Source organism: Phocoena phocoena, chromosome 3, assembly GCF_963924675.1.
Source record: "Phocoena phocoena chromosome 3, mPhoPho1.1, whole genome shotgun sequence".
Taxonomy (NCBI): domain Eukaryota; kingdom Metazoa; phylum Chordata; class Mammalia; order Artiodactyla; family Phocoenidae; genus Phocoena; species Phocoena phocoena.
Genome location: NC_089221.1, coordinates 97,684,553 through 97,756,641, shown reverse-complemented (window position 1 = coordinate 97,756,641; position 72,089 = coordinate 97,684,553).

The following is a 72,089-nucleotide window of genomic DNA, read 5'->3' as shown; positions in this document are numbered from 1 at the left end:
AAAGTGTATTTCTCATATATTTTTGGTCTTCATCCACAGTGCCTGGCTCACAGCTCCCAAAATCCCAGTAATTTCCTGAGGGTTGAGAGTGATAAAGTTATCGTGTTATGTTAAACAGGCAACTTTGGGAAAGCACCTAAGAATGCAAGCTGTTTGCAAATGGAGCCAATAAGGTGATAGAGGATTGGAACTTACCTTCCCACCCCCTGACCTTGGAGGAGGGGAGAGGGCACCCCTCCGCCACCCCCCTAGGCCGAATAAATCGCCAACGGCCAATGATTTAATCAATCGCGTCTTTGTAATGAAGCCTTCATAAAACCCCAAAAGGACGGTTTGGAGAGCTTCTGGGTTGGTGAACACTTGGTGACCGGGGAGAGTCAGGAGTCTAGAGAGGGCTTTGGAAGCTCTGAGCCCTTTCCCTATACCTTACCCTGTGCGTCTCTTCCACCTGCCTGTTTCTGAGTTTTTGGTAATCTAGTGAGTGAAATGCTTCTCTGAGTTCTGTGAGCCACTCTAATAATTAAGCAAACTCGAGGAGAAGATCTTGAGAACCTCTGATCTATAGTCAGTTGCCCAGAAGTACAGGTAACAACCAAACTTGGAATTGGCATCCTGAATAGGAGGGGATCATTGGAACCTCCATTCTGTAGCTGGTAGGCTAGAAGCATGGGTTAACAGCTTTTTGGGCTCACAGCTTGTGTCTGAAGTGGTGGTGGGGGGTCAGGGGAGTCTTGCAGGACTGAGCCCTTAACCTGTGAAATCTGATGCTGTCTTTAGGTAGGTAGTGTTAGAATGAACACTCTGCCGGTGTCTGAGAATCGATTGTTGGTGTCGGCGGGGGGGACCTCCCCAGCCCCACATGGGAAACTGACTCTCAGAACACCCAAAATAGACGCTGAAGTTGGTTTCCGCGGTTTAGCATTTATTCTGGAAGAAATTTTATACCAGGTGAGGTGATTTGCTGAAATTTCGGATGCTGTTTATTCTGGTTATTCCATGAAACCAGGACTATACTTCTGGTTCCGTGTAGGCACCAATTTACTGGACATCATTTTGTGCCCATATTGTCTTTGAACTAATTCTCTATAGGCACTGCTGGTCAGGAACTCACAGGGTACTAGCACATGGAATTGGATCAGTGCACGTTCATAGTGGCTGGATTAATACCGTTAGTGAATATCATCAGTGCACTTATGGAGCAATAGTACTTACTCCTATGAGTCTCCAGTGTCATGAAACTGTTTTTACGATTGGAACCATTGAAGATAACCCAAACTCCAGGTGTCAGATCCCTGACTTAAAAGTAGGTACCATTTTATTGAGCTCCTCTTAAGTTCTTTTGAGACACTGAGGCTGTAGCAGTATAACTGTAGGTTTATATGAATTTGAGAATTTATGATATTTTTGATTTCTTTAAATAATTTTGCTAAAAAACCTTTTCAGCAAACTGTATATATTCTATGAAAGTCTTGAAATCTTATCAAGCAATATTTTTGCTGACCCACATCAGGGAAAAAAAAAACTTGGGCTCCATGCACTCTGATCTCCGAAAAATAATTAGAGAAATTATTTTTTTAAAAAGCTATAAAAATCCATCTGTAAAGGTTTAAAACTAAACAAACAGAAAACTACAAATCTAAAAACAAAAATCAGACCACACAAGTCATCCAGAACCAGCCCTAGGGCTTTGAGCAGGGCTAAAGCAACCCATGGAACCAATAAATTATATATGCATCTGAAAATCTGGGTCAAGAGCTAACGAAATTTACTTTATTCTTAGACTGGTTAATAAGCATGCCTTACTTGTCTTCCTTAAACATGTCTGTGTTATTCAGAGCTTCATTAGGAGCTCCTCAATGTTGCTCAGACAATTTTTGCCATGCACTTTGACCCCATAGCAGGTCATGTTGTCGAAGTGATGGTTCCCGATCCCGCGCTATTATATGTTACCATGAATTCCAAGGTATCCACATTCAGGTACAATAACTAGCATAGTGATGGCTGTAAGAAATGCTGGAACGTCTGATGTAGGGCTAGCGGGGTGGGAGGGAGAGTAGGGACCATCTATTGAGATGTTTTCAAGCAAGGATTGTGCAAATTCTAAATTAAGGCTTGGTTTAAGCAGGTATTGCTGACTCAGGCTCTGCTTACTTGGTGGTCTTGTCATTCAAATACAAGAAGTAACACAGGCTTCACTGCTGTGGATTTAGGCAAATGGTCTTTTGGAGCAAGGGCCAACGTGATTTGCTTTGTACAAGAGGAACAATGCACAAATGACAGAGGAATTCATGAGGTTAAACTTGGGGTTTATAGGGGGGCTCTATATAAAGTGTTGATAGGAACTGAATGGCTAAGCAGGAGTCTTTTCCAGAAGTTCAGTCATTACTGTTGGCAACACATGGATGCCAGGAGTCCAGGAGGCAAGCTTGTGTGTTGGATAGGATTGTGGATTCTGGGGTTAAGTCACTAGAGTTCAAATGCAAGTTCTCAACTCATGGTACAACTTTAGGCAAGTTATGTGACTCTGTGAGTTGCAGTTCCTTATCTTTAAAATAGGAATTATTAAAGTATGTAAATAAGTGAAAGTGCTTATAGCAGCAAATAAACAATCAAATAATATTATTTAAATACTGCTTTGGTAAAATTGTTTTTGTATGTGGTTTAGGCTGGAGGTATAGGGCTTCAGTGATTATAGTTGAAGAGGTCATGAGAAATCTAGTGATCTTGGAGATCTAGCACCACTTTGGAGTTTCCCATTTACAAATGAGCAGACAATAAACAGCTAGGATGAGATGACAGCCATGAACATCTCTCTCTAAATCTTCTTCTCCACCTAAGCATAAATGCGTTCTACGCTCTCACTGTCCTCTCACGGACACTTCAACTCCTCTCTTTTCATGTTTTCCTTGTTCCAATTTCATCACTTTTATTTCTGTCAATTTAAGTTCCTTTCATTTGTTCCTCAGCAAGTCCTGTTGTATGTAAATGTGTGTGAGTATGGATGTGTTAATAATGAAAAGAAAGAACAGATTTTTTTATTAAGATTTTTTTAGAGCAGTTGTATGTTTATGGAAAAATCCAAAAAGTACAGAGAATCCCCTATATTTTTTTTTTTTTTTTTTTTTTTTTGGCCACACCGTGAGGCTTGTGGGATCTTAATTCCCCGACCAGGGATTGAACCTGGGCCCTTGGCAGTGAAAGCACCGAGTCCTAACCACTGAACCACCAGGGAATTCAGCCGTATATTCTTTAATCCTTCCCCTCAGCCACCATTTTTCCTATTATTTACATCTTGTATTAATAAGGTACATAGGTTAAAACTAAGGAGTCAATACTCTTACGTTATTATTAACTAAAGTCCATAGTTTCTCAGTCAAACTACATTGTTTGTATTGTATATTTTATGGCTTTTGACAAGGTATAATGACATGTATCTAAATACCATTAGAGGGCTTCCCTGGTGGCGCAGTGGTTGAGAGTCCGCCTGCCAATGCAGGGGACACGTGTTCGTGCCCTGGTCCGGGAGGATCCCACATGCCGCGGAGCGGCTGGGCCCGTGAGCCATGGCTGTTGAGCCTGCACGTCCGGAGCCTGTGCTCCGCAGTGGGAGAGGCCACGGCAGTGGGAGGCCCGTGTACCGCAAAAAAATAAATAAATAAATAAATAAATAAATAAATAAATACCATTAGAGTATCACACAGAACTCTAGGTTCACTGGCCTAAACCTCTCCTGTCATCCACCTATTCATCCTTTCCTCCCTCATAACTCCTGTCAACCACTGATCTTTTTACTGTCTCTATGGTTTTACTTTTTCCAAAATGTCACGTAGCTGGAATCATACAGTATGTAGCCTTTTCATAGTTGTTTCCTTCACTTACTAACATACATTTAAAGTTCTTATATGTCTTTTTTGTGGTATGATAGCTCACTGTTTTATCACTGGATAATATAGCATTGTATAGATATAGCACATTTTATTTGTTCGCCTATTGAAGGATATCTTAATTGCTTCCAAGTTTTGACATTTATGAATAGGGCTGCTCTAAACATTCACATGCAGGTTTTTGTGCGGACCTAAGTTTCACTCATTTGGGTAAATGGAAAAAAGAGCTATTGCTGCATCATAGGATAAGAAAATGTTTAGTTTTGTAAGAAGCTACCAAATTGTCTTCCAAAGTGGTTGCATTCCCACCAGCAGTGAATGAGAATCCCTGTTACTCCACATCTTCACCAGCATTTGGTATTGTCACTGTTGGTGGATTCTTTTAAAGGATCTACTTTCTTGAAGTTTTCGTGGGTGCAGTGCTAGTTGCTATAACAAAAAGACCTGAAACATTCAGTGACTTAATTTTTATTTCTCTCTCGAGCAGCTGTTGCGATATGACAGGTGACACTGCTGTCCTCAGTCATTCAGGGACCCAGACTGAGAGTGGCTCTGCTATCTTCAGTGGATCTTCTTCCAAGGTCACTCTTCTCATGAACATTCCAGGCAGCAGAAGGGGGAGAAGTATGCTAAGGAGGCACAACCACTTTTTAAATGTTTCAGCCTAGAAGTGGTATGAACTGATTCTGCGCCATTCCCATGATGAAAACTAGTCATGTGACTATTCCTAGCTGCAAGGTCAGCTGTATAACGTAGTCCCTGTCTGGCCAGTGGCTCCCAGGCAACAACTTGATTAGTGTGGAAGGTCAGAGCAGATTTTGGAGGATATCTAGTGATCCTCCACACATTTGCTGGAACAGTTCATTGTATCAGTTGTGATAAAATGAATTTTATAATTCCCTCATTTCAGGCACTAATGGCAGTTCAGTTAAGAAAGAAAAACGGCAAGGATTTCCTGGAGTCAGTGATAATTGGGCATAACTCTGTCCAAGACATAGTGTGATCATTGGCTTTTAACGTTAGACTTTATCAGGAATACTTTTTCACAGTGCTTGAATAAGATGATTGGGTATCCCATTTTCATATCTTCCAGAAAGCAGTGGTTCTGAGGAGCAGAAAGCTCTTCTAACTTAATTGGAAAATTAAAAAAAAAAAAAAAGCAATATATTTTCAGCATATTGGTTCTCGTTGGGGAAGAGGGGGGCATCAAGAAAATAACTACAGATTTCTAAATCCAGTCATCTCTGTGTACTCCTGTTGCTATTCCCCTCCTTATGCACACAGTAATTTAGGTTTTGTTTTGACAAGAACATAGAGATATTCATAAACTGAGAGGCAATATTTAGAGATTTAGTGAGTATCTTGTCAGAAATAAATAATAAGTGCCCTAAAGTTTTGAAAGCATGGTTTAGACATTACTTGACTGGAACCATGGAGACTATTTATTACAAATAAAGTTTAAATCAATTCAAGCCTTTAAAAGGTAATCCAAATATGTATTTGACAGGCCCTCCAAATCTGTTTGGCTTAAGATTAAATAAAAAAACCAATAGTTATTTAACCACACCAGCAAATTAGCAGGTTTCAATTAGCAATTTTATTGTCAATCTACCCTTTCTTTCTCACATAAAATGTTCTCAGTTGATACATTTCCATATTCCTATTTGGAAGCAAAGAAGCAAGGAAGGAAGGAAGGTGGGAAGGAAGCGTCAGGTCAGAGGGAGGGAGGGAGGGAGGAAGGAAGAGATAGCTTTAAACTAGATGCATGAGTTTTAAAATAGCAAGAAAACACTTGTTACTTGTCACCAATGTAATAATTGTTCATCAACATGCTAACAGTTCTCCAGAAGCAGAAAACTATATAGGCAGATGCCGTGTGTTCAATTTACAGTCTGCAGTTGGTTTATGCCAAAACTCCAAAAAAATTTAAAAGTCTCGTTTTTTGAGACCCCTCTCTCCTTTAGGATCATTGGGCTGAAATTCAGTCAGTTTGAATTGAGGGATTCTTCCTTTCACTGGGAAGATACCATGAATACACACTTGAAATTTTTTTTTTAATCACAATTATTTCTGGCTGCCAGACTATCTTTTTCTCATGAATAAAAACAGTTTCTGAAATGAACCACTGTACGATTCTGAAGACCAAATCTATGAACCAAGACACTCGCAAAATTTAATCTGTACACCAGTTTTTGAGCAGTCAGTCATTAATGTTAAATAAGCAAATGTCCATATATTTTAAAAAGACAGGTGTCCTAGTCAAATGTTTTACACTACACTTCTATTAGGATCTAAGAGATTTTAAAACACTCTCAGTCATTATTTTCTCAGAGAGAAACCATTTGTTGCAACCTGTGAGAGACAATCAAAATAAGTATGTTTTGAGCATGCATTTATTCTAGAGCTATATCTGGTTCTTGAAAGCAGAGATGTTGGCAGCACTGCTTTCTGTTATTATGGCTATGTCTCTATTACTGGTCCCTTTGAGGGGTTACTCAACTTTTTTTTTTTTTAATTGAAGTATAGTTACAATATTATGTTAATTTCAAGTGTATAGCATAGTGATTCAATATTTTTATAGATTCTACTCTTTTTAAAGTTATTATCAAATATTGGCAGGGCTTCCCTGGTGGCGCAGTGGTTGAGAGTCCGCCTGCCGCTGCCGATGCAGGGGACACAGGTTCGTGCCCCGGTCCGGGAGGATCCCACATGCCGCGGAGCGGCTGGGCCCGTGAGCCGTGGCCGCTGAGCCTGTGCGTCTGGAGCCTGTGCTCCGCAACGGGAGAGGCCACAACAGTGAAAGGCCCGTGTATCGCAAAAAAAAAAAAAAAAATATATATATATATATATTGGCTATATTCCCTGTGCTGTATAATATATCCTTGTAGCTTATGCGTTTTATATATAGTAGTTTGTACCTTTTTTATTTTTGTTTTGTTTTTGGTTGGTTGGTTGGTTGCTTGCGGTACATGGGCCTCTCACTGCTGCAGCCCCTCCTGCCGCGGAGCACAGGCTCCAGACGCGCAGGCTCCGCGGCCACGGCCCACGGGCCCAGCCGCTCCGCGGCATGTGGGATCTTCCCGGACCGGGGCACGCACCCGTGTCCCCTGCATCGGCAGGTGGACTCTCAACCACTGTGCCACCAGGGAAGCCCAGTAGTTTGTACCTTTTAATCCCCTAACCATGTCTTGTCCCTTCCCTCTTCCTTCTCTTCACTGGTAACCACTAGTTTGTTCTCTATACCTGTGAGTCTGTTTCTGTTTTGTTATATTCATTTTTTGGTTTTATTTTTTAGATTCTACATGTAAGCAATGACATACGGTATTTGTCTTTTCTCTGTCTGACTTATTTCGCTAAGCGTAGTATCCTCCAGTTCCATACATGTTGTTGCAAATGGCAATATTTCAATCATTTTTATTGCTGAGTAATATTCCATTGTATGTATATATGTCACATCTTCTTTATTAATTTATCTGTTGATGGACACTTAGGTTGCTCTGTATCTTGGCTATAGTAATTAACACAGCTATGAAAATTGAGGTGCATGAATCTTTTCAAATTAGTGTTTTCCTTTTATTCCAATATATGCCTAGGAGTGGAACTGTTATTACAAATGGTTGTTGTTTTTTGAGTATGTTCCATACTGTTTGTGATAGTTGCTGCACCAATTTACATTCCGACCAGCAGTGTACAACAATTCTCTTTTTTCCACATCCTTGCCATCATTTGTTATTTGTGGTCTTTTTGATGATAGCCATTCTGACAGATGTGTACTGTTATTTCATTGTGGTTTTGATTTACGTTACCCTGACGATTAACGATGGTAGGCATCTTTTCATGTGCCTTTCGGCCATCTGTATGTCTTCTTTGCAAAAATCTCTATTCAGGTCTTCTGGAGGTCTACTCAACTTTGACACTATATCAAAATGTGTGGAGAAGGAACACAGCAGCATGATTTACAGCATAGTTCTTCACTGTGGGTTTCTGTGCATCGTCTTGTTTTCTCATTTTTCCTCCGTGTTCCTCTTGGCAGGTTCATTCTCACTGTCTTTCGTATTAGAAACAACATGGCAGATCTGAGATATTTCAGGAGCATGGCATTTTATTTTTACAGTGCAAACTAAAGAGGAGCTCTCCTTAAATGAGGTCAGTTTGAAATTGGTCAACTTGTTTTATGAAGCCACTTCTGAGTAACCAACTTCTGAGTGTTAAGACTGTTTTTTCTCCTTTAGCTCATATAGTGGATCCATGTAAACTAAAGTTTATTCCAGTAATCTTTGTTCTGTTGACTTCCAATATTCTCCTCTGTAGTTCAGGAGGTAATAAAGTTCATGTTTATGGGATCACAGCATCTCAGAGATGGCATCTATCATCATAAGAGCTATGAGAAGAGTCCCTGTCTTTTTAAAAAATAACAACAACTCAGCTATAAGCTAGTTAAACTGCTTTCTTTTCAGAAAAAATGGTGTTTAAACTTATTGGTATGTGTTTGAAAATTTCACAAGACAATTATTTTTAGTGTTGTGGTTCAAATTTTGTGAAAAATGCATTGATCAAGAAGGCAAATCAAAGTACAGTCTTTCCAGTTACTTACAAAATAATGATCTAGAATTAATCTTCCTACATGGTATATAATATCCTTATTAAAAGGTTAATTAGTAGCTCCCCACACACAGGAGGGTGATACTTGAGGATCATTTCCAGCCTAAATTGTAATCATTCTCTGTTTATCAATATAATAATGGGAGATGAAAAACTTCAGCAGCTTGATGTTTCTTCAGTAACTCTAGTAATTTACAAGCAAGAGTAAAGAACTGTACCTTACACTGATACATCTTTTGTACATTACCACATGCACTCATTAAATACCCTTTAATTAAACCAGAGGGAATAAGGTATTATAGGTTCTTTTTATCATTTTGCCTAATTATATTTCATGTTTACACATAAAATGGAGGTAAAAATAATGCATTAAAAGTGTTTTTAGCCTTTGAGACTTCTCCAAAACATTTTCACAAAAAACTTATAATTTGATCTTCACAATAACCCTATGGGGAACCACATATTAATAGGCCTAGCCCCTTTGGTTACAAATGAGACAACTGGGGCCCACAGGAATTGTGTGACAAGTGTTAGTTACAAAGACAATAAGTGGCAGAGCAGAAATTGAATCTAGGTCTTGTGATTGAACTTACATGTCTTATTAACATCCTATTAAAAACAAATAAAACTTATCTCTATGACTGAGTCAGACTCTGGCCTTTTTCCTTTATCCCCCTAAGTTGTCTGAGTAATCTATATGTAAGGCCTGTTTCCTCATATCCTGCTGACTCTTGAACCTTTTTACAATTTGTTTTCCTCATTGTACCATTTTCTTCATGGTTATCACTGATTTTCCTATTTCATTCTTTATCCATTTTGCACATCTTCCTTCCTTCCTCCCTCCCTCCCTCCCTCCCTCCCTTCTTTCCTCCCTCCCTCCCTCCCTTCTTTCCTCCTTCCCTCCCTCCCTCCCTCTCTCCCTCCCTCCCTCTCTTCCTCTCTTCCTCTCTTCCTTCCTTCCTTCCTTCCTTCCATCCTCCCTTGTTTTCCAAAACAATGTACTCTTCTGTTTTTTGTCTCTCTCAGATTCCTTCTCAGATTCCTTCACTAGCCATCCTAGAAGAAAAATAATATCTACCAGAGAGTAGTCCTTCATAGGGCAACTGCCATGTGCCTGGTGTCCCCAGGAGTACCCTTAGTCTATCTACAAAATTTGCTGAAAAGACTCACAGGAATCAGCAAAGATGTTATACTCATGGTTATAGTGTATTACACAAAAAGATTACAGTGTAAAATCAGCAAAGGGAAAAGGCACAAGGATAAACAAGGCACACTCTTCCAGATGTTCCCTCCCAATGGAGTTGCATGGGATGGGGACTGGCTTCATTCTCCCAACAGTAATATGTGATAACACATGGAAATTGTTACCAGTTAGGACATTCACTCAAGTCTTGATGGCCTGGGTTTTTATTGAGGGTCATTCACATAGGCATACAGCAACATCCATGTTTCTAACCTCAGCTACTCAGACTCCAGCCCCGCAGAGTAAAAGTAGGTGCTCATCATACATCACATGGTTAGCATAAGCTATATGATTAAGCTGGTACTTCATGGCCCAAGGCCTCAGATATACAAAAACACTTATATCAGACAGAACATTCAAAGGTCATTTCCCAGGAGCTGGTAAAGGGCCAGTCATGAATACAAGCCCTTTTTTGGAAGGAGTTGAGTTTGAAGAACTCAGCCTGCTGAATTAACCCCTTCCTGCACATACCCTACTCACAGGCACTTCTGTCTTATGCTTCAGCCCTGATAATTTCTCATGGGACCGAGGATGACCACACCTATCCTAAGGGTAGGTTACTTATGAGGTAATTTGGAATTTTGTTTTGGAAAAAACATAGGATTGTCATCAGACTTAGCAACATATTTTTTGTGTCCCCTTGGGCAAATTAGAATCCTTGAAAAACACACATACTCAATAAATGTTAGTTCTTGGACCTCTCTTAAAATTCTCACATTCTCAGATATGAGTTTCACCTTTCTGTAGTCAGCATGGTGGCCCTTGCTGTGTCTTGCCTTGTAACTGCTTCATGATTGGTCTTTTTGACTCCAAACGGAACAGCTGTGTGCACAGCACTTTCCTCCCACCTGGCCTGCCGCTGTAGCTGTAAATCATCCTTTATATAGCTGAACAAATTCCTTTGTTAAAAGGCATCTTTGATCATTCTACTCTTCTTGTCAAAACGCTTTTATGGTTCCCAGTTGCTCACAGATGAAAATTCACTCTACTTAGCCTGGCAGTCAATCTTTTCCTCAATTTGTTTCTAACCTACATTTCAAGATTTGCCTTTCTTTACTTTGCTTATGATGCATATTTTATTTGAAACTATTTTAAAGTTTGTACATAGAAAAAATATTATGGTTTCTGGGTTTTGGAGTTTTGTTTTTATTGTTTACTCATTTGCTTTTTTGGTCTTTTTTGCTTTCCAATCAAGATCATAAAAATGCTCTCCATTTTTTAAAAATTGTATTATGGTTTTAAATTTATATTATGATTCTGCTACTATAATATACCTGGAATTTAGTTTGTTTTTCATTTTTTTATATTTTAACATCTTTATTGAAGTGTAACTGTTTTACAATAGTGTGTTAGTTTCTGCTTTATGTCAAAGTGAATCAGCTATACATATACATATATCCCCATATCTCTTCCCTCTTGCATCTCCCTACCTCCCACCCTCCCTATCCCACCCATCTAGGTGGTTACAAAGCACCCAGCTGATCTCCCTGTGCTATGGAATTTGTTTTGGGTCATGGTTTATGAAAGGCACATGATTTTGTTTTCTCCAAATTTCCCCAAAAGTCTTTATTGAAACTCTACTTCACTAAGTTGCAATGCTATAGGTGTCATAAAATTAGTTTTCATGAATACACGAGTTTGCGTCTGGACCTTTCATTGTTTTCCATCAATATATTTACACATTTTTTAACAACAAAATTGTGCTTAAAATTTCACAAATTTTACATTTATTGATATCTTTCATCTGATGTACATGTACCACGTAATTGTCCCTTTAAAGATATTTTTAGCTCTTCTGTCACACATTTTCCCCCATATATGTTTAAGATAAGCTTAACCTAGTAAATTAAACTTTATTGAAATTTTAATAGGGATTACCTTAGTATCATGGATTATTTTATAAACAATGGGCATTTAAACATATTTTGTCTTTCCATAAAAAAAAAACAGTGTGCCTCCCCACTACTTTTTTTTTTCCTGTTGTGGTTTTAGTTTACCTTGTTGCAGTTGTTTCAATTATAGCTTTATTTTTCCTAATATATTTTTTAATCTTTCTACTTTCCTATTGTTTTTTATTCTTTGATATTGTACTGCTCCATTTTATCTTTCTTTTATTTACCACTCCATGAAGCTTGTGGGATGTTGGTTCCCGGGCTGGAGGTTGGGCCTGAGCTCCTGTGGTGGGAGCTCTGAGTCCAAACTGCTGGACTAACAGAGAACCTCAGACCCCAGGGAATATTAATTGGAGTGAGACCTACCGGAGGTCCTCATCTCAGCACCAAGACCCAGCTCTATCCAACTGACTGCAAACTCCAGTGCTGGATGTCTCAGGCCAAACAACCAGTAAGACAGGAATCTAGCACCACACATCAAAATGAAATGACAAAAAATATGTTACAGACAAAGGAGCATGATAAAAACCCACAATACCAAATAAATGAAGATGAAATAGGCAAATTACCTGAAAAAGGATCAGAGTAATGATAGTAAAGATGACACAAAATCTCAGAAACAGAATGGAGAAAATACAAGAAACATTTAACAAGGATCTGGAAGAACTAAAGAGCAAACAAACAGTGATGAACAACACAGTTACTGAAATTAAAAATACTCTAGAAGGAATCAATAGCAGAATAACTGAGGCAGAAGAACGGATAAGTGATCTGGAAGATAAAATGGGGCAAACACCTGCCAGGGAGCAGAATAAAGAAAAAAAAAACGAAAAGAATTGAGGACAGTCTCAGAGACCTCTGAGACAATATTAAACACACCAACATTTGAATAATAGGGGTCCCAGAAGAAGAAGAGAAAAAGAAAAGGCCTGAGAAAATATTCAAAGAGATTATAGTCAAACACTTCCCTAACATGGGAAAAGAAACAGTCAATCAAGTCCAGGAAGTGCAGAGAGTCCCATACAGGATAAACCCAAAGAGAAACATGCCAAGACATATATTAATCAAACTATCAAAAATTAAATACAAAGAAAAAATATTAAAAGCAGCAGGGGAAGAGCAACAAATAACATACAAGGGAATCCCCATAAGGTTCACAGCTGATCTTTCAGCAAAAAATCTGCAAGCCAGAAGGGAGTGGCAGGACATATTTAAAGTGATGAAAGGGAAAATCCTACAACCAAGGTTACTCTACCCAGCAAGGATCTCATTCAGATTTGACAGAGAAATTAAAACCTTTACAGACAAGCAAAAGCTAAGAGAATTCAGCACCACCAAACCACCTTTAGAACACATGCTAAAGGAACTTCTCTAGGCAGGAAACACAGGAGAAGGAAAAGACCTAAAAAAGCAAAACCAAACCAATTCAGAAAATGGTAATAGGAACATATATATCGATAATTACCTTAAATGTAAATGGATTAGGTGGTTCAGCCAAAAATAATCCACTGGCTGAATGGATACAAAAACAAGACCCGTATATATGCTGTGTACAAGAGACACAATTCAGACCTAGGGGCACATACAGACTGAAAGTGAGGGGATGGAAAAAGATATTCCATGCATAAATGTAAGTTTATGTAAACAGAGTCATGATTTTGCTTCTCAAAAATGTGTTCATATACTAATAAGATACAGTAGAACCAAGGTTCATTTTTTTCTGATTACTACAAAGACTTTTCTGTTCAATTTTAAATAAAATGATGTAATTATTTGGAAAAAAAAAAGAGGGAGAGGATATGGGGATATACCTATGCATTTAGCTGATTCACTTTGTTATACAACAGAAACTAACACAACATTGTAAAGCAACTATACTCCGATAAAGATGTTAAAAAAAAAATACAGAGGTACTGCTTGGTAATACCTAATGCTAGTGTTCATATATAGGTACCTAAAAACACTTCTTTAATTTTCTTAATTGTCTTCTACCTCCTAATTTGGTGCTTTATTGACTGTAGTGTCCAGTGGTCATGTGAATTCCTAAGATCACATGACAAATTACTAAGGCTAACTCCATCTAGATTTTCCAAAGCATTTTGGTTTTCTAGTAATACTTCATATTATAGAAGAAAGTTGCCTTACATAGAATCTGGAACAAGTCATAATCCCTGGCCAGTTGTTCTTTACCCTCTGCCATATCACCACTCTGTGTGATCATAGTTTACTATTCCTCAGTCTGTAACCTATACTTTTGTTGGTAGATGTGTTTATAGATGTGTAGATATCCTTTTAGTTTAAAAAAAAAAAAAAACAGAAGAGAACAAAATTAGCTTTTCCGTTTCTTTGGGAAATTGTTTCACCATTACCTTTTTTTTTTTTTTTTTGCGGTACACGGGCCTCTCACTGTTGTGGCCTCTCCCGTTGTGGAGCACAGGCTCTGGACACACAGGATCAGTGGCCATGGCTCACGGGCCTAGCCGCTCTGCAGCATGTGGGATCTTCCCGGACCGGGGCACGAACCCGTGTCCCCTGCATTGGCAGGCGGACTCTCAACCACTGTGCCACCAGGGAAGTCCTCACCATTACCTTTTCAAATAAAAGATTAAATTTTTCACAGAAACATTTTAAAACTTTTATCATTGAAAATTTAACCTTGAACCCATTATATGAAGCAATCTGCTTTTATTGAAGTCAGAGAAGTGTTTCTGATAGGAAAGAGAAACTGGATTTCAGACTGTGGATCTATTTTGGTTCTGGATGGTCACACTCTGAAAACCTTTTCAGTTAGATAAATTATCCCAATGATACATTCACCTTTGTACTCCTGTACTCTGAACTACACAGTGTTTGGAGATTGTTCACCAGGAAGTTTACCTGTAATACTTTAAATGATGCAAATTTAGCATTTTTAAATGATAAAATATGCTTCCTAATTTCTCCAGTGTGCCACACAAATGGTGCTAAAAAAATCTTTCTCCAAATGGATATGTGATATTTTCATTTAAACTGTATTTTTTGGTACATTATGTTGCCACTAAGCTTTTGTGTGTAACATTCATTTTCAACAATGATTCAGCGTGTTACTGCTATGTGACAGCCCTGGGGTTGATAACTTTGGACATCTAGAAGCAGTAGGTAAAATAAAGGATGAAAAGTGCTAGGGCTAGGCAAATCCTAAGCTCTTGGTCAGTTATACTTGGTAAGTTTGACTAAGGAGCCTTGTGGTTTAAAAGATAGAAATAATTTTCAACTGCAGAAATATGAAAAAAAAAAGTCTATGGAAGAGATAACACCTAATTTGAGAAGTCTGTAAAATATGAGCAGAACTCAGATAGGCAGAGGGAGATTAAAAGAGCCTTTCATGCTGAGGGAATTACAGAGCAAACTAGGCAGGCTGGGAACACAGGGTGTGTGCAGGTCTCAACAGGCAGCCCAGCCCATTTATAGCACGGAGGAGAATGAGGAGACGTGGAGGCACGGTTGACTGAGACCGGTTCAGTGAGGACTTCTCGGCACTAAGCTACATTTTCATAACTCACTTGGTGGGAGCAAGAGAAACATGAAAGTGTTTTATAAAAGGGAAGATGCATTATGTAAAGCGTTTACTCTGGAAGCGGTAGGTAGAAAGACATAGATGGAGACAAAATTAAAAGCAGGTCAGTTAAGAGGCCACATTCAGAATTCACGTATGAGGTGACAGTGTTTGCATTAGGATGGTACCTGTGGAATTAAAAGGAAAGGACATATACTAAAGGTATTAAGAAAGACTGACTGGGCTTGATGTCTGGGGAGAATGTAGTGGGTAAAAAAGAAGAAATCACATCTTTACAAATGTAAGATCAAACAAAAAGTCTATTATCCTAATAGAAATCATCCTGCAAAGTGTATTTGTTATCCTGTATCTCAGTGCCCAATGTATCTTTTATAAGGCATTTACTGCATATTTTTTCCCTTTCAGAGTATATTTTTCTATTTCCATTTGTTAAAGAATTAAATGAACTCCTTTGCTCTATCTCATAAGTAGTCTAATAGTTTAATATTCTGCATTCAACTTTCATTGAGATGTTTTTAGTAAACAAATATTAGCTTTCTGTATTTTAGTGCTTGCACAGGATCTCATGAATTTTTATTTTTAATGAAAAACTGACTCACTGATTGCTAGATCCTTTATTCTTTAGCTTATTTGCACCATCTAAGCATCTTTGCTTCTTCCAGTTTCATTATTTTCTCTCAGTCTAAACCCTCAATGAAGTCCTATGGTTGAAGCTATCATTAAATACGTTTTTCAAAAACCAAAAAATATTTCTTTGCCTCAAACATTATCTTGGAAGTTAAAAAAACAAAAGGCTTTTCTGTTCAACACATATGGTTAACCTATGAAGCAACAAATGCTTCCTTTAGAAAGTTTTTGTGCTTCATTGAGAAACAAAGATGCAATTAATTTTCTGTTATTTAAGAGGTCTTGCAGTGGAGAGATAACATTATCCCTGCCTAGAAAAAAGTGGTTTTTTTGGTTAGAAACCTGGCAAAAATATGAAAATTAGGAAGGCAACTAGGTTCTTCCCATGAGATGTTGCACATCAGAGAGAACCAGCCTAAGTAAAGTGAAGGGACATTTATAGATGGAAGCTGCTTTTAATGGCTTCTGATAGGAAGTTGTCCTGAATCCTTGAAGGGTTATGTGAGACACCTGCTATACCTTGAAAACATTGATCAGTCATGGGAGGGTTATGTCTAATTAACAAACTCAATAGAAAGTTTAGACAATATAATTATTCAAGAAAGAAAATATTCTTGGATACAGGAAAATGTTGACATGCAGAGATACAGTGAGTATGTTATAAAGCATAGGAATTAAAAATTATTGAAGAGGTGGTCATTTTTATTATTTAATTAAATGTCTTCAAACTAGGTATAAATTGTGTATATTTATAAATATAGTGTTCTATACTATTTATGCAGTTTCTTTTAAAATCATCTCCCATTCTGATGAAAAGTACACAAATGATGGTATTTAACAGTCTCCTTATTTATTTTGGAGATTCTGGCCATTTAGGCCACAAAGAATACTAGATTTAACAATTGCAAACAGAAAACAAAAATTATGGTGGATAGTTTGGAACTTATTTTTATGCTTCACTGAGATAAAAGTTTATTGGAAAACATTCTTTCCTACCAAAAAGAGTTGATGTGAGCAAATTCTTGTTGCTCTGTCCCCAGTGATCATTGGTGAGCAAGTTAGCTTCTGATTGCTTGTACAGCAGGATGGAAGTTCTTGTCCTCTGAATAACTTTTGCTTCCTTTGTTCCTCCCCATCTTCACCCATTTGGCAAAAGGGGGTTTGATTCCATTCACCCTTCCTTGCCAATCACTAGACCTGTCACGGAGGGAGACATTTCAGATAATACTGCAAGGATTCTGCAGGAGAGAGTATTGCTTGCTTTTAGATACTCCATTCTGAAAGGTTGAGGATCCAGGAAAACAGTGCCAGTTTACCTCCCTGGGTCAGCAGCATCAGCAGGACTTATTGACTTGATTGTGTGGGGCTGTGTAACAGTAAAGCAAGACCCCTTCGGATAGGGAGGTTGGGCCGAATAGAGGGCAGCGAAGAGAAATAAGTGAGGTTGCCAGGCATTCAAGGGATATAGGCCATACATAAACCAAAATATTTCCACTGCCCAAGGACTGCGAGAGCATTTGTGATTGACACAAGCTTGTGTCACACACGTACACACAGATATATCACATACACACATATTCTTTATTTTTAATGAACCCACCCTTATTAAATGTGTTTCCTAGAATGTTGCTGTTTTCTAAAGGCGGAGTCTGTAGGAGGCTTAGAGATTATGCTTTAGTTTATCAGTATTATTAGTTACCATAGTTAAGAGCAGGCAAAAGGAAAAATATGGCTTCAAGATTTTCTTAATAGGGTAGAGATGAGGTGGGGAGAAGCCTAGGGTATTTTACCCAGCAATGTGATCCTTGTGCTAGCAAGAAATAATTGTGCTGGTTATATTGAACCATGATCCATTCCAAAGGGACTGAAGCTCTTTCATGAATGACAACTTATTCTTAAATATTTTTCCCCTTGATTTTTTATAATCATGGTACCAAGAGAGTAGATGTAATTAATGTTGAAATGAGATTTCTATTAGGAAACTGATGGCTGAGATTTAATATTTATCCCAGCTATAGTGCATGAGACTCAATCGGATCCCCAGTCCATTAGGGTTGCTTAAATTTTTCCTTTATAAAAATTTTACTCTAGTACTCATGACATTTTTATGGAAAAAATTTATTATTTTGGCAGTAATGACATTTGTTAGCACATGACTTGGTGTTTATTTGGAAAAGTATAGCTAGACTAATGTATAAAGTTATTGACATTCTTAGTTTGTCCATCACCCTTATTAGAGAAAAAAATAACATCTGGAAGCATTTAAGATTTGTATATTGTAGTATTTTGAACTACTTAGTAGTTTTCCTACAATAGAAACTAATCCTTTCACCTTCATATGTACTCATTCGATCTCCTCTACCCTCTTTGATTTTTCTTCTTTTTTCCTCTGCTACCCTCCAATCCAGGAAGCTTAATTTAAAAAAATCACAGTTGGGCAGACAGCTGGTCTTTGTAGAAGATTTAACACTTTGCGTGTTTTGAATACAGTTTTGTAGCTGCTGGAAACTGAAATATAAATAAAACAAAAAAATGTGAGTGAGAAAAACATCCCACAATGAAGCCAGATCTTTAAGGATTCTTTTTCAAGCGAAGACATTATTTTCTTCTTGGTTTTATGGTACAAACAGAATACATTCATGGATCACATCAAATTGATAGAGCTCAATTTCAAGAATATATAGATGATAGGATATGATCAGTAGAGAATCCGCTGTATATTATAACTCAATGAGAACCTCTTGTGAATTTTTGTTAACGTTCCCATTGCAGGAATTTCAGTAGTAAATGATTTACAAACAATTTAAGATGTACTCACACAAAAAGATGGAGCACTGGAAACAAGCAAATGCCTGAAGAAGTATTATCTCAAGAATATATTGAGTGATAAAATCAACAGTAATGCCAAGCTTCTACCTTGGCCCCAAACATCTGCCAGCGAAGTTTCCAATGCTTACGTTACATGTGGTCCTGGTGTCCCAGTTTGGAATTCAGAATTGATTTTCCCATAGAAACAATGTAAAAAAATTATGGGTGGGTTTCACTGAATTAGCACAATTATTATCCTGTTTTAGGGGTACATGAGTGAAAGTATAATTATAACTGACCTTAGTTGAATATTCTAGGCAATGTGTTAAATACTTTATATGCACTTTACCATTAAACATTCACAGTAAAGCTCTTAAGATAGATAATGCCATTATCCCAACTGTATAGATGAGGAAACTGATAGAACAAGAAATTTGTCCAAGATTATTCAGTTTGCAAGAGGAGGAGATGGACTTTCCTGTCAAGCAGGTTAATTCCAAAGGCCAGTCTGGTGGTAGCACTATATCATCACAATGAGATACGAGGCTTTTTTGTGTGTGTGTTTTTCTGGGAACATAATCATTTATTCATGTAACTGTTCCTCTGAGAAACTATTTTCGGAAATTTTGGAATATAGCCACTATGTTTCACCCGTAAGGGAAAAGTATATTAAAAGACTTATTGAGTGGCACACACTGGCACCGGCTTAGCACGGTAGAACGAGCTTCTAAATAATTCTGCCCCAGCATGAGCCGCAGCCACCCTCCGCCTCTTTAGTAGACTCTCCAAGACCAGCAGGCAGCTTCACAATGTAATTGGCACATCTTTGACCCTTCTAGGCAATCAGTTATTTGCAAGATATGGGGACAGACAACATGCTTTAAAATTAGCCCTATCAGGAGGACCTTCAAGATGGCGGAGGAGTAAGATGTGGAGATCACCTTCCTCCCCACAAATACATCAAAAATACATCTACACGTGGAACATTCATACAGAACACCTACTGAATGCTGGCGGAAGACCTCAGACTTCTCAAAAGGCAAGGAACTCCCCACGTCCCTGGTTAGGGCAAAAGAAAAAACGGGGCAAAAGAAAAAACAGAGACAAAAGAATAGGGACAGGACCTGCACCAGTGGGAGGGAGCTGTGAAGGAGGAAAGGTTTCCACACACTAGGAAGCCCCTTCGCAGGCGGAGACTGTGGGTGGTGGAGCGGGGGAAGCTTCGGGGCCACGGAGGAGAGCACAGCAACAGGGGTGCAGAGGGCGAAGTGGAGAGATTCCCACACAGAGGATCGGTGCCGACCAGCACTCACCAGCCTGAGAGGCTTGTCCGCTCACCCACCAGGGTGGGTGGGGGATGGGAGCTGAGGCTCGGGCTTCAGAGGTCAGATCCCAGGGAAAGGACTGAGGTTAGCTGTGTAAACACAGACTGAAGGGGGGTAGTGCACCACAGCTAACTGGGAGTGAGTCCGGGAAAAAGTCTGGAACTGCCCAAGAGTCAAGACACAATTGTTTCGGGCTGCGTGAGGAGAGGAGATTCAGAGCACCGCCTAAATGAGCTTCAGAGACAGGCATGAGCCACGGCTATCAGCACAGACATCAGAGACGGGCATGAAACCCTAAGGCTACTGCTGCAGACACCAAGAAGCCAGTGTGCAAGCACAGGTCACTATCCACACCCCTCTTGGGAGCCTATGCAGCCCGCCACTGCCAGGGTCCCGTGATCCAGGGACAACTTCCCTAAGAGAACACACAACACGCCTCAGGCTGTTGCAACATCACAATGAGCTCTGCCGCCTCAGGCTCACCCTGCATTCCGTACCCTCCCTCCCCCCGGTCTCAGTGAACCAGAGCCCCCTAATCAGCCACTCCATTAACCCCCTCCTGTCTGGGCAAAGAACAGATGCTAGAGGGCAACCTACACACAGAGGCGGGGCCAAATCCAAAGCTGAACCCCAGGAACTGTGCGAGCAAAGAAGAGAAAGGGAAATCTCTCCGAGCAGCCTCAGGAGCAGTGGATTAAATCTTGACAATCAACTTGATGTACCCGGCATCTGTGGAATACCTGAATAGACAATGAATTATTCCAAAATTGAGGCAGTGGACCTTGGGAGCAACTATAGACTTGGGGCTTGCTGTATGACACTGACTAGTTTCTGATTTTTATGTTTATCTTAGTATAGTTTATAGCACTTGTTATCACTGATGAATTTGTTTATTGATTTGGTAGCTCTCTTCTTTTGTTTAATCTTAATATATTTTATTTTTTATTTTAATAATTTTATTTTGTTTCTGTTTTTTCTACCTTTTCCTCTGAGCCATGTGACTGACAGTGTCTTGGTGCTCTGGCCAGTGTCAGGCCTGAGCCTCTGAGGTGGGAGAGCCAAGTTCAGGACATTAGACCACCAGAGAAGTCCTGGCCCCACGTAATATCAATCACCGAGAGCTCTCCCACAGATCTCTGTCTCAACACTAAGACACAGCTCCACTCAACAACCAGCAAGCTCCAGTGCTGGACACCCCATGCCAAACAACTAGAAAGACAGGAACACAACACCACACATTAGCAGAGAGGCTGCCTAAAATCATAATAAGTTCACAGACACACCACAACACACCACCAGACATGGTCCTGCCCACCAGGAAGACAAGATCCAGCCTCATCCACCAGAACACAGGCATCAGTCTCCTCCACCAGGAAATCTACACAATCCACTGAATCAGCCTAACACACTGGGGGCAAACACCAAAAACAACAGGAACTATGAACGTGCAGCCTGTGAAAACTAGACCGCAAACACAGTAAGTTAAGAAAAATGAGAAGACAGAGAAATACGAAGCAGATGAAGGAGCAAAGTAAAAATGCACCAGACCAAAAAAATGAAGAGGAAATAGGCAGTATACCAGAAAAACAATTCAGAGTAATGATAGTAAATATGATCCAAAATCTTGGAAGTAGAATGGAGAAAATACAAGAAATGTTTAACAAGGACCTAGAAGAACTAAAGAGCAAACAATTATGGACAACATAATAAATGAAATTAAAAATTCTCTGGAAGGAATCAATAACAGAATAACTGAGGCAGAAGAATGGATAAGTGACCTGGAAGATAAAATAGTGGAAATAACTACCACAGTTTAGAATAAAGAAAAAAGAATGAAAAATATTGAGGACAGTCTCAGATGCCTCTGGGACAATATGAAACACACCAACATTTGAATAATAGGGGTCCCAGAAGAAGAAGAAAAAAAGAAAGGGCCGAGAAAATATTCAAAGAGATTATAGTCAAACACTTCCCTAACATGGGAAAAGAAACAGTCAATCAAGTCCAGGAAGTGCAGAGAGTCCCATACAGGATAAACCCAAAGAGAAACATGCCAAGACATATATTAATCAAACTATCAAAAATTAAATACAAAGAAAAAATATTAAAAGCAGCAAGGGGAAAGCAACAAATAACATACAAGGGAACCACCATAAGCTTAATAGTTGCCCATTCAGCAGACACTCTGCAAGCCAAAAAGGAGTGGCAGGACATATTTAAAGTGATGAAAGGGAAAAACCTACAACCAAGATTACTGTACCAGCCAGGATCTCATTCAGATTCAACAGAGAAATTAAAACCTTTAGAGAAAAGCTGAAGCTAAGAGAATTCTGCACCACCAAACCAGCTTTATAGCAAATGCTACAAGAACTTCACTAGGCAGGGAACACAAGGGAAGGAAAAGACCTAAAAGAACAAACCCCCCAAAATTAAGAAAATGGTAATAAGAAGACACATATCGATAATTACCTTAAATGTAAATGGATTAAGTGCTCCAACCAAAAGACATAGACTGGGTGAATGGATACAAAAATGAGACCCATATTTATGCTGTCTACAACAGACCCACTTCAGACCTAGGGACACATACAGACTGAAAGTGAGGGGATGGAAAAAGATATTCCATGCAAATGGAAATCAAAAGAAAGCTGGATTAGCAATTCTAATATCAGACAAAATCGACTTAAAAATGAAGTCTATTACAAGAGACAGAGAAGGGCACTATGTAATGACCAGGGATCAATCCAAGAAGAAGATAAAACAATTGTAAATATTTATGCACCCCACAAAGGAGCACCTCAGTACATAAGGCAAATGCTAATAGCCATTAAAGGAGAAATCAACAGTAACACAATGATAGTAGAGGACTTTAACACCCCACTTTCACCAATGGACAGATCATCCAAAATGAAAATAAATAAGGAAAGAAGCTTTAAATGACACATTAAACAAGATGGAGTTAATTGATATCTATAGGACATTCCATCCAAAAAGAACAGAATACACTTTCTTCTCAAGTGCTCATGGAACATTCTCCAGGATACATCATATCTTGGGTCACAAATCTAGCCTTGGTAAATTTAAGAAAATTGAACTCGTATCAAGTATCTTTTCCGACCACAACACTATGAGACTAGATATCAGTTACAGGAAAAAATCTGTAAAAAATACAAACACATGGAGGCTAGACAATGCAATACTAAATAACCAAGAGATCACTGAAGAAATCAAAGAGGAAATCAAAAATTACCTAGAAACAAATGACAATGAAAACACAATGACCCAAAACCTATGGGATGCAGCAAAAGCAGTTCTAAGAGGGAAATTGATAGCAATACGATCCAACCTCAAGACACAAGAAACATCTCTAATAAACAACCTAACCTTACACTGGAAGAAATTAGAGAAAGAAGAACAAGAAAACCCAAAGTTAGAAGACGGAAAGAAATCATAAAGATCAGACCAGAAATAAATGAAAAAGAAATGAAGGAAATGATAGCAAAGTTCAATAAAACTAAAAGCTGGTTCTTTGAGAAGATAAACCAAATTGATAAACCATTAGCCAGAGTCATCAAGAAAAAAAGGAAGACTCAAATCAACAGAATTAGAAATGAAACAAGAGAAGTAACAACTGACACTGCACAAATACAAAGGATCATGAGAGAATATTACAAGTCAGTAAATTACTATATGCCAATAAAATGGACAAACTGGAAGAAATGGACAAATTCTTAGAAAAACACAACTTTGCAAGACTGAACCAGGAAGAAGTAGAAAATAAAAACAATCACAAGCACTGAAATTGAAACTAATTAGAACTCTTTCCACAAAGGAAAGTGCAGGACCAGGTGGCTTCACAGGCGAATTCTATCAAACATTTAGAGAAGAGCTAACATGTATCCTTCTCAAACTCTTCCAAAATATAGCAGAGGGAGGAACACTCCCAAACTCATTCAACGAGGTCACCCTCACCCTGATACCAAAACCAGACAAAGATGTTACAAAAAAAGAAAACTACAGGCCAGTATCTCTGATGCACATAGATGCAAAAATCCTCAACAAAATACTAGCAAACAGAATCCAACAGCACATTAAAAGGATCGTACACCATGATCAAGTGGGATTTATCCCAGGAATGCAAGGATTCTTCAGTCTATGCAAATCAATCAGTGTGATAGACTGTATTGACAAATTGAAGGATAAAAACCATATGATTATCTCAATAGATGCAGAAAAAGCTTTTGACAAAATTCAACACCCATTTGTAATAAAAATCCTCCAGAAGGTAGGCATAGAGGGAACCTTCCTCAACATAATAAAGGCCATATATGACAAACCCACAGCCAACATCGTTCTTAATGGTAAAAAACTGAAACCATTTCCTTTAATATCAGGAACAAGACAAGGTTGCCCACTCTCACCACTATTATTCAACATAGTTTTGGAAGTTTTAGCCACACCAATCAGAGATGAAAAAGAAATAAAAGGAATCCAAATCGGAAGAGAAGAAGTAAAAGTGTCACTGTGTGCAGATGACATGATACTATACAGAGAATCCTAAAGATGCCGCCAGAAAACTAGAGCTACTTGGTGAATTTGGTAAAGTAGCAGGATACAAAATTAATGCACAGAAATTTCATGTGTTCCTGTATGTTAATGATGAAAAATCTGAAAGAGCAATTAAGGAAACACTCCTATTTACCATTGCAAGAAAAAGAATAAGATACCTAGGAATAAGCCTACTTAAGGAGACAAAAGACCTGTATGCAGAAAACTATAAGACACTAATGAGAGAAATTAAAGATGATACAAATAGATGGAGAGATATATCATGTTCTTGGATTGGAAGAATCAACATTGTGAAAATGACTGTACTACTCAAAGCAATCTACAGATTCAATGCAATCCCTATCAAACTACCAATGGCATTTTTCACAGAACTAGAACAAATAATTTCCCAATTTGTATCGACACACAAAAAACCCCGAATAGCCAAAGCAATCTTGAGAAAGAAAAACGGAGCTGGAGCAATCAGGCTCCCAGACTTCTATAGCTATATAGAATACTATACTGTAGCTTTGTAGTATAGGAGAATACTCCTATACTACAAAGCTACAGTAATCAAGACAGTATAGTACTGGCACAGAAACAGAAAGATAGATCAATGGAACAGGATAGAAAGCCCAGAGATAAACCCACGCATATATGGTCACCTTATTTTTTCATAAAGGAGGCAAGAATATACAATGGAGAAAAGACAGCCTCTTCAGTAAGTAGTGCTGGGAAAACTGGACAGCTACATGTAAAAGAATGAAATTTGAACACTTCCTAACACCATACACAAAAGTAAATTCAAAATGGATTAAAGATCTAAATGTAAGACTGGACGCTGTAAAACTCTTAGTGGAAAGTGTAGGCACAACACTCTATGACATAAGTCACAGGAAGATCCTTTTTGACCCACCTCCTAGAGAAATGGATATAAAAACAAAAAATTTAAAAATGACACCAGTGAAAAATAAAAGCTTTTGCACAGCAAAAGAAATTATAAACAAGACAAAAAGACAGCACTCAGAATGGGAGAAGATATTTGCAAATGAAGCCAAGCAGCTGACAAAGGATTAATCTCCAAAATATATAAGCAGCTCATGTAGCTCAATATCAAAAAAACAAACAACCCAATCCAAAAATGGGCACAAGACCTAAGTAGACATTTCTCCAAAGAAGATATACAGATTGCCAACAAACACGTGAATAGATGGTCAACATCACTAATCATTAGAGAAATGCAAATCAAAACTACAATGAGATATCACCTCACACTGGTCAGAATGGCCATCATTAAAATATCTACAAACAATAAATGCTGGAGAGGGTGTGGAGAAAAGGGAACCCTCTTGCACTGTTGGTGGGAATGTAAATTGATATAGCCACTATGGAGAACAGTATGGAGGTTCCTTAAAAAACTAAAAATAGAACTACCATATGACCCAGCAATCCCACCATTGGGCATACACCCTGAGAAAACCATAATTCAAAAAGAGTCATGTACCATAATGTTCATTGTAGCTGTATTTACAGTAGCGAGGACATGGAAGCAACCTAAGTGTCCATCAACAGACGAATGGATAAAGAAGATGTGGCACATATATACAATGGAATATTACTCAGCCATAAAAATAAACAAAATTGAGTTATTTGTAGTGAGGTGGATGGACCTTGTGTTTGTCATACAGAGTGAAGGAATCAGAAAGAGAAGAACAAACACCGTATGCTAACACATATATATGGAATCTAAAAAAGAAAAAAAAAAGGTTGTTAAGAGCCTAGGGGCAGGAAAGGAATTAAGACGCAGATGTAGAGAATTGACCTAAGGACACGGAGAGGGGGAACCTTAAGCTGGGATGAAGTGAGAGAGTGGCATTGACATATATACACTACCAAATGTAAAATAGATAGTTAGCGGGTAGCAGCTGCATAGCACAGGGAAATCAGCTCAGTGCTTTGTGACCACCTAGAGGGGTGGGATAGGGAGGGTGGGAGGCAGATAAAAGAGGGAGGGGATATGGGGATATATGTATACGTATAGCTGATTCACTTTGTTATATAGCAGAAACTAATACAACATTGTAAAGCAATTATACTCCAACAAAGATATTTAAAAAAATAAGAAATAAATTAAGAATAAAATACTTATTACTTTGAATATGCATGTCAAAAGTAGCGTGTCAACTCATTTCATTTAAATCTATCAGTATCCTTATCAGTTGTTTCTTTTCTGTCTATCCAGGTACTATCTTGTTTAATATATTGAGTAGTTGGTAATCCACCTGGGTTTACACAATTGCTTACTCTCATTGCCAGAGAAAACTCTTCTTGTCTGTGTTTATTTAGGCTGCACCGTTTGCATGGAACACTTAGAAAAGCAGCAGTATGGCATAGTAGCTATCACTACAGGTTTTGGAGACAGATTCTCTTAGTTCAAATTCCACCTTGCTACTTACTAGCCATGTCATTTTGGGCAAGTTACTTACCCTCTCTATGCCTATTTCTCTATCTGAATGGGGACAATAATAATTCACTATTAGTTCAAAACTAGTTCATGTTACTAGGCTTGTTAGAGGATTAGCCCTTCAAATCTCAAAATATTTATATGCTACTTCTAATTTGACCTACTCCAAAAATATAAGAATTTAAACGTTAGAAGTAGGAAGTAGAGTAAAAATAACTTAATGGTATGTTTGTGAAAACAAGGGAAGAAGGAAGGTAAATGGAAAAAAGGAAAAGATTAAGTCTAAATGGAGACAGAGATTCCTTCCAAAGAAAGGTGACAGATCAGTTTTGCTTAGTTCATTGCCTTGTCTAAAACACACCAAGAAAAGCATGTGTTATTTATAATTTAAGGAGATGAATTAATATACTAAGAGGAGATGAGATAGTATAACTAATGAAGATGAAAATGAAAACAGTTGAATTGCCTTTTTGCCCTGAATGACTATATAGCTTTAGGATATTGGGTAGGATTAATTATGTTACTACCACTAACCCCAATCTTGTCAGAGAACATTTTCAGTGGAATCCTACCCACTCTCTGTTATGTACTGAAGTGAAGGAGGGAAAAGAAGAAGCAGACAAAGCCTCATTAAGGGAGATGATTTCTTTGCAACTCTGCTTTCTGCTACACCCTGTGCAAAGCACTCTGTTCTCCATGGCCTGAGAAAAGGCCCTGGGCAGGCTATCAAGAGCAATATAGTATTCTATGTGGGGTGGTATCCTTGGTGAAGAAAAGGGGGTTTTGTCCTGCCAGAGTTGTTTCTATACTAAAATGTTTGGAAATTATTGATTTAATATATGATCAGTGACTAAAAATCTGTTTATATAAACAATGTAGTGACTTCTCTATGAGCATAAAAGCCTAGAACACTTTAGCACAAGTCCCATGTAGAAGTCAGGCTGAATGATATTTTTGTTTGCTTTAATCACTGCAGAATATATTTATAACTAGGACAAATCTATTATCTATAGTATAACTGGGTTAAACCAAAAGAAAAAAAAAAAAAAGACCCCAGAGCATAAGTTTTGCTTTTCACTGTGAATATTTCTCAGAGTTAGGAAAAAATTTTCAATTGTAGGATAGAGAGAACAAAACTAGTTTCTGGAACTACAAATGAAAGGGTAATTGTGGAAAAGTACTCAAAATTGTACCGTCTCTTTCTCTTTGATGATTAACAGCTTCTTAAAAAAAGGAATGACTTGACTCATGCCAGCTACCTGTATATAATCTGATGAGAGACAGAGACTGCTGGCTCCATCTGTCTTCTTTTCCCCATTGAATTAGAACTACTGGGAGTCTTGAAATATCAGACTGATTTATTTTGCCTAAGTAAATCTATAATGTTTGCTCCAAATGTTGTGTAATTTCATTTGGGGTTTTCTTGAGCCAAGAGCTGCTGAATGAGTCTATTTCGAAGCTGGGTCACCTTGCTGTGAGTTTGCTAGCTAGGTCACAATGTGAGAGAAACACAAATAGTGACAATACCATGAGAGGGTTGGGGGCACTGCAGAGGCAAGAACCCAGTTCTGGCATTCTTGTTAAAATGCCTGAGCCAAGTGCTTATGCTGCCTGGAGGCTGCTTGTTTTGCAAACTGTCGCATACTCTTTTAGATGACGTTACATATGGAGCCATCAACTCAATCTAGCAGTTTATTGGCTTCCAGTTTTTCTTCCAGCAATATTAATCTATTGCTGAATATTTAAAATTTAATCCCTTTGGATGTTCAGTAACAAGCAGTAGCCCTGATTGTTTAATTTGTTTGGCATCAGGAGAAAAAAGGCTGATGCTAAACAGGAATTGCTAGGAGAGAGAAATCAGTGAATTTGTTTGCCTATTACCAGCATCACATGAGACTTTGCTCCCGTTTCAGGGTCTACTGTGGAATATGGTGGCTCTTTGGTGTCACTGCCAAGCAAAGAGGGCATGAGACGCCTATATTTTTCTACCTTCAAAATCACTAGGGAAATTGAAGTTGTAAATAAAAATCAGATTTAAATTTTATTCTGCTCAAATTTTGAGTCTCTGATGAATTAAAAACATATGCTTTTTCCCAAGTTGTTTATTTTGCATGATGTGTGTTTAGTTACTTAGAAATTAAGACTCTATTTGAGCTATATGCAGTATGATATTTAAGTAGTCTGTTTGGAACCCAAAGTCATGTACCATCAAAATGTTTTAAATGATGGTGAAATTCATAGATCAACCTATAAAAATATATTCAACCCATAACAGACATTGTGGATAGAATCTTGTTATCACATCTGAAACCTAACTGTAAAAATTATAATATTTTCATAGAAAAATGCACTTACAGGTCCAAATTGGGTTGACCAGAAAGTATAATTCCTGCTAAGGCCCTGGATATGGGGGTAATGACTAACAAGTCACTGGTGGTATCGCCCACAATTGGGGCAGGGTCTGTGGCTCGCAGACAGGCAGTGACGGCTAGAATTTGGTAGTAAGGATGTGTGGGAGAAGTATCCATCTAAAGATAGACAGCAGTAGGAGGCTGCCCAGTCCAAATCACAACCCAACCCTCAGATTTGTTTTCTCAGGCATGGGCTGTTGCTCAGGCTGGGATCAGCATGGATTTACAGTCTCTCCTCTGGCTTCTGTAGATTAAAAAATTCTTCAAAACACTACTTTCTATGATTCTTTCTATGACATTTCTTCATTTAGGGCTGTTCTGGAATGATAGTCCAAAAACTCATTTTACAACGAGGAAAAGAGTCTCTTTAGCAAGTGGTGTTGGGAAAGTTGGACAGCCGCATGTAAATCAATGAAGTTAGAGCACAACCTCACATCATACACAAAAATAAACTCAAAATGGCTTAAAGACTTAAATATAAGACATGACACCATAAAGCTCCTAGAAGAGAACATAGGCAAAACGTTCTCTGACATAAATCATACCAATGTGTCCTTAGGTCAGTCTCCCCAGGCAATAGAAATAAAAGCAAAAATAAACAAATGGGACCTAATCAAACTTATAAGCTTTTGCACAGCAAAGGAAACCATAAGCAAAATGAAAAGACAACCTATGGACTGGGAGAAAATATTTGCAAATGATGTGACTGACGAGGGCTTAATTTCCAAAATATACAAACAGCTCATACAATTCAATAACAAAAAACCCAAACAACCCAATCAAAATATGGGCAGAAGACCTAAATAGACGTCTCTCCAAAGAAGGTATACAGATGGCCAACAGGCACATGAAAAGATGCTCAACATCACTAATCATTAGAGAAATGCAAATCAAAACTACAATCACATACCATCTCACAAAAGTCAGAATGGCCATCATTAAAAAGGCTACAAATAATAAATGCTGGAGAGGATGCAGAGAAAAGGGAACCCTCTTACACTGTTGGTGAGAATGTAAATTGGTGCAGCCACTATGGAAAATGGTATGGAGGGTCCTCAAAAAACTGAGAGTTGCCATATGATCCAGCAATCCCACTCCTGGGCGTATACCCAGATAAAAGTATAATTTGAAAAGATATATGGACACTTATGTTCATAGCAGCACTATGTATATGTATACATACACATACATATACATACAATGGAATATTACTTAGCCATTAAAAAAGAATGAAATAATGCCATTTGCAGCAACATGGATGGACCTAGAGATTATCATACTAAGTGAAGTAAGTCAGAAGGAGAAAGGCAAATACCATATGATATCACTTATATGTGGAATCTAAAATATGACACAAATGAACATATCTACAAAACAGAAACGTACTCACAGACATAGAGAACAGACTTGTAGTTGCCAAGGTGGGGAGGAGTGAAGTATTGGAAGTTTGGGATTAGCAGATGCAAACCATTATATATAGGATGGTTAAACAACAAGGTCCTACTGTATAGCACCGGGAACTATATTCAGTATCCTGTGATAAACCATAATGGAAAAGAATATGAAAAAGAATATATGTGTATATAACTGATTCGCTTTGCTGTACAGCAGAAATTAACATTGTAAATCAACTATACTTCAATAAAAATTTTTAGAAAATTTATATTTTATTAGCAAAGACATACATGTAAACAAAGATATGCATTAATCTATTAATGTATTCTAGACATTGTGAGAAAAATGACCATAGGCTATTTTATCTGTTTCCTATTGCTGCTCTAACAAACACACAGACTTAGTGATGTAACACAACACATATCTGTTCTCTTACAGTTCTGGAGATCAGAAGTCCTAAAATGAAAGCATTGACAGGCTGTGTTCTTTCTGGAGATCTATGGGAGAATCCATTTCCCTGACTTTTCTAGCTTCTAGAAGTTACCTGCATTCCTTCACTTGTGGTCCTACTCTCCATCTTTAACACCAGCAGCGTAGCATCTTCCAGTTTCCCTCTCTCTTTCTCTTCCTGCTTTCATCATTGCATTGTCTTTTCTGACTCTGACCCTCCTGCCTACTTCTTATAAGGATTCTTGTGGTTGTATTGGGATCAGCTGGATAATCAAGGATAATCTCCCCTTTTTAAGATCTTTAATCAGATCTCCCCTTTTACCATGTAAGGTAACATATTCACGGGTTCTGGGGATTTGGATGTGCATGCTTTGGGGGATACAATATTTAATCTACCATAGCTCTGGTGGAGTCCAGTGGAAGGATATTTTGGATTTTAAGAGTGGGTGGATATAGGATATCAGAAGAGACTTCTTTGAAGTATTAGTGCTTGAGTCAAGATTTGGTCATTGAGTAAGTATTCATTAGGGGAGCACCAAGGTATCCAGCAGTGGGCAGTGTGAAAAATTCTCACAGGGGAAGGCAAAGACAAAGATATGCTCAGAGAACTGCAGGTAGTTTGACTTGCCTAAAACATAATTTTATAGGGGAGATATCCAAAGGGATTAAACTGGAGGTAGATGCTTGGATGAAAACATACAGAACCTTAGTGTCAAACCAAGGGGTCTAGGTTAGGATTGGTGCTCTGACTTGTGAACTCTAGCCACCTTGGATCCCCAAGCTCTCAGTTATGTTTTCTTTTCTTTTTAAATTTTTATTGAAGTATAATTGATTTACAATGTTGTGTTACTTTCTGATGTACAGCAAAGTGAGTCAGTTATACATATATATATATATATATATATATATATATATATATATATCTCCACTCTTTTTAAGATTCTTTTCCCATATAGGTCATTACAAAGTACTGAGTAGAGTTCCCTGTGCTATACAGTAGTTGTCTGTTTTATATATGGTAGTGTGTATATGTCAATCCCAATCTCCCCAGTTTATCCCTCCCCCCCTTACCCACTAGTAATCATAAGTTTGTTTTCTACATCTGTAACTTTATTTCTGTTTTGTAGGTAAGTGCATTTGTAGCCTTTTTTTAGATTCCACATATAAGTGGTATCATATGATATTTGCCTTTCTCTGTCTGACTTCCTTCACTCAGTATGACAATCTCTAGGTCCATCCATGTTGCTGCAAATAGCATTCTTTCTTTTTTTTCTAATTCAGGGAAACCAGTGGACTCTAGTCATGTTCCCTCTGCATGTGTTGCAACTCAGAAACTTTTTCCGGGTAGTAAGCTGCTGCCATTGTTTTGTTTCCTACATCTCATTTGTTTCCCAGCTCTCAAGGGTCCTTCACTGCCAGATGTCTGATACATTGAGTTCTGTTGTTTGATAAAATGAAAAAGTAAATTTCGTATGTGCCATAATGTCTGTTCTAGTTGAGACTGAACTTCCTTGCCCCCATTTAAAAAAATAATAATGAGGCTAGAGATGTAGTTGAGTTCACCTTTGAAGGCAGACTTCCTTTATTTTAGGAAAAACAGCTTAATGGGCTTTTTCATTATGCTAATTAAAGCAGAGACATTGGCAATTTCAAGAAAATGAAGATGTAAAAAGACATTTGTTTTGCACCTATAAACAATCTAATTTTAGAAAACAAATTACTTTCTTCTATGAGGTCCTCAGGGTGGTTGAAGGTCTAGACACCAGGGTGAGGAGGCATGTTGAGTCATAGCCACAGGTTTGGCTGTTAGTGACCCCTATAAAATCTCATAAACTAGGGGTTCAGAAGTAAGATATTAAGGAAGTGTCTTGGCTTGTGAATTCTGGTCATAACTTAATTCCAATTATATATATATATATATATATATATATATATATAATTTTTTTTCCCAAGGTTCAGTTTCCTCCTTTTATCTTGAAGTTTCAGGAAAGTTGTTAAACTTCTCAATCAAGTCTTACTTGAAATCTAGACTGATTGAAATTTAGGGAGAGACCTGTGTCTAAATTTGGTCAAGTGATACAGAAGGAGTGATGGCAGTCTGGGATGACTGGTATGTGATGTCAAGATGCGACTGACAGAGAAATTCTGAATAGATGTCTTCAGTGAGACCAGTGGTGGATCAGACAAGGGACAGCCTTCTTGTGTTTATGGAATGTTGAGTAAATTCCATGAGGCTTCCCAGAAATATGTGGAGAGGGAAATCCAATAAAGTTGGATTTCTTGTGAAGTCTAATGGGAGCTTGCACTATTTTTATTAAGATATTAAAGGGAAATGCCTGGAGACCTACAGGCCATATATCTCTATTAACATAGCCACCAAATTATACGTAATGTGGCTTAGATATGAATTCCAATCTTTCTTCCTATTGGCGAAAGCATATCCATGTATGGCTAAAGAAAAGGTCTTTGTCCTCAATATATCCACATCATGATTTTTCTCATCATTTTTCAGGTCATCAGTTAATATTCTTGATCCTACATTACTGTACTTCTTTTACTAGTCAGCACCAGAATCATCACCTTGTTGATTTAGAGTGTTTTTAGTAACAGCATAAAATTCTTAATCTCCCTAAATAAATTATTCACATATCAGACTTTAATTACGGAGTCTTTATAAACTGTATATTTATGGTTATGGTTACTGCTGGTATGGCTATGTCATTCAGAAAGGCATGCTGGCAGTGAAATTTCTCTCTAGGGTGAAAATGCCAGTGACCTCATTCCCTTCCAAGTAATGTCTCTTATAAGAAGAATGTATAATCTTTTCTACTTTGCAACCTCCCTGACACTGCTTAACCTACTGCAGTTTGCTTTCTGACACTTCCATTCCACAGAAAGAGCATCCAACAATATCAGCCATAACAGACTAACTGCAAAATCTGTCACTGTGTAGTCCTTTTCGTATTTGTCATCTCAAACACATCTGACATTGTTGTACACTTTGTCCCTCTTGCAACTCTCTCCCCTCTTAACTTCCATTGAAACATTCTTTTATTTTTCTTCTACATTTTGGGTAATTCCTCCCCAATTTCTACCCAGCTCTTACAGATTCATATGCCATAGACTTTTTCTCTTTTATCCTGTCTTAATCTGTTTGATTTGCTCTAAGAGAATTCCATAGACTAGGTAGTTTATGAACAACAGAAATTTATTTCTCACAGTTCTGGAGGCTGGAAGCCTGAGTTCAGGGTGTCAGCAGCCAGCTCTTTTCTTCCAGGCTGCAGACTTCTCATGGTATCCTCGCATGGTGGAGGGGGCTAGGGAGCTCTCTAGGGTTTCTTTTATAGAGGTACTAATCCCATTCATGAGGGCAGAGCCTCATGACCTACCCACCTCCCAAAGGCCCCGCCTCCCAATACCATCACATTGGGCATTAGAAATTTAACATATGTATTTTGTGGGGACACAAACATTCAGACCATAGCATACCCTACACTCAAGGGTCTACCAAAATTTTTATGCCCGTGATTTCTATATCTGTACCTCTTGTTCAGACATTTTCTTTGAATTCCAGAGCAGACTACACAGTGTTTACTTGTACATTTTTCTAACTCTTCATGCTGACCATTAACAGTATGGAATTTATTAACCTACTCCCTAAGCCCAAATGAAACCACTATTCAGCCAATCTCCAACTTAAAACATTAGAGTTTATGTGCTGTAGAGAGCAGATCCTGACACAAGGACTGAAGTGTTAACACTTTATTTGAGAAATGCAAGCCCAGGATGGTGAGGATGAGGGAAAAAGGAACACAAGGCAAGGAAAGATGTAAGCCATGTGATGTGACACATTGCTGTGTTGATACCATCTTTACAAGAAACTACAAAGGAGAATAGCAAGTCCTTCATAAAGTGTGTTTTCTGGGCATGCAGAACTTTTCTGATCGTATTAAGAGTTGAAACCATGCCTTGAAGTGCTCTACAGGAGAGAGAATAGAGGAGAAATTTATCTGCCTGATTCTCTCCGTAGTCTCACATTTTCTACTGTTCAGTATTCACACCCTGAGGAACTAATTTTCAGATTACATCGTCCAGGCTCTTGGTGGTCAGTCAAGAAGTCAGGTTGCCTCCTCAGACGGAACACTAACCCAGGGAGAAAGAGAAGTAGGTGATTAAGGAAATCTGAGAAAGTTCACAAGGTCAGCGTCATCCCAATCCATTCTCCTGAATTTATTTCTATATCTCAATCTCTACATCAGATTATTTACCAAGTACCATTATTTCTACCTCGTAAGTACATCTCAAATATGTCCCCTTCTCTTATTTTATGCTCTGAATTTTTATTGAGAATTTTTATTGAGAACCATTTCAACAATTTTTCAGTTATTCACCCAAACCTGACCTTGCTTCCCTTCACTGTATTCTTTTTCATGATGTCAGAGTAATTTGTTTTTAAAGTATAAATCTTGCTATTTTACTACCTAAAAATCCCTCAGTGGCTCCCCACTGACTCTAGAGTAAAATCATTGTCCTTACCATGGACAGAGGCAAAAGTTCTCATAATCTAGGTTTTTCTTAAATCTTTAGCCTCTTCCCTCATCACGCTTCATATAGTACCTAATGATCAGACTATGATCATCTATTGCCAGGTTACCCAAATATGCCATGCTACCTTTTTCATTTGTATATTCATATCATGTTGCTATCCATCGTCTGTTCTTTACCTGGCTAAGTTCTATTCAACCTTCTAGATAAGTTCAAGATGAAAAACCAATGAAAATATTTATTTATTCACAGCAAATATTCGCTGAGCTATTCTTATGTATCAGACATTACACTAGTTCTGACTATGCAGAATTTAACAGAGCAAGCAAAAATCACCCCCCCCAGAACTCATATTCCAGTGAAAGGGGTAGGCAATAAAGGAATAAGTAAAATACATAAAATGTTGGCTACTGAGAAGTGACAAAAAAAATTAGAGAGCAGCAGTAAGAACTCTTTGGATAATTTTAGATAGGATGGCCTGGGAAGATCTCACTACAGAGGTGACTTGAGTAAAGACCTAAAGAAGGTAAGGGAGTGTGCCATCTTGGGGAAAAGCAGATCAGGCACAAAGGAAAGTAATTGCAGTGACCTTGAGGGGTAAGTATACCTGGAGTGACTGAGGAATTACAAGAAAACAAGGAAAGCTGGAATAGTTAATAAAGGGAGAATAGTAGGACATGGGGTTAAAAATGTAGTAAGAGGTCCCATTATAGGGATATGGAGACCATTGTATGACTTTGGCTTTTTCTTTGAGTGAACAGGAAGCCATTGAAGGATTTTAAATGGAAGGCAAAGAATGACCTGGACTATTACATTGAGAGTGGATACTAAGAGGGCAAAGACTGAAATTAGGAGACTACTTAGTAGGTTACTGTAATAATCCAATGTGAGATGATAGTGGTTTGTCTAGGATGGTGGTGATGGAGGTGATGAGTTAGTAGTTAAATTCTGCACATGCTAAATGATATAGCTGAGAGTTGAGATGTAGAGTATGAGAATTTGGCATAAGCAACTGAGATGGAAAGACAGAGGGGGAGGTTTGGGAAGGAGTATAAGGAGGTCAGTTTTGGGCATGTCAAGTTTGAGATGACCATGAGTTACCCAAGTAATAATGTCAAGTCCGCAGTTGGATAATTTAGTCTGGACTTCAGGGAAAGGTACTTGCTAGAGAGACGCATTTAAGAATGATCATCATGGAGAAGGCAGTTAAATCCATAAGGTTGGATGGCTTTCTTTCTCACTCAGAGTAAAAGCCCAAATCCTATAATCACTGAGGAAGGAGTTATAAATCGAAAATAGAAAATGTTCACAGACAAGGGACATTCTGAAATGTAAGGATTAAAGATTTGAAGGAACCAGAAAAAGGACTGAGAAGGAACTGCCAATCAAGTAGAAAGAAAACCAAAAATCATCGTGTCTTGGGATAGTGATTAAGACAAGTTAGTCTTAATAAATAAATGGTTTAAACACAGCAGACATTTGTTTCTCCCTCACCTAACAATTCAAGCCAGATGTTCTGGGATAGGGGGTTGCCTGTCCTTCACACAGTGAGTCAGATATTCATGTTCTCTCTAACTTACGGCTGGTTCCTCCATCCCCTGTGGATTCACTGTTATTTGCATTTAGCAGCTCAAGGAGGAATAACGTTAGAGGATGTATATCCACTTCTTAATTTACTGGACCTGGAAATGGTACATACCTCTTCCACTTATACTTCCATATCTTATTACTCAGTCATATGGTCATACCTATCTGTGAGTGAGCCTTGGAAATGTGGTAATGCTATGTGTACCATAAGAAGAAATCGATTTTTTAAAAATGTATGAATAGCTAGCAGTGTGTGTCATCCCCAGTGAAGAAATTTTCCAAGCTGAAATTTTCCAATCCTCTGACTTTTAATTTTCCTTTAATTGCTATTTTTCCCAGAATGGATTCATTGACAGCATTTATTTTATATCCCTGATGGGTTTCGTATTGACTGGGCACTTAGATATTCAACAAATATTGTTATATATAAAGGTGAAAGCATTCAAGTTGGAAGATGTTTATAGTTTACAAAATAAATGAGTAGTTCAGGTATAACTTCAGGTATAACTGAAGTGGGTTCAGGTACCCACTTCTTTGATGGGTAATATGAGACTCAGAGAAGTTAAGTGTCTTGCTAAAAACCACATAGCTAGTAAGTAATGGATTTGGCCCTTGAATTCCATGTTCTCTGATTTCAGGAATATGAATAGACTTGATCATTCTTCTCCATTTTGATTCACTTGCAGGAAACCTAAAGTGAAAATGAAATATTTAAATAGCTAACTATGAAGTGTAATTTACTGACAGTTTTACTCTGTCCTCTATTTAAGTATTGATCTTGGATTATGACACAGACCATGAGCTATTCTGGTTCTATAATGACATTATGTTGGCCAGAGAGTCTGGTGGCACAGACGTTGGCATTACAATTTAAAATTACTGAGACAAGCTGGAAAAGAAAACAAATGAAATTCAGCAGGGACAATTCAATTAAAGGGCTACAGTATAGAAGGAGGAAGAATATAAACACAGAAATAATCTTAAAACAGAGTAGAATGCAATGCCTAATAGGAGAGGCTCATGTGAAGTGTCAGGAAAGTTCAGTAGAGAAAACCTAATCTCACCTTGATTCGGGTCAAGGCTACAGCAAATTTTGTGCTACTGGAGGAGCCCACATTCCAATTTTAGTTTGTGGAGCCACGAGTGCCTTTCAAAGTGTGAGAGTGCCATCTCAAAGTGGTTTAAACAATAAAGCAAGATAATTTGCTCATGTCATTAAAAAATCTTAGAGCGAGATAATTTGCTCATGTCATTAAAAAGTCTCAAACGAGCCTATTCATTTTAGTTTTGTTGTTTGTGGATCAACATTGGCTGCAGGTAAGCAGCTGCTTTAGTGGTAATAGGGTCAGTTTCTATCTTTCCTCAGAGTGCGGAGTGGAGTGGAACACATGTCCTGAGATTCCTTGAGAAAGTCCTGGGATTCACTCTGGTTGGCCTGGCCTAGACCAAATGCTTGAGTCATAGACCTCAGGGAGGAGCCACGTCTCCGGAACCACATGATACGCAAATGGAAATGAGTGGTGTTTAAAAGCGAGAGAGATACCCCAGAGTCCAGAGCAGAAAGGGAGGGGATTTCAGGCATAAGGAATTATTTTAGAAAAGAAATGTATCAGGGCAAGATTAAGGTATGTTTTATTATTCTATGTTTGGTGCCTAGAATAATAATTGACAGATAGTGCTCAATATATTTTTATTAAATAAATGAATGAATAAATCCATGAATAAATAAAAGCATACTCCAGTTCTGCTGGAGCATATGATATACAAATAGGAAGATGTAAAGTAGGCAGCGTATCAATGACAGATAAGCAAAAACAAAATTTTGTAAACTATATAAAGCGACTCTCATTTTTTTTTTTTTTTTTTTTGTGGTACGCGAGCCTCTCACTGTTGTGGCCTCTCCCGTTGCGGAGCACAGGCTCCGGTCGCGCAGGCTCAGCGGCCATGGCTCACGGGCCCAGCCGCTCCACGGCATGTGGGATCTTCCCGGACCGGGGCACGAACCCGTGTCCCCTGCATCGGCAGGCAGACTCTCAACCACTGCGCCACCAGGGAAGCCTGCAACTCTCATTTTTAACTATTCTTGGGGCAGTTTTGCTACTGACCTGTTATTACCCACTGAGCCAGCTGTGCCTCACTGCCCTCCTTGCTCTTGGATGACTTCCTGCTGCTCAGGAGTGCCTGTAAGAATACACACACAATTTGACCGTAGCCTAAGCCAGCTATAAATATGAAGGTACGTTCTATGCAAAGTTATTCACATACTGCATTCCAAAACAAACAAAAAAAATGAAATGTGTTATCATCAGCTGCTATTTGAGATGATCTGTGCCACTGTTCTCCTCCGTTAGTTTGGGTAATTGGGCCGAGCCTGTATACAAATGCAAAATGGGACATCACTGGCAATGGACAAGTGCAGTATAAGGGATCTAGGAGTTAAGGCTGATCACTAGCTGAATTAGTCAGAGGAGGCTTCTATTGTTACCAACAAAGCTAACAAAATCCTCCTCCAAACTCTTTACCAGTAATTGTAATGGATGAAGTTTAGATATACAGTAATGAGAATGGCACAACATGTACATCCAAATAGAAGCTGACTTTCAAAATAGTCATCTTGGTACATTATACACATGTTCAATTAAGCTGTCCTTGTTCGTATTTGGGAAACTCTCCTTTAGTGTAAGTTTCAATTCATAACTAAGTAAGAAGATCTATCTGGTTATTTCATTTTGTTTGACTTTATTTTGTTTTGTTGTGTTTGATTTTGAACTTGCTTACTGTTGTTGTGTTTAGCAGTAGAATAGATAATGCACTCATTATTCACCAAGTTGTTAATTTCAAATGACTGGATTGTGTTTAAAAATTAAATCCGTTTTCAACATTGATGATGAGTCCATACCATGAATTTTCAAAAGAATGTGCTGTGGGATCAGAAGAAAAATTTTAAAGAATTCTAAGTCTATCTTGACCAACAGAAAATCACCTGAGAAAGAAGACGTTTTCTCAGAGTAGGCTTATTTTATCAGTAAAGACCTTAGCTGTATGCACCCACTCTGAAATTTCTGTTAAAGCATCAGACTTCATACTATTCCCCTTCATACTATACCTTATACTAGACAAGTACGTCAAGATGTGCAGCTGTTATGTGTGTGTAATATTTATACATCAATATTATGTTGCTACATGCTATTCTATAAAATCTCAATACAATATAAAAACTGCTGAACTTCTTTCATAATGCTTAATATTGGTCATGTTCTTGTTGATCATTCCCTTGTTAGCTAACTTTCCTCTGAGTGTCTGATTAATAAAGATGAGGAACTATGGAGAAAATCCGAAAGAGCACACTGTAGATGTTTAGTAGAAGGAAAATGTAATCAGTTCCAGCAATAGCTTAGATTTAATCTGGACAAAATAAACCAAGGAGTAGTTTACCAGTAAGTTTCATGTGTATGAAAGATACACTTAAGAATTAGTAATCATATTTTCTCTATTTCTGTTTGGGTAAATACAATGGGTAGAGGATGTCTGTCAGACGTAAGAAAATAGTTTATTAATTAATATTAATAGTGAAAGAGTAGAACAGGTTTTTAAAAGAGCTACAAGATATTATATAGCACTGAGAAAAAGAAAATCTGACTTTCATTTCAACATAATTACGTACCAGGAGCCATCTGGATTAGTTACCTGCACCTTGTAATGCCCCCCAATGTTCAGTCTTTCTCAGTGGATTCATTGTTGAGGTCTCCACAACCCCTGGCTGGGACTGACCCACTCATGCACTGCCTCCAAGACAGCTCATGCTACACCCAAAGCTCTTCCCCATTTTGCCTTGCACCTTCTACATAGCTAGTTCCTGAAGTCCTGCTTCCATTCCTATGCTTTGCTGTCTGCTTTTGGACACCTCAGACAAGCCACATTCTACCCTCTGAAATCTTAATTTCAGACTTCCCTGAGCACCCTCCAGATTGCTTGCAAAATTATTGCTCCTACAGCTGTTTTTCATTTTCATTGGGATTTTCTCTCTACTTCTATTTTACGTTTCTGTACCTCATTCTACATTTCTTCCTTCTCCACTGAAGCTGATTTGATAGTCTATCACTTCACTTATATTCTAGGAATAACCTAAACTATCTTGATGGCTTGTCCTGGAGAAATCCCCAACCTTTATGGGTCTAACCATTTGCCTGCTCTGAGCCTACACTCAGAATGCAGACCTGTTAGAAGATAATCCTGAAATAGAGTAGATTAGAACTACCACATATTCATAGACACAGGTTCATGGGAAACATCAACGTTTCCCTGCTCATACTTTTACTTTGCACAGTTTGTATAGTTCTATGAGTTTTTGACAAAATGCATACAATCGTAAAATCATTACTACACCCAGTGTACAGAACAGCTTCATCACGTGACAAATCCCCTTGTGCCCCTTTGTAGACAACCCCTCCCTCCATCCCCAGCCCTTGGCAACTGCTTATCTTTTTTCAGTCCTTTTAGTTTTGATTTTTCCAAAATACCATATTAATAGAATTGTACAATAGGTCTCCTTTGAGTCTAGCTTTTTTCACTTAGCATAGTGCATTTGAGATTCATCCACCCTGTCATTAAGTATCAAAAATTAATGCCTTTTAATTGTTGAGTTGGTTCATTGTGTGTGTAGACCATAGTTTGTTTATAAATTCACCAGTTGAGGGACATGTTGCGTTTTTTCAGGTTTTGGTAATTATGAATAAAACTACTGTACCATTCATCTCCAGGTTAAAAATGATATGTTTTAATTTTATCTGGGTAAATACCTAGGGCCCGATTGCTGAATCACATGGTAGACCTATGTTTAACTTTAAAAGAAACTGGTGAACTATTTTCCAAAGTAACTAATATTTTCAGTCTTACTAACAGTATAATTGCTTCCATTGCTGCCCATGCCCTAAGCACATAGTATTATCAGTTCTTGATTTTAGCCATTGTAATAGATATAAAGGGGCATCACTTTGTGATTTCAATTTGCGTTTGCCTAGTGACTAATTTTGTTGAACATACTTTTCATATGCATATTTGCTAACCAAATAGCTTCTTTAGTGATATATCTGTTCAAATCTTTTTAGTACTAGGTTATTTTCTTATTATTGAGTTTTGAGGGTTGTATACGTAGTCTGGATAAGAGTCCTTTATCATATATGAGTAACATGTGTATAAAAATTTTCTCCCAATATGTGGTATATTTTTTATTTTCTCAGTAGTAATAGAAGTTTTCAACTTTTATGAAATCCAGTTAACCCGCTTTTTCTTAAGTAATTCATGTTTTTAGTGTCCTAACAAGTTGTTGCCTAGGCAAAGGTCACAATGATTTCTGCTATGTTTTCTTCTTAGACTGTCGCTTCTGTTCAGTTGGATCTATGTGTCTGTGCTTTCAACGGTACTACAGTTTCTTAATTCCTGCAGCTTCATAATTAATGTCTGGAAATGATGTAGTGAAGCTTCTCCAATATTACTCTTCTCTTTCAAACTTGTTTTGGCTATTTTAAGTTATTTGCCCTTCCCAATAAATTTTTAAATCAGTTTTTCAGTCTTTTCAGAAAAAAATACCACTTAGATTTTGGTTGATTTTGCATTGAACTTATAGGTAAGTTTGGAGAGAATTGACTTTTTTTTTCTTTTTGCGGTACGCGGGCCTCTCACTGTGTGGCCTCTCCCGTTGCGGAGCGCAGGCTCAGCGGCCGTGGCTCACGGGCCTAGCCGCTCCGCAGCATGTGGGATCTTCCCGGACCAGGGCACAAAACCGTGTCCCCTGCATCGGCAGGCGAACTCTCAACCACTGCGCACCCAGGGAAGCCCGAGAATTGACATTTTAACACTATTGTGTCTTCCAAGCCATAAACACAATGTAGCTCTTCACTTAGTTAGGTCTTTGCTAATTTTTTCTCATCAGTGTTTTATAGGTTGCAGTATATAGCTCTTGCACATATTTTAGTTTATATCTAAGTGTTCTTTGATGCTATTGAAAATTATACTTTTTAAAATTTCCATTTCCAATTGTCTGTTGCTCTAGCAATAAAAGTGATTTTTGTATGTTAAGTGTGTATCTTGCAACCTTGCTAACTAGTAGCTCTCTTGGGATTTTGTTGTTGCTATGGTTACCCATAGTACTCCCTTAGTTTCACCTCAGAGTTTTTGACCCATCCCAGTGGCAGACATCTGATATTGTTACTCTGTGCTTCTGCTGGGGAAGGAAAAAATTCCCTCTACTCTTTCTAGGTTCTTCTGGCTGGTCTAAGAATTAAATTGGCTTGAGATAGATTACAGGAGAAGATCAAATTTAATTACATACATACGGGTCCCATAAGGAAAATGAGACCTCTCGACATTCAAACCATTGAGGCTTACATGCAGTCCTGAACTAGGGAGAAGGGAGTAGGGAGGGGCCTGGGACTTCAATGGGAAGGAAAGCACTTCATAGGAGGATGAAAATAAGCAAATGTTGGTAAATGGATGGTTGCTGGGCCATGCAGAAACAGTGGGACAGAGAGAGGAGCTTTTACCAACAGACTTTGCCAAGTTTCCCCAGTCTACCACACCTAGCTCAAAGCCTTTGTAGTTAGCTTTGTGGTCGCCTTCTTCCTAGGATAAGCCCCTCATTTAAATTCTTTTAGACAGTTAACGGGGAGGAGATAAAAGTTCTTCCTGAGCCTTTTGTTTCTTAAAAACAACCAGCCTAAAATAATCCTCATGCCAAGAAACATGTTTTGGGGTGACAGTTTTTGCTCCCCTCCCTTTGTGAGCCTGTTGTGCAGATGGAGTGGTGCTCTCTGTTGCCCTTCTCATCCTCAGTCTTAGGCAGCCTCTGTGTGCCCTGGTCTTGGGAGTGGAACATGCTCAGTGACCCTGCCCCTCCCAAGCAAGTGTGGGTCCTGGGTAGTCATCTGCCTCTCACCAGAGACAGAGCGTTCTTTGTTGTGTTACTAAATTGTGCCCTAGCCCCAGCCACAGTGAGTCTTCACAGGTATCTTATGGGTGACAGTTTTTGCCACCCTTCCCCAAGTTGCTCAAGGTTTTTGCTCCTAAAGGAAGAAAGTTCCAGGCCAGGCTCTCCACCTTCTCCACAGCGTTGTTTGCTTTTCTACCTCAGGCAGCACCATCAGGAGGCTGCTTTTCTGTCCCCAGTCTTTTTTGCAGCCACGTGTGAGGTCTAAGGAGAAGAGCTTGCAAGTGGCTGTGAAATTCCCTTGTGTCTGTGGTCACCAGGTCTCCGGTTTGCTCACACTTGGTCTTTAGATATTCACAAACATTTTAGCTGAAAGCTTCCTACTCTTTGAACGGCAACCCTGTCTTTCTCCCAGATCCCTCTGCCATATAAGCCAGCACTGAGCCCTCCTCTCTTGAAGGTGCCTGTCTTTCCTTAGATTTCAGGCTACTTGGTTGCTTTGTGACTTTAGGTCTCTGAGGGGGTCCAAGAGAAGTTGATTTGCAGATTTTCCTCCTTCTTGGTAGAATGAGAGCAGTACTTTTCTACTTTACTGCCTACTAAATGGAAGCTGGAAGTCTGCTTTAGTTTTATCCATAATTATTTTTTGTCAGTCAGTAATAAAGTTGGTTAACTTGAGTTTCAATTTTTAGTGACTGGCACGAAATAATGGAGAGACGATTATTTTGCATGGACAATCAATATTTTTTATCTTATATCGTGCTATGTAAAGCATATTCATACCTACCACATCCCCACTCTAACAAGATTGTCAATCTTGAGACCCTTCCTTGTAGGCATTCTCTGGAGCTGCACTTTTCATCTGGCTCAACTAGAGTGACGTGATATTCCATCCTTTATGTAATAAAATGATAGAAAATGATCCTATTCTTTTTTCTCTCTCTAAATATTATTTCTCCCATCTCTTGGCTAAAGAAGTCTCTTCTATGTTCTGTTACAAAAGATTTTTCTTAATATGTCTTTTGAGTACTTCTCATATCCTACAAGTTATTACTTCTCTTGACTCAACTTCATTTTGAAAGGCACTTCTTGCATAAGCTCTACAGTACTTTTTGTCAAGTTTCAGACAAATTGTAATTCCTGTCTTTCATGAGCTCCTGGATCTTTTCATGGGTGAAAAATACTGGTATAGAATAAAGACGCAGATGTAGAGAATGGACTTGAGGACACGGGGAGGGGGAAGGGTAAGCGGAGACGAAGTGAGAGAGTGGCATGGACATATGTACACTACCAAATGTAAAATAGTTATCTAGTGGGAAGCAGCCACATAGCACAGGGAGATCAGCTTGGTGCTTTGTGACCACCTAGAGGGGTAGGATAGGGAGTGTGGGAGGGAGACGCAAGAGGGAGGAGATATGGGGATATATGTATATGTATAGCTGATTCACTTTGTTATACAGCAGAAACTAACACACCATTGTAAAGCAATTATACTCCAATAAAGATGTTAAAAAAATAGTGGTATATATTTCAAGATCTTTTTTATGTGGCTGCCTTTTGTTTCAAGTTCTAATTTTTAATGAAAGTATCAAGTAGGTACTTGTCAAGATTTGACTTTTGTTCTCCACTCAAATCTACCTCTCTTGCTTTATAAAAACCTTGTTCAAAATGCTATTTTCTTTGTCATTAAGGCTCTTCTATTCTTATTTACTTTTCATAGGTTTGAACCATCTTTCCAGCCTTATTTTCCACTTATAATGTGGTAAAAAGAACTCTGAACTATGAGATAGGAGACTGCATTTTAGTCTGAGTGTGGCTACTTTCTGGTGGTGGCTTTTTTTTACTTTTAATTAAAGATTTACTTTTTTATTCCTCTTTTCATAAGCAGTGCCTTATTCAGTCCTAACCAGTGAAAGACATTTTATATCTTCTGTTGGATTAATATATGCTGTTTCATTATTTTCCTTTTAGAAAATTATGCTTGATTCCTAATTCCAGTATGTTTTCAGACAAGAGAAAAAGCAATTTGTTTATTTTTAGCTGAAGATAAACAAATCTATATATTTTAATGTTTCAGCAATTCTGCTTATTGCTAGAATTCTCGGTCCAAAGTTGCCCTTATCCTTAGATATTATTTCAGCTTTTTATCTGCTAGCAGGTGAATGACGAAGTGTGATTAGCTTCACCAGTATTGTTTTAAAAAGCTCACATTGATTGCCTAACTCAGTACTTTTTACTAAGAAACTTGGACCTGTAGAAAAAGAAGTTTTTTTTTTTTTTTTTTTAATATTTATTTATTTATTTGGCTGTACCGGGTCTTAGTTGCAGCACGCAGGATCTTCGCTGCCGCGTGTGGGATCTAGTTCCCTGACTAGGGATCGAACCCAGGCCCCCTGCATTGGGGGCGCGGAGTCTTAACCACTGGGCCACCAGGGAAGTCCCAAGAAGTGTTTTTTTAAAGGCATTTTTTACAGACTTTATTGGCTTTTATAGTTTCCTCCTGGTCACTGTATGTTTGTCTCTGTCTCCCTCCTCCATTTTTGAAAAAGTAATAGACTTTATTTTTTAGAGCAGTTAGCAAATTGATCAGAAAGTAAGGAGAGTTTTCATATACCCCCTTTCTCTCCCCCTCCCAGAATTTCTCTTAATATTAACATCTTGCACTTGTGTGGTACCTTTATTACAATTGATAAGCCAATATTGATTCATTATTATTAACAAAAGTCCATAGTTTACATTAGGGTTCACTCTTGGTGTTGTACATTCTATGGGTTTGGACAAATGTATTAATACAATGACATGTAATCCACCATTACAGAATCAAACAGAGTAATTGTTTTACTGCCCTAAAAATACACTGTGCACTACTTATTCATCCTTCCCTCTATCTTTCTGAGCCTCTGGCAAGCACTGATCTTTTTACTGTCTTCATTGTTTTACTTTTCCAGAATGTCATATAGTTAGAATTATACAGTATGTAGCCTTTTAAAATAGGCTTTGTTCACTTAGCAATATTCATTTACGTTTCCTCCATGACTTTTTATGGTTTAAAGGCTCACTTTTTATCCCTGAGTATCCCTTTTTATTCCATTATGTGGAGGTATCACAGTTTTTTGTTTGTTTGTTTTTATCCATTCATCTATTGAAGGACACCTTGATTACCTCTAAGTCTTGACAATCATGAATGAAACTGCTACAAAGATACCTTCCTTCATCTTTGTAAGTGAAATATAATCCCTAGCCTTCTTCAGAGTGTGTTTTACCCACAGTCACTAAGATCTTCACTCTACTGAGTCACAGCTTATTGGGTCAAAGAGAGCATACGACCCAAGGTGGACATCTATTGCATTGTCCACTGAGTTGACAGTGGCTCTTACAGCTCCTGATGTTAGAAGTCTGTACAATAGCCACAGCCCGTAATAGCCATTGTCAAAAACCAATCAAAACCTCTGTTTTGGAGATTTTGAATTTGACATATCCAGAAACATCTTTCATTGGTTTAAAATTCTACTGTAAAGAGAGATGGGTATATGCTTCCAAAGATGACTATTTAACTGAGTTGCTAGACTTAGGAGCAAGAAGGGACCACAGAGAGAGGAGGCAATTAAATGGGAAGATGCCTGTGCCAAAGATAAACCTCAGCAGATTTACACACTTGTCTGGAGTTGCCCAGGACTAAGGCTGCAGTGGCAATAGCCTCACGAAGAACATACTTGAAGAATAGTGAATAAAATGGACCACACTTAAAATCTCAAGTCTCAAGTCCACTTGGTAACACTCTAGGAAATTTCTCCTTTAATTCCTTTGTACATGTGTCTGGACTTCCATTCTTTTATCTTGCTTTATTAAAAATTAGCCTGTTAGGTCTTAACTGAAGGCTGTGTAAACAAGAGTCGCTGATATGAATGATTGGTTAAGACTATTAAGAGAATATGAGAAAAAGATCAAAAAGAAAAAAAATTTTAGAAAACAGTAGAATTGAGGCTATTTCTGCAAAGGATATGCTTTACTATCATAATATGACACTGCTTTCTGTAAAATGTTTCTCAATTTTATTTTCCAGTTAATTCTGTGGAAAATATTTTGACATTTTTTTCTCCAAGGTATGCTGTTCGCTATTTTTACTTCCCCTTACTTCCCCCACGAGGCTCAGCTGTCCCAAATAATTTATTAGGAGGTAAATCTAATTGGACATTTGTATTTGTGTACCTTAATGAATGGAACTGACATTAATATTTTCAATAATAGAATATAAGGAATATTTTCAAGGGAGAAGGAATAAGAAAGGTGCTGGTGCTGCTGATGAAAGCTAGCGTTTTTCTAATCCTTTACTCTTGGTGCTAGAACCAGTGGTTTACATTCATTTTTTCATTTACTCTTCTGACAAATGTATGTAGACTTGAGGCAAAGAAGAATTAAGAGGTGCTGATTAGGCAGTGATTTGAAGTTGGAACAAAAATAGAAGTTGACCGTGATGCCGTAGAGAAATGGCAGCCTATGAGAAGGTCCATGCGTGATTGACCGAGGAGCATGTACAGAAGAAAAGGGTGGATAATGAGTGCACATTCTACAGATGGCTCTTTGTGGGTCCCTCAAAGAAGGTGCAAAGTGATGCCCCAGTTAAACAGAGCTTACTCTCTAAGAGAGCCCAGAGAGCTGCTTCCTATTGGCCATTTTTATGATTACAAAGAAAGCGCATCTTCTCCACCCCACTCTCCCCAAATGCCAAAATCTCAGGCTAAAAGATTCATGTCTAAGTCCTTCTGTCTTCCTTGTTCCACATTTCTGAATTATTTCCAATTTTAAGTTTTCCTGGATCCTAGGACTAACGCCTAACTTCCAATTATGTTAAATTAACTTGGCATGACTTAGGCTACCTTAATTCTCCTAGAGTCCTTCCTTAACCCGTGGTGAAGCAGTTTTAACTGCAGACACAGAATTGAAGCAGGTGTACATGGCAAAGGATGAGGCAATTGCAGATGCTTTATATGAACATCCTACAATGTGTTCATGGGGTTTCTAATATCTAAATGCAACTGAAGTAGTCTTGCAGAGAAGAAGGTAGAGGGAATCATTTATCTTTTGTAATCTGCTTATGAGAATAATATTTGCTCAAGTTTTATTCTGTCAACAACAGAGTCTGATATTAGAATTTTTACACATTATGAATATATTTATTTTCACATATGCATGATTTCATACTCCACATTGCTCATAATTCACATTCCCTTTGTTAAGATCACTTGTGTCCTTTAACTGAGCAGGCCAATGAAACATGATTTTGTGGGAAATTTTTGCAACTAACCACAACTCAGAGTAATTTCAAGTAATAACGTTAAATGAGGTACAGATTACAGGGAAGTGTAGTTTGAATGTGTGGCCTAATGAATGAAAAAAATATTTGAAGCATTAACAACAGATTAAACATTCAGACTCAAAGACGGAATTTGGAATGATTTTGCATGTTGCATCAAAGCAAGGAAAAAGCAACTCCCACTCCCAGGAAGCCCATGGTTTTGGAGGAGCAATCAAAGCTATTCTGAAGAGTTTGAGGGCAAAATGGATGGCCTCCCTTTAGTTGTGTCTCATTTCTGACTATTACGTGGGAAAGAAATGGCTGCTAGGGAAAAAATGTTTTAATACTGGCTGCCTGGTGTGATAAAATTCACTCTGAGCCCATAATACCCATTAGTCCTTCTTTTCTACTAAACCCAATGTCGGAAAAAAAAAAAAAGTAACACATATACACACACATAAAAACCAAAACCAGTACAAAGAAGTGAATTAACAGGAATTTTACATTTTTACCTAAAAAGATGATCCTCACATATTTCAATATACTGTTTGTGAGGGCTTTATATGGTGAAATAAATCCCGTTTTCTAACATTTCCCCTCTCAAGCCATCCCTAAAAACTTGCAGTGTTGCATTGGGGTCATTAAATGGTACTGATATTTATAAGGATAATTGAGAATATAATGCTCCTTTGTAAAATTTCTTTAGCAAAAGAGCTAAATGTATACAGATATGATGTATTTTCTTTTCTTTTTTTTTTTAAGCTAAATGGAAGCGTTACAAAGGAAGTACAGCAATATTAGGACAGCTGCCAAATAGACACACATAAAAGTCAGAGAGGTTGACCTGTCTGGGAGAGGTCAGAAACTCCCTGGCAAATATCTTGGCCATCCATCACTCAGTAACTGAGGTATTGATTCTGAGAGTTAGTTCTTCAGGCTCCACCCTGTCATGGATGTTTGTCTTCATTATCTTTTTTCATCTGGCAGCTCTTTGCTATGACTGCTGTTCTAATAGCTGGCTTTTAAAATTGCAGGGTCTTAAGGTTAGAAGGCATTTGGCAGACCACTGACTACTCTCCATCATTAATTCATTAACTGAGCTCCTTTTGTAGGATGTGGAACCTACTCCCATCCTTTCTCTGCTAGAATGCCTCTGGGGTCAGGGGCTCACAACTGGTCTGGCTAGGTCTGGCTGCTTATTGAGTATCTTGTTACATTTTCAGTTGATCAACATTAAATGAAAAGTCGGGGTAGAGAGTGGCCTTCCTCGTCTCCTGAACCATTGTCATAGTTTCTGTGGCCCAGGAAACTGGATTTAGAGGACAGCTGGATTCAGAACCTGGATTTCCTTAATTCTATGCTGTCTTATCAGTACTTCTTTTTCACAGATGCACACCTTAGGTTCACAAAGGAGATACACACACACAGACACACACACACGGATAAAATGGCACTCATTAGTCTTAGGGGTCTTTGTTTTAACTCCAATGCCATCTCCTGGTGAGCTGGTTGAACCCTGTGAAGGACTCTTTTGCCTACAGAAGGCAGCCAACCTTCCACATATACACAGTTTGTGTGTGTGTGTGTGTGTGTGTGAAGGGTAAATAAAAGCTACTCTTGAAAATTTAGAAGAAACAATTTTTTTTTCTAAAATTTAAGAATTAGTCTGCCCACACTAGCAAAACATCCTCTAAGACAAGGGTAAGCAACTATGAGAAAATTCCAAAACGGACCACAGCCTGCAAAAGCAAGAGACCATTTCTCTGTCCTGGTTGCCTTTGACCTCTCTGCCTCTTGTGGATACGATTCTACATATTTACCAGGTGTTAGCCCCTCATCTACTCTTTGGGGCTTTCACATCAGATAGCATATATATCATAGTGATAGGCAAGGAAAATTACTTAGAGAGGCACTAAAAAGTAATGAATCAGTTTTTGGCACAAGTCCTTTTGGTCATGCTCGAGTAATTCATTTGAATGCCTTGCCTCACAGCTGAACTTTGTTAGGTAACTTTTGAATTGAGTTACTAGTGAACATTATCAAGTGATGAGGGCTTTATTGGAACTTGTCCCATTTGGCTTTTCAGTTAGCTGTGTGTAGCTAAAGTAAGATAATTTTCATGTTGTTCACTAGAACAATCCAATTTGAATGAATAATGAATTGTTATCTTTAGAAAACACAAAGAGGATACAATGTCTTTACCATTAAGTTCAGGGAACCCAGTATCTGTGCTTTAAATCTGGTTCTTTAGCATTTTGGTGTATGACCTTCAACAAGCATTTTAAATTTAAAGAAACTAAAACTATCTAAAACCTGTAGATAATTTCAGAAACATACTACTTACCAAAATGATCTATATAAGACTTAGGAATATAACAGCCGAAGAGATAGAAGAAATTAACTTCGAAGTCATGGGCGGGAGGGAGGGCCTTTGGAATGTGGTACTTTTCCTTGGGCCTTAGAGTGGAAATCTGTCATTTTCTTTAGCTTTTCAGTCTTTCAGTTACTTCCTTCATTTGATAAACTCTCTGCCATATAAGTCATGTTAGGAAGCAGAGCCCACCTCCGGCCTATATGCTGGGAAACACACATCTTCATTTTACACACATTTTAGGCAGAGAAGGTAGGTTCCACCAATTGGAAGCTGAATCTGGAGCTAATTATACAAAAAGGCAAAGAAAGGCAGGAGACAATTTGTTCTGGGCATTGAGATGTCAAAACCACTTCCAGCTTCCAAGGGTGGTCATGTGGAAGCAGCAGCAGCAACAGTGTCCTGTTCAAGGGATGGTGCTGTACCAGGTCTGTGTCTAGTGTCCCGAGGTAGCTGCAGCGGTACTCTCACCACACTGATCCTATGGTGTGATTTTGGATGTGGTTCTCTAGCTGCATATATGCATGTTTCCTTAGCCATTCTATGAGTCTGTGATTTACCTCCAAATAGATGTATATTTTAAATATAAAATATTTATATTGTATATAATTTAATTTTTTTAATTAATTATTTTTTTTTTTTTTGCGGTACAGGGGCCTCTCACTGTTGTGGCCTCTCCCGTTGCGGAGCACAGGCTCCGGACGCGCAGGCTCAGTGGCCATGGCCCATGGGCCCAGCCGCTCCGCGGCATGTGGCATCTTCCCGGACTTGGGCACGAACCTGTGTCCCCCGCATCGGCAGGCAGACTCTCAACCACTGTGCCACCAGGGAAGCCCCTAATTTTTTATTCTGTTTAAATCAGTCAGATTTAGTTGCTGTTGCTTGCAATCAAGAATCCTAATGGATTCAGTACTGGACAAACTACTATGCATGATTGAAGTCAGCCCCTCCAAGGACATAAAACGTTAAGAATTTTATTCATCTTCCTTTCCTTGTCCTCACCATACACAGTCATTCTCCCACACCAATCCCTCTAGGCAGGAAAGGGCCATGGAATAATTTAAGCTTCTGAAAAATTGAATTAAACTATTCCAAATGGGCTATTGTACGCTCTTAGAATTCGAAATAAACATTGTTTAATTGTAAGTGACTTAATATTTAGAAGTAATAGGTTTCACATAGTGGAAGAATCCATTTAGTATATCTTTGTACCCATATTATAAGAGGGTGAGAAGACTTCACAGCTTTTCCTATTTAAAAGGATGATGCTGCTGTTCTAAGGGCTTTTATCAAAGAAGAGACCACTGTTATGGTCAATTCATTATATTTTCAATTTTGTTCACTATCTGACTTACGGTTGATTTTAGTATTGGTCTGGTACTAAAATATTCTTTTCCTCTTAGCTTTCACCCAGAAGCTTTTTTTTTTTTTTTTTTCTTACCACCAATTGATATCCCTTGACAGCCGGTGGGCTCTCATTGTAACATGTATTGCATTTTATATCAGTACACTACCCTGATTTTAGTCCATGTTAGGCTTTGCATCACTAAGAAGGTATTAAGACATTATGTTTTGGATGAGAAATAATATTAGCATGGGTGCAAATGTATGTCTTGTGCTCTTTCCCTCTGAGACTTGGATGGTGTTCTTTTGCCCTTATCCACCCTGCTTTTATTCCTGAGAACTCATTGCACATTAAAGTGAGTGTTGATAGAGGCAAGGGGGAGATCATAGAACAGCAATAATTACTAATACTGCCTAGTATCTAGTGTGTTGTACTCTATGCCAGGCACTGTACAAGGTGGGGCACATAATGAAGTCTTTCCCATGAGGTAGACACTTGTATTCCTATTTCTCACGAATAGTTTGAGACTTAGTAAGATTAAGAGTGGTCCATGTTCACACAGTGAGTGAGAAACCTAGGATTTGTATCTTTAAATTCCAGATGAAAATTCCTGAGCCTTTTGCCTCTTTTTATGTAATTATGTTCCATTCTCAGAGTGTGTGTCCACCAAGGGAACCTCCGTAGCAGTATCCACTGAGATAAAGGACCCATAGGCAGGGACCATGATATTTATCTTTGTAACTCTTGATCTGAAACTTTTTTGCATCACAGATGATTAGAATCCAATAAAAATTGTGTGCGTCTGTATACACACACAATATATATGTATAATACATATACACATACACAGTTTGGGGCTCACTCCTTAACTCTAGTATAAGATCCTGCTTTAGATGCCTGTATATTGCCTGATACACTGCAGGAGCTCAGTTAATGAATGACAAAATACTGTTGCCTATGATGTATGGGTAATGTCCCAAATGTTATCATTTCATATATTGCCTGTGGAAATAGAGGCTTTGAGAGTTGTCCTCAGGATTCTAATGCCCACTGCTAACCATTATTGTTGAGAACAGATGACTTCCAAGAGAGCAGGGTTTTGTGATTGACAAAAGAGCATATCCATGTCCTCTGAGCTAATATATAACACGGCTCCTTGCAATGCTGATTACTGTTAAATAATAATGTTATTGCTGTCAACCTTATTCAATTAATTTGAACATTTTAATACCAGTTAATTCACTGAGAACAGTGTAAAAAATGTTGTATTCTTCCTCATCAATACATTGTTTCCTCTCAATATTTCGGGGGGGATTCAGCTTGTCTATCATTCAGAAACATGGGCCAAGTATTCCTAAAAGATACAATTCATGGGCTTTTTAACTATTATTTAAATATATATATTCAACACAGTCCAATTTGAGAGATGAAAGCATCCAAGAGACAGAGATATTTATCACATGGGGTACGTTTCCGGGTAGTTAAGACGTCCTGTCTAGCGGATGCTGTGAAGCGCCACCTAATCCATTTTTCGGGACCAAGACACTTATTTCCTCAGCTGTGAGGGAGGCAGGTTTGCTGTCTGTCGATGACTCAGCTGAGTTCTCCTCAATGCTTGCCCTCAGCCAGAGAGTTACACCCTCTTCTTATGTCTGGTTGATGGAGAGGTACTAAATGCTGACTTCTTGTCTCAGTTTGGAACAGTTTTGAAAGGCCACACCAGTTCCATAGCCTGGAGCATTGACTGAGGCCTCTCTTGGAAAACCAGTCACATTTCAACTTCTCCCTCTGTTCAGTCCAGTTTTGCTCACTTTCTTAAAGTGATGCCCTACACTGCCTCCCAGCAAACCTCCTGCATACAAATACCCATATCAGAGTCTATTTTTCAGGAAACCAACCCCAAGGCACATTAAGAAAGGTCTTGAGACTGTGAAGTCCTAGGGCAGTATTCTCCTAGGCTGCAAGGCTCTCTAAGCAACTGCCACCTGGTAATGGGACTTTCTTTCTTTGGTGGCCAGATACCAAGCTTCTATGCCTTAGGAATATAGCTGCCTGGTATAACCTGTTTTTATACTCCAATTGTAAGTCATGATATGTGTGAATGTTATTTTTGAAATGTAAGAGTGTTACTGGCTTATCTGAACATTTTAAAAGGATGGATGCGTTACTTGTCCCTGGGGAGCCCAAACATAAATGGCTCAATGCTTTCTTGTTCCGTCTTATTGGTAGTGCGACAATTGAATGGTCCTTTCAGTGTTCAGTGGCTGTTTCTTTGGACAGGCTATGGCAACAAGGCAGACACTCAGTTAATGCTGTTGAAATGTGTTCTCCGTGGCCAGCTAAAGAAGGAGAATTTCTCTATTGGCTGCACAAGGGCAGGAAAGGGATGAGGACCCATAATGGTCCTCATTCTTTCTCACAAAAACTCTGACTGAGGTGGTGAAAACGTAACTTTTTGTTTTAATTGACAATCGTCCCTCTCTCCCACACTGGATGACAGAACACAGTTACAAATAATGCTTGTGTTTTTCCCATACATTTGAATCTCTATCTCCATATAAAGACCCTACTCATATAGGAAAATCTAGTTGCAAATCTAGAAGTCGAAATTATCATCAGACTAAACCAAGGCACCTTGGTATATTGATTACATTTTAATGTTAAAATAATCATAGAACCTGAAAGGAAAATAATATACAATCAATATGGATAGCTATAAAGCAGAGAATAAAATCTCAGTCTCCATTTTACCAGCCCCTCTCACTGAAGGTAACTACTACTGATAGTTTTTTTTGGGGGGGGTGGTTCTTTCTGGGGAACAAAATCATATTCATATGTGGCGTGTAGTCTCATGTATACCGAATCCAGAAGCTTCCCGCAGTCAACTGCCACTCGAGTTTGGATACCATCCTCTGTTAAGAATTCAGGAAAAGAAACTTTGAAGAACCCTGTGCTGAGTGTGTTTCTTTGTATTGTGAGTTTTCCTAGAATTATCTCACCAGAGTCTCAATATGAGATACTGCCTTGTGCGCAGGTGAATTCAGTGAGCAGTTTCCTTCTACCTTTTATTCTGTTTTCACAGTATGTGACTCCAGCCATGAGGAACAAAGCTGTTGCCTGCAGATAAAATGCCACATAAACAAGTTGACAAGGGTAGAAAACATATGGTAAAGTTGGTACATGCTGTTAAATGTAAAGACCATTTGAAATCATCTTTTTAATTACTACACACTTGGCTACGATGATCTGAAACCAGAATATCTAGTTATTCCATTAAACAGTCATTCAAAAAAGGAAAATGAAAGAAAGAAGGCAGCTGATTGAGTATATCTGTAGAGATGTGAGGGCTGGGGAATAAAACTTCTATGATGACTTAGATAAAACTCATGATTAACTGAAACTTCTTTCAATCAATTATTTATTATAAAAATAAGCATTAGATGAATAGGAATTTTAAAAAAACATAAGCTCAATGTGTAATTTGCTTTCTTATTGGTATGAAATTTTATTTAGATCCTTCTTTAATGCTCATTTAACCCTTTATTTATTTACTGAGATTTGGCCTTGTACAAAGCTGGGTTTTAGTTACGGAAGATACATGGCAAAGAAGCCAAACAAGGTTCTTGACCTCTATTGCTAGCATTTAGTATGGATACAGACTCACTAACTTAAAAAGATTTCTCTAGCTCGTTTATTGGATGGTCTCAATATGGTGGGCTTCACTTTTCTGAAACCACTGACATTTAAGATGCATGTAGTCTACTAAGAGAAGGCCACTACTATTGTCCTACTTCACAAACTTAGTTCTCAGTTAATTCGTTAATAGATGCCTTGCCAAAGGAAAAGGCTTTAAGTAGTCTTGGCATATATTAATTATACTGTGAGCTCTTAAAAAGTAATTACTCTTAGTGGGTTAAAACACATTTGGGTACTATGTCTGAAACTGACATGCCTCCTTTTCTACACTGTCGGCAATTAACTGAAAAAGTTCCAAATATAATGTAATTATCAGTTAGTTACTGTTAACCCAGGCAAACAAAAGTTAATTGCAAATAAAAGGTGAAATCAGCAGCTCAAAAAAGAGATGCTTGATCAGGGGCATGTTTTGTTCTTTCATTCTTTCTTTACCCCCTCCTTACTCCTGCTGGGTTACTTCCAAGACTAGATCAGCCGAATGAGGTTCAGAAGAAAATAGGCAAATGTGATGCTCTAGTCAGCCCTGTGCCTTCTCCAGGTGAGAAGCAGGCATCCGTTTTCGGGTTCACACCTCGCTCTAGAATCTTGGTGATACAAGTCATGTTCTTCTAAGAACTCTCTCTCATCCTTCACCATGTGGTCGGTTCCCTGGAGATGAGCCTTTGAGTGCTGTAACTCTGTGAGCTTCCAGCCTGGGAGGAAAATGCTAATCTCTCTTTTTGCAACTTCCTTCCATGAGTGCTTCTCTAAGGGTGGAAACACTACTCCTGTGTTTCATCTGAAGGGATAGGGAGGATAAAAGCATAATTACTCCTTGCCTTTATTATTTCCCTTCTGAGAATTCTGTCTCAAATTTCTAGTCTTTTCTTAAGTAGCTTGGATGGGGTGGTGGTGACTGGTCCTGCTGTTGTTTAGTAAGTCCTTCAAGGATGTTTCTCGTACTTCTCTTTAGGATGTCTGGTTGCTTATCAAGGTTCTCATCCTTTTGGCTTTAGTGAAAATATGCAGGCCACAAAAAAGTCTCATTTAATAGCTTATTACCTATAATAAAATTACAGGTAATCATAAGCGCTATTATGAAAAAAAAGAAGCCAGATAAGGGAAAAACGAGTAACAAAGTAACTTTCCCAAGGCAGAGAGGAAGGGGGAAATTCCCTTCTCCCTTCCTCCTGCTCCTGTTTCCCTGCCAGGACCTGCCATAGGCCAAAGCCAGTCAGTCGCCCCCTGATGGGAGAGCCTGAGAATGCAGGCTGGAGGGGTCAGTGTCCCAAGGTACAGAGCAGAGCCAGAGGGAGAGCACGCACCAGAGGGGCATGAGCGCAGGCCAGCTCCTCTGGCTTCCCTGCTGTCTGACTGTAACTTGGCGACTCAGAAAACGATCGGGTTTTAATTGTTTAATCGCTTCGGGTTCCGATAAATTTCGCTTTTTGAGTCAGAAGAAAAAGTGATGGAATTTCAGCTCAGAGCTTCACCAGGCTCTAGGAGGATTGTTTCTCCAATGAGCTTTGTATGAGGGTCCTTCAGACAGAAGACAGCATGCTTTGGGGAACAGAAGGAGAACATACAGCAACCTCTCTAATCCCTGTGTGTTTGTACAGCCCTGTGCATTTCAAGTTTTTCATGGCCTTTATTTAATTCATGAAAAGCTGTTTTTAAAATATAAAGCAAGTTTTTTTTTCCACTCTGATAGCATCTTATTTATAAATAAGATATGTATACTTAAATATGTGTTTCTATACACTAAAGAGAAGTGTCCCATAACATTATAAAGTAGAAAAATAAAACAAATTCTATGTTTTTGGAACTTTATTTTTTTTTTTTTTTTTTTTTTTTTTTTTTTGCGGTATGTGGGCCTCTCACTGTTGCGGCCTCTCCCATTGCGGAGCACAGGCTCCGGACGCGCAGGCTCAGTGGCCATGGCTCACAGGCCCAGCCGCTCCGCGGCATGTGGGATCTTCCTGGACCGGGGCACGAACCCATGTCCCCTGCATCGACAGGCGGACTCTCACCCACTGCGCCACCAGGGAAGCCCGGAACTTTATTTTAATTTAACTCTTTTGTAATAAAATATAGATTTAATTGTTTATATATAACTCAAATTAGAAGTACAATTTTAGAATTTCACATTCATTAATCAGGTACCATTTTGTACTGTCGTTTTTTAACCATACCACAAAACATTGTTCACATCAAATAATATTTTTTTATGACTTAGGTTAGATTGAGCTCCTGTATGGTAAAACTATTTTGTAAAACTTTATAATCTTCAGAAAAGCCAGTTTTTGTGATTTCTTCACTGTAAGTTTTATGCACAATCATTTCTAAGTCCTTCTAATCAGATTACAATTGACCCCCATGTTATTACTAAAATCATCAGAGGAAAAGATGTCAAACTTGTCATCAGTTTTCCCTTCCACTTGAAAAATCCTCATTGGGCATGTGTCTAACCATTCTATCTTACATTTCTAGACTTCTTTTATTTGCTCTTCAAACTGGGAAGCAGACATTTTTCCTGAGTGTTGATTCCTTTATATATACATACACTTGTTTTCTCTGCATTTGGCCCATAAAATCCAATTTCTTTAGTATTTTGTTAAAATTGTATGTTAAGGTTTAACTCATACAGCTTGTGTAACACAAATCCCACTTCTCTCCCTACCTAAAAGAAAAGAAAAAAACAACTTTGATTAAAGTTGCTTATTTTGTAGGTCAGTTAAATTGCCATTACTTAAGAAACTACATTCTGGGTCTTGTTTTAGCTGCTGGGGATACAAAATAGTAACACACAGTTCCTATGCTCAAGGTTTTTTTTTTACAACAATTAAAAAGGAAAAGGAGGGCATCTTGTCTGTTTGAAATATGAACTTCGGGGTCCAGAATTTTTAAGGGTACAGTTAAGTGTCATTAAGCACATTCACCCTGTTGTCCTACCATCGCCACCATACATCTACAGAACTCTTTTTATTTTACAAAACTGAAACTCTGTACCTATTAAGCAATAACTCCTCATTGCCACCCTCCTGCAACCCCAGCACCAAAGAACCACCATTCTAATTTCTGTCTGTGTGAATTTGACTACTCTATGTACTTCATATAAGTGAAATTTTACAATATTTCTCCTTTTATGACTGACTTATTTCACTTGGCATAATGTCCTCAAACTTCATGCAAGTTGTAGCATGTGATAGAATTACCTTCTTTTTTAAAGTTAAATAATATTCCATTACATGTATACAATGCATTTTGTTTATCCATTCATCTGTTGATGGGCACTTGGGTTGCTTCTGCATTGGCTATTGCAAATAATGCTGCTAGGAACATGGGAATGCAAGTATCTTTTTGAGACCTTGATTTCAATTATTTGGAGTATACACCCAGAAGTGGAATTGCTAGATCATATTGTAATTCTATTTTTAAGTTTTGAGGAACCCTCGTACTGCTTTCCTTCACAGCTGCACCATTTCACATTCCCACCAGCAGTATACAAGGACTCCTCTTTTGTTATTTTCTGTTTTTTGTTTTTCTGATAGTAGCCATTCTATTGGATGTGAGATGGTATTTCATGGTGGTTTTGCTTTACGTCAGCCCAGTGATTTGTGATGTTGCGCATCTTTTCACATGCTTATTGACCATTTGTATATCTTCTTTGAAGAAGTATCTGTTTAACTCATTTGCTCATTTTAAAAATTAGATTATTGGGTTTTATTTTTACTGTTATTTCAGGCCTATTTAAACATTATAAACTGGTTAACTAATGCATTATTTCAGTAAATATTTATTGAGCACTATTTATCTGTTTAGTGTTAATTATAATAAGAATTTTTATCAGGAAATGTATTTTGGCCTGATATACAGAAATTCACTTCATTCTGATTTCCAAATAATGTAACTTCTCCTATATTGTTAGAATTAAAAATAGTGAAGGAATTACTTTTATGAGGCAAGAGAGAATCTTAGAATTTTATCCTTGTAATTGATGAAGGCACTACCTGGAAACCTTATGGTGCTCTAGTGTTTTAAGTTCACTGTTTAACTGTGGTGGATGAATTATAGGTAAGTATAAATTAGTTTTTTACATAGAGTAATTTTCAAGCAATATTCCCTCAAGCTAGTAATGGCAGAAATTATTGTCTTTTATGGGACTGTAACTATCTGGGCATCTGCTGCTGATGAGTTTTGGAATCTATTGCATTTTTGGATAAATATAGTGATGGAAAGAAACTGTCTTCCAAAAGTGGTATGTCAATCCTGATGAAACTAGTCTTAATTAAAGGTAAAATATCAAATAGTTTGCAAAGTCTTTTCTTGCTTTATGATTTTGCAATAATAAAGAGAATATTAATCATTGTCAATTATATTTTTTATATAATTAAATTATTAACTCTTTGATCTTTCCTTTCTTTAAAATGGGGGGAACAAGAAACTGTAATTTATCTTGGCCACAATTGGGAAATTGTGTCTTAGAAATTTTTAAATCATCAAGTCCAGTAGTTACTTGTTCTCACAGGTTCACCTGGAGGGCTTATTTAAAATGATGATCCCCACCGCCTGCGACTTTGATTTAGCATATGTTGGGTTAAATCTTAAAAATCTGTAATTTTAGCCAGTACCCCAAAGGATTCTGATATAGCCTATTCATTATTATTTTGGGTAATAATTAGTCCAACTCTGTAATTTATAGGATTAGAAGAGTGAGGTTTAGCCTAGTGAAGTTACTTGGCCGCATCAACAGTAAGTAACTAAGCTTGGATTTGACCCCGATATGCCTTATTCCATAACCATATGTGAATTGTCAATGTTTAAAGAAATAAATAAAATAGCTAACAATTAGTTACATGTTATTTATACTGAAACCATTCCTATTCTTTTTCATTTTTGAAAATAAAATTTAGAATCTGTCAGAGATTCAGCTTTGTTGGTATAAACCTTGATCCTCATTGTATGTATAGATGCTAGAAGATGAGCTAGGTAGAATCAAGATGCAATCTATGCTTTACTTTGAAAGTTACTTACTGAAATCATCCACTATATGCTTTTTTATAAAACTTGGCATTAATTTTTTTTTTTTAAATAATGAAGTGCACCCTGTAGGAGAAATTTGTGCTGATTTGGATACCAGATATTTGTGTATGTCATTATTGTTACTGTTAGTGTACGTAATGGTTAAGATTTGGGCATTAAACCAGACCACCTGGGATCAAATCCTGGACCTACTACTTAATATCTCCATAACTTGGGCAACTTTCCTGTCCTTTCTGGACCTTGATTCTCTTATTTGGAAAATGAGGATATCATAATCATTATATCTCACAGAATTGTTATGAGAGTTAAATTAGATGAATCATATAAATAATTTGAACAGTACTGGGAACACAGATAAAACATAGCGAATTTAACCCTATTTACCTGGATGACTTGTATAACTTATCCATGTACTCATGGGTTAAAAATCTCTTTATACTTGAATATTGTACCCGAATGATATGAGTAATTATTCTAGGTGAGCGAGTCAGGAAATTATCGTGGGCATAGCTGGTATTTGAAATGCAAAAAACACACAAACAAGAAATAAACCAGCATTTCTGAAAGGCACGTGGAATGAAAGAAAATGAAGTTCCTTTTCTAATCACATTTCTTTTCTGCTTGATCTTAATAGAGTCCATCCAAGGTGCTAAAAGTGGTCTAGGAAGAATCCCGCTTTCCCCATTAGAAAATTTTAACGGAAAATTCCCAACTGAATCTTATGTATTTTTGATCCTTGGCCTCCTTGGCCTTCATATATAGTGTCAACCAAGTTCAAGCAGAGAGATTAATTGATAATTAAATTGAAGGTAGAACTTGAATTATCTGAGCCCTTATTCTAATGTGTCTGAAACTCTAGGTGAAGAGCTGCTTTAGAAAATACTCTTCCAACTATTTCTAGCTATCGCATCTTGCCTTAAAGGTCTGAAAACTTATCAGTGATATCAAGATTGGGTAGTTTGTCATTTTGATACCTTTAATTTGCTTTAATTTAACTGATATTTCTGTTATTAGCATTTAGTAATTTTATTAGTTGACAGTTGTTGAAATTGACTTGCAACATGTATCTCTTTTTCTTCTGCTGTTACGTAACTCATCAGTTAAAGATGGAAAGCATTTTGTTTTCTTCATTACATTATCATTTTCAGTCATCCTCAGAAACTGGAAGGTCGGATGGCTTTCCTCTGAATTTTAAATACCAGGTTTGTCTGAATATGCTAGGTGTCAAGCATCCCCTACTTGTGAGCCTTTAAATCAGTGTTTCTAAAGCATCACTGTGTTTAAAAGCCACATGGGATGTTTGTTAAAGCTCTGTTTCCTAGCCTCCCAACTCGAAAGACTCTGACTTAATAGATATGGATTGGGCCTAGAAACCCATGTTTTTAATAGAAACCTGACAATATTTAAGGATGTAGGCCAGGAACGATGCTTACAGAAACTGCTAGACTAAACTTAATCTCATATTGGAAAATCAGTTATTACTTCCTACTCCCATAGGGAGAAGTTCAGAAACTTACTTTGGAGACAGGCTCTCTCACTGTTATAAAATAGATTGCTCTGACTTGGGGCTTCACACTGGGCTGTAGCACGAAGTAGTTCGAAGAACGCCCTCTTTGTTGCTTTAACCTTGACTTTTATCAGCTGAGTAACCCTTGCAAAGCCACTTAAGGTCTCTCCTTTTCTATAAATAACAGTATAAATGACTGTCGGAGGCAGTTGGGAGGATTAAGAGAAATAAGAGCTGTCTGGAAAGGTGGTTGCCATTGTGCCAGGTATATCATGAGAAATCAATACATGTTAGTTCTTTTCCCATCTATCTGCCTCATTTCTGCCACTTATCTTTCTTGACTCTGAGTCTTCATGACCTCTGCCTCTGGAATATTTACTAACATTTAAGCCACTTCTTTGCCTTGATCTTTTGCTTCAGTGTGACTTTGGCTGTTGGGTTCTGAATCTTTCCTCTTCTTGTCCCATTAGTCCAAATGAACTCACTACTTTGACACCATAATGCTGCTTTCATTGAGTACTGAACTTAAGTTCTGAATTTAATTATTTGACACTATTCATACATGCCAATTATGAATTCTTAAAGTAGAATTATAGATCCAAAAAACTGGAGTAATAAAAATGTTATTTACTTAAAATATCGTTATTATTCTGTAAACTCTATTCTATATTGTCTTGAATGCGTTTCCTGTCTCGTGGTCTATCTCTTCTGGGGAATTAAAATATAATTTGACACCTTTTTTTTTCTTAGTGACTGCTTAACAAAAGCATCTCTTACATAAAGTGAAGGGGCCCTAGTATTGGTCACAATATGAAGTCGGTCCAGTTCTCTCAAAGCCTAAGTTACTGCTACCCCGGAATAATAATTGAAACATTTATAACGTCTTGCCTCCTGAGAGTTAAGCAGCTTCTAAACAGAACTTACTTTCAAGGAATACTTTGTGTTCAGAGAAACTAGTTCATTAGTTTGAAGAGAAAGCTTACATTTCAAAGTATAGAGACATAATAAGTCTATTTTTGGTGTAGTTGAGTGCTCCTAAAGAAAGTTATTATAGAGATGCTACATTGATTTCAAGACTTTAAAATGCAAGTGTATATCATGGAAAATGCCAGAAAGCACTGCATGACTAAGTTCCCTCTGCTCAGAACCCACAAATTATATTTAACTAAATAATCACAATGTACTGATGCATGGGGAATTTCATATCTCAAATCTTCTGAATAGATCTATTTAGGATGCTTGTTGAATGTGAGGTAAATAATATGACATTTATAAAGATACATGCACATATCCATGTACCTATATATGTTTATAACTGTGTAAATAAATGATTTGATTATTTAACATCAATGCTTTTATTCACCCTTTCGAGCAAGTATCACATGCTGATTATGTGCCAAGAACTACATCAGGTTCTGCACGAAATACAAGCAGAAAGTAAAGAGTTTCAAGACATGAGTACTCTCAAACTCTGTTGGTGAGGCTGTAAATTGATACATTTTTGCAGGACAATTGGACAGAACTATTTGAAATGTATATATCTTTGATCCTACATTGCCACTGACACTTCTGGAAGTTTCTTTAAAGGGAAATTGTGTGTGTGTGTATGTGTGTGTGTACATGTGTAAAGAAATATATAAGTGATTTTAATTGCATGATGTTTTATAATAATAAATGAGAATCAACTAAAATACCCCTCAGTTGAGCAGTTGTTAAGTACATGGGAAACAAGAACCTTGCAGTATATTATTCATAATGAAGTAATTCCTTACTATGAAGGTAGCCTTACAAAGTAAAACAAGAGTTGCTGATCAATATGTATATCATGATTACATTTTTGTTTAAAAAGTCAAACTATGACAATAAAAATAATACATGCACACTAAGATAGGTAGAGAAATATTAAAAATATTGAAGGCAGTTATCTCTAGAGGATGGGGTAATGGGAATTTCATTCTCTATAATATGTATTTCTATAATATTTAATATTGTAAAACATGCAATTTTTTTATCCAGAAAAATAACAAAGTTTTTTTTATTCATTTTCCCTTTTTAAAAAAAAATTTATTGGAGTATAGTTGATTTACAATGTTGTGTTAGTTTCAGGTGTACAGAAAAGTAAATCAGTTATACATATACATATAGCCACTCTTTTTTAGATTCTTTTCCCATATAGGCCATTACAGAGTATTGAGTAGAGCTCCCTGTGCTACACAGTAGGTCCTTATTAGTTATCTGTTTTATATATAGTAGTGTGTATATGTCAATACCAATCTCCCAATTTATCCCTCCCCCTTTACCCCGTGGTAACCATAAGTTTGTTTTCTACATCTGTAACTCTGTTTCTGTTTTGTAGATAAATGCATTTGTACCCTTTTTTAGATTCCACATATACATGATATCATATGATATTTGTCTTTGTCTGACTTTCTTCACTCAGTATGACAATCTTTAGGTCCATCCATGTGGCTGCAAATGCCATTATTTCATTCTTTTTTTATGGCTGAGTACTATTCCTTTGTATATATGTCCCACATTTTCTATATCCATTCTTCTGTTGATGGACATTTAGGTTGCTTCCATGTCCTGGCTCTTGTAAACAGTGTTGCAGTGAACACTGGGGTGCATGTATCTTTTCAAATTATGGTTTTCTCTGGATATATGCCCCAGAGTGGGATTGTTGGATCATACGGAAGCTCCGTTTTTAGTTTTTAAGGAAACCCCATACTGTTCTCCACAGTGGCTGTACCAATGTACATTCAACAGTTGCTTTACGTGTAAGGTTAGGTTGTTTATTTGAGATTTTTTTCTTGCTTCTTGAGGTAAGATTGTATTGCTGTAAACTTCCCTCTCAGAACTGCTTTTGCAGCATCCCATAGGTTTTGGATCGTCATGTTTTGGTTGTCATTTCATTGTCTCTAGGTATTTTTTGATTTCCTCTTCGATTTCTTCAGTGATCCACTGGTTATTTAGTAACATATTGTTTAGCCTCTATGTATTGTGTTTTTTTACAGTTTGTTTCTGTAATTGATTTCTAGTCTCATTGCATTGTGGTCGGAAAAGATGCTTGATATGATATCAGTTTTCTTAAATTTACCAAGGCTCGATTTGTGACCCAAGATGTGATCTATCCTGGAGAATATTCCTTGTGCACTTGAGAAGAAAGTGTATTTTGCTGCTTTGGGATGGAATGTCCTATAAATATCAATTAAGTCCATCTGTTCTAATGTGTCATTTAAGGTTTGTGTTTTCTTATTTTCTGTCTGGATGATCTATCCATTGGCGTAAGTGGGGCGTGAAAGTCCCCCACAGTTATTGTGTTAACTGTTGATTTCCCCTTTTATGGCTGTTAGCATTTGGCTTATATATTGAGGTGCTCCTATGTTGGGTGCATATATATTGACTGTTGTTATATCTTCTTTTGGATTGATCCTTTGATCATTACGTAGTGTCCTTCCTTATCTCTTGTAATAGTTTTTATTTTAAAGTCTACTTTGTCTGATATGAGAATTGCTACTCCAGCTTCTTTTTGATTTCCATTTGCATGGAATATCTTTTTCCGTCCCTTTACTTTCAGTCTGTATGTGTCCCCAGGTCTGAAGTAGTTCTCTTGTAGACAGCATATATACAGGTCTTATTTTTGTATCCATTCAGCCAGTCTATGTCTTTTGGTTGGAGAATTTAATCCATTTACATTTAAGGTGATTATGGATATGTATGTTCCTACTGCCATTTTCTTAATTGTTTTGGGTTTATTTTTGTAGGTCTTTTTTCTTCCCTTCCTCTTTTGTTCTCCTGTGGTTTGATGATCATCTTTAGTGTTGTGTTGCTTTTCCTTTTGTGTGTGTGTATCTGCTGTAGATATTTTGGTTTGCACTTCCCATGTAGTTTTCATAAAGCAGACTATATATATATACAAGGTTGTTTTAAGTTGCTGGTCTCTTAATTTCAAATGCAATTCCCACTTCCTGCGCTTGTACTCTCCTCTTTTTGTGGTTACTGGTTTTGATATCATATTTGTGTATGGATGATTTCCTGCTTCTGCTGTATGTTTGCCTTTACCAGTGAGCTTTCTCATTTGTGATTTTCTTGTTTCTAATTGTGGCTTCTTTTGTTTTTTGTTTTGTTTTTTCCCCTGTCTAGAGAAGTTCCCTTAGCATTTGTTGTAAAGATGGTTTGGTGGTGCTGGATTCTCTTAGCTTTCCTTCTCTGTAAAGCTTTTAATTTCTTCCTCAAATCTGAATGAGAGCCTTGCTGGGTAGAGTATTCTTGGTTGTATGTTTTTCCCTTTCATCATTTTAAATATATCATGCCACTCCCTTCTGGCCTGCAGAGTTTCTGCTGAAAAATCATCTGATAACCTTATGGGGATTCCCTTGTATGTTATTTGTTGCCTTTCTCTTGTTGCTTTAATATTTTTTCTTTGTATTTAATTTTTGTTAGTTTGAGTAATATGAATCTGGGCATGTTCCTTCTTGGGTTTATCCTGTATGGGATTCTCTGTGCTTCCTGGAGTTGGGTGACTATTTCCTTTCCCATGTTAGGGAAGTTTTGGACTATAATCTCTTCAAATATTTTCTCAGGCCCTTTCTCCTTTTCTTCTTCTTCTGGAACCCCTATAATTCAAATGTTGGTGCATTTAATGTTGTCCCCGATGTCTCTGAGACTGTCCTCATTTCTTTTCATTCTTTTTTCTTTATTCTGTTCTGTGGCAGTGATTTCCACCATTCTGTCTTCCACCTCACTTATCTGTTCTTCTGCCTCAGTTATTCTGCTCCTGATTCCTCTTAATATATTTTTCATTTCAGTTATTGTATTGTTAATCTCTGTTTGTTTCTTCTTTAGTCCTTCTAGGTCTTTGTTAAACATTTCTTGTATCTTCTTGATCCATGCCTCTATTCTTTTTCCAAGATCTTGGATCATCTTTACTATCATTATTCTGAATTCTTTTTCAGGTAGATTGCTGTTCTCCTCTTCATTTAGTTGTTCTTGTAGATTTTTTTTTTTTTTTTTTGCGGTACGCGGGCCTCTCACCGCTGTGGCCTCTCCTGTTGTGGAGCACAGGCTCCGGACGCACAGGCTCAGCGGCCATGGCTCATGGGCCCAGCCGCTCTGCGGCGTGTGGGATCCTCCTGGACCGGGGCATGAACCCGCATCCCCTGCATCGGCAGGCGGACTCCCAACCACTGTGCCACCAGGGAAGCCCTGTTCTTGTAGATTTTTATCTTGCTCCTTTGTCTGCAACATATTTCTCTGTCATCTCATTTTGTCTAAATTACTGTGGTTGTGGTCTCCTTTCCACAGGCTGCAGGATTGTGGTTCCTCTTGCTTCTGGTGTCTGCCCCCTGGTGGGTGAGGTTGGCACAAATGCGTGTGCCATTATTCCCTTGATAGGGGGTTTGACTGGTGTTGTGGTGACCAGAGATTGCCCTGGATATTGAGCAGGGGCTCCCCTTTGCTCTGTGTTTGTCATTGCCCTGTCAGGGTCAGGGTCTGCTCACTAGTTATTGGAGTAGAGGTCCTCAGATCTGTTTCTTGGCTGTGTTTCTGATCTGCGATGTGAGGTAGGCTGGATGGGAGCACTCCCACTGGGAGAGAAGCCACTGAGTATTCCTCCTCTGGAGCTGTTCACCCGTGAATGTGCTCTGTTGTGTCCTCTTTTGCCCATTGTGCAGGCTCACAAAGTACATTTTGTTGGCACTGCTCTTGGTTCCACCTTAACTGTGGATATGCTGGCACTTGGCCCTGATGACTCTCAGGTATTGTTTTCACCAGGCCACCAGCACAGATCCACTGAGGTCAGGTCCCAGGACTGCAGCAGTCATGTGCCTGGACTGGCTGTGGGAGCCATGGAGGCTGCTTGGACTCTGGCCTGGCCCAGCCCTGTGTATACGTGCCCACAAAGCCCACAGCTGCTAAAGCCAGACCTGTCCCAGTTGCAGGAGCACTTGTCCTTTTGGATGTTTCACAGGCATTGAATTTAGGAAGCCATCAGTGGAGGTGTAAGTCTGCAGTTCACGCAGCCACAAGGGGAGATTTCAGCTCTTCTTCCTTAGTCACACGGCCTCTGGGGCTCAGCTGTTGGGTTAGCCCCACCTCTGCATCCGTTCCTCCTGCTGGAATCTGCTATAGAGGTTGACAGAACACACGAGCCTGTCAGGCAGGAAGGAGCTGAGGTTGTGAGTGGGGTGAGAAGGCCACCCAGGCGGGAGGGCGCTGGGGTAGCAGTCGTAACATGTGAGCCCATCAGGCAGTGATCGGGGCAAGCAGGCTGCCCAGGAGGGGAGGGGGGATAGAGGAGGCAATGGCAAGAGCCCACTCCCTCAGGAGTCCTCCGTAGTGCCCATGGAGGCAGGGACCGGTACATGAGGAGAGGGGATACAGTGTTGACCACGCCCTTTGTGCATCACTCAACAATAGCGCTTTGCTTCTGTGGTGGTCTGGGCTTCCTCCATGAGCATTTCTGGTTGCAGAGCTCCTCACTCCTGTCCCCTCAGGCTGTTTCCTCACCGCCAACAGCAGTCCCCTCCCCCAGTCTGCTCTCCAAACCCCATGTTCCAGCACCCAACCCCTAGCCCCGACGTGCACCAACAGACACCTCTCTCAGGCTGGGACATGCAGGGCTGTGGCAGAGACTACCTGAATAGGTCCCTCTGTCCTGCCTGCCACAGACCAGTTGCTGGGCTCTCCTCCGAGCCCCTAAGGCTACCCTTCTGTCCCAGCTAATCTCCCCACTGGTGAGAGGGCTTCCCCAGATGCGGGAACCTCTCCTCACCTTCAGTTCCCCACCAGCGGTGCAGGTCCTGTCCTGTTTCCTCGCCTCTTCCTTTTCCCTTCTTCTTGCTTTCATCCTACCTGGTTACATAGGGATCTTTCTTGTCCTTTTAGGTGTTCTCTGCTACTGTTCAGCAGGTGCTCTGTGAGAACTGTTCCATTTGTAGATGTATTCTTGATGTGTTTGTGGGGAGAGATGAATTCCGCATCCTCCTACTCCTCTGCCACCTTGGAAAGTTTCCTCTTTTTCCTTTTTTAAAAAACATCCCCTTAATGACCTACAATCTAGCATGGGAAGCAGATGTGTGTACCAGGCTTTATGGAGTTAAGTCACTTGTTTGAAGTCAAATGCTCCTCAGAGATGGTGGAACCAGAAGCTAGATTCCAACTCCTTAGGCAACAGCCTAGTGTCTTGTCAAAGTGTGTGTCCTTCCTGGCTCCCCAGGTGACTAGGAATGCTTGACTGTATGATCGACATCCTAGAAGTAACAGCCATTTAAAAATACCTGTAAACTTTTACAGCTTTTTATTAAAGAGAAGCTATACTAGAAGACAGAATTGGCAGCAGACTTAAAAAATTAGGAACCAACTAAAGACCATTACTCTTTAAAAAAATGCTCAAAATGTTTGTGTGATTTTAGAAAAGTAATATTTTATTTTTAACTTAACATAATAGGTTGGAACAATCACAGCTTCAGGAAGGGAAAATTATAGATATAAACTTTCAAAGGTGGCGGGAGATAGAGATCTCTCTTGCTTTAATGCATTACAATATGTAATTTTTCCTTTACCAACGTTACAAATGCACTTAACTGTCAAGGAACTTAAATGTATCCAAGCATTGTGTTTCATTTGGAGATTGATTGGATAAGAATGAAAGATAGAATGTGTTTATTTGAAAGGACTGTATTTACTCTTATTTTCAACAACTTTATGTGAAAGCAGGAAATTTAACCTGTCAATGGATTGTGGTCAAATCTTTGCCTCCCTTCAGGGTTAAATTTCTGTGTTGATGTAAGTGGGAACCTGTACTTCCATGTTTACAGCTCTTAGTGCCGGCTCTAAAAGTTTGCCATATTCCTGTGACTTTCAGAGTAAATGCTAGAAAGTAGAAGTTGCTGTTCCTTGCTCTATCATCTTCTAAGTCTCCATCATCTTGAATCTTTTTATCTGTGGCTTGAAGTTCACTGCCAGCTGGGAGACTTATGTTTCTGTGACCATAAGTGATGATCTAATAATTTTCCCATTTTCCTAAGCAAGCGGGTAGAAACTATTTCTGTTGTAAATGGCGGCTGTAATAAATAATAGGATTTATTCAGCTAAATCCTCTTTATATCCTGCAGAGTAAAGCAGAACTATCTTAATGGCAGGGGATAAGGGGGTAATGTTGTTGGCAGAGTCTTGATTTTATTACCTTGCACTCTGCTTAGATTCTCTGAGCCGCATCCAGCTGAAAAATAACCTTTTTGGTTCAGAGCTTGCAAAATCTCAGCATGCCATCTTGGCAGAGAAGCTCTAAGGTGAGAGATGGAGAGGACTGCTGTTTGGAGACTGTACAGGGGTGAAAGGCCAGCAGATTCTAACATGAGTGCTGACCCCTTTTCAATTGGTGACAGAGGTACTGAGTAGGACTGCAGCGCAATCAGCAGCCTGCCTCAGCTTTCTTCTGGAGTCCTTCAGAAGCCATCCATCTCCCAGGACATTTTCTTTGTCCCTGCCCCTGAAGAGGCTTCCACTTGCAGGGTCTTAAGGAAATGCACATGAAGGCACACACATGTGTGTACACACACATGCTGATGCACACACACGCACACAC